This window comes from Heterodontus francisci, unplaced genomic scaffold (genome assembly GCF_036365525.1).
Source record: "Heterodontus francisci isolate sHetFra1 unplaced genomic scaffold, sHetFra1.hap1 HAP1_SCAFFOLD_1270, whole genome shotgun sequence".
In the NCBI taxonomy this organism is placed as follows: Eukaryota; Metazoa; Chordata; class Chondrichthyes; order Heterodontiformes; family Heterodontidae; genus Heterodontus; species Heterodontus francisci.
The window spans coordinates 47,236-110,906 of NW_027141805.1; the positions used below are offsets into that span (position 1 = coordinate 47,236).

The 63,671-nt window shown below is 49.2% G+C and overlaps 1 long non-coding RNA gene across 1 annotated transcript; it reads right to left on the reverse strand.

The window, feature by feature from the left end:
* Positions 1-13,288: 13,288 nt before the first annotated feature.
* LOC137364724 (uncharacterized) lies at positions 13,289-59,105 on the reverse strand. The gene is made up of 2 exons (XR_010973189.1): positions 58,948-59,105; positions 13,289-14,034 (listed from the first exon to the last, which is right to left on the reverse strand). It is a non-coding gene; the product is annotated as an uncharacterized lncRNA (long non-coding RNA).
* Positions 59,106-63,671: the final 4,566 nt, after the last annotated feature.

The following is a 63,671-nucleotide window of genomic DNA, read 5'->3' on the forward strand; positions in this document are numbered from 1 at the left end:
CCAGCTCCCGACATCCCAGAATAACAGGCTCTTAATATTGGCAGCTTTCAGACTGCAGCTCAAAGCCCACTTTAATCAACTCACTTTCACCACCAAAAAACACTGAATTTTTAACCCCAACTTCTGCCCCATCCGCACTGTACAAGAGGGAGCTTTACTCTGTATCTAACACCCCGTACTGTACCTGTCCTGGGAGTGTTTGATGGGGACAGTGTAGAGGGAGCTTTACTCTGTATCTAACCCCCCGTGCTGTACCTGTCCTGGGAGTGTTTGATGGGGGACAGTGTAGAGGGAGCTTTACTCTGTATCTAACCCCCCGTACTGTACCTGTCCTGGGAGTGTTTGATGGGGACAGTGCAGAGGGAGCTTTACTCTGTATCTAACCCCCCGTACTGTACCTGTCCTGGGAGTGTTTGATGGGGGACAGTGTAGAGGGAGCTTTACTCTGTATCTAATCCCCCGTACTGTACCTGTCCTGGGAGTGTTTGATGGGGACAGTGTAGAGGGAGCTTTACTCTGTATCTAACTCCCCGTACTGTACCTGTCCTGGGGAGTGTTTGATGGGGGACAGTGTAGAGGGAGCTTTACTCTGTATCTAACCCCCCCGTACTGTACCTGTCCTGGGGAGTGTTTGATGGGGACAGTGTAGAGGGAGTTTTACTCTGTATCTAACCCCCCCGTACTGTACCTGTCCTGGGGAGTGTTTGATGGGGACAGTGTAGAGGGAGCTTTACTCTGTATCTAACCCCCTGTACTGTACCTGTCCTGTGTGTGTTTGATGGGGGACAGTGTAGAGGGAGCTTTACTCTGTATCTAACCCCCCGTACTGTACCTGTCCTGTGTGTGTTTGATGGGGGACAGTGTGGAGGGAGCTTTACTCTGTATCTAATCCCCCGTGCTGGCCCTAGGTCTTGTCACTCTCCCTCTATCTTTAATGGTTTATCTGTCGATGATTTTGATTTGTTCTACGAATGAACATTCAGACAGGTGTGCAGAAATAAAAGGAGAATGCAAACTGGAAACAACCCACAAGTGGACCTCCAGTGGCTCCTTGTGGTCAGATTCTGTACGTCTCCTTTAAAGAAAATTTAGGCACAGCGGAGACATACAGTGCAGTGATTGGAGTTAATTATCTTTTAACCATTTCCAGAAATGTAACAGACTTACACAGGAGGATCCCATTCAGCAACCCCCCCCCCCCCCCCATGGGATCCTCCTGTTCCTGTGTAACAGACTCGAGGGGGGGGGAGGCTGAATGGGATCCTCCTGTTCCTGTGTAACAGACTCGAGGGAGGGGGAGGCTGAATGGGATCCTCCTGTTCCTGTGTAACAGGCTCGAGGGGGTGGGGGCTGAATGGGATCCTCCTGTTCCTGTGCAACAGGCTCGAGGGGGTGCAGGCTGAATGGGATCCTCCTGTTCCTGTGTAACAGGCTCGAGGGGGTGGGGGCTGAATGGGATCCTCCTGTTCCTGTGCAACAGGCTCGAGGGGGTGCAGGCTGAATGGGATCCTCCTGTTCCTGTGTAACAGACTTGAGGGGGGCAGGCTGAATGGGATCCTCCTGTTCCTGTGTAACAGGCTCGAGGGAGGGGGGGCTGAATGGGATCCTCCTGTTCCTGTGTAACAGGCTCGAGGGAGTGGGGGCTGAATGGGCTCCTCCTGTTCCTGTGTAACAGGCTCGAGGGGGGTGAGCTGAATGGGATCCTCCTGTTCCTGTGTAACAGGCTCGAGGGGGGTGAGCTGAATGGGATCCTCCTGTTCCTGTGTAACAGGCTCGAGGGAGGGGGCTGAATGGGATCCTCCTGTTCCTGTGTAACAGGCTCGAGGGGGTGGGGGCTGAATGGGATCCTCCTGTTCCTGTGTAACAGGCTCGAGGGAGTGGGGGCTGAATGGGATCCTCCTGTTCCTGTGTAACAGGCTCGAGGGAGGGGGGGCTGAATGGGATCCTCCTGTTCCTGTGTAACAGGCTGGAGTAGGGGGAGGCTGAATGGGATCCTCCTGTTCCTGTGTAACAGGCTCGAGGGGGGGGAGGCTGAATGGGATCCTCCTGTTCCTGTGTAACAGGCTCGAGGGGGTGGGGGCTGAATGGGATCCTCCTGTTCCTGTGTAACAGGCTCGAGGGGGTGGGGGCTGAATGGGATCCTCCTGTTCCTGTGTAACAGGCTCGAGGGGGGGGGGAGGCTGAATGGGATCCTCCTGTTCCTGTGTAACAGGCTCGAGGAGGGGAGGAGGCTGAATGGGATCCTCCTGTTCCTGTGTAACAGACTCGAGGGGGTGGAGGCTGAATGGGATCCTCCTGTTCCTGTGTAACAGGCTCGAGGGAGGGGAGGCTGAATGGGATCCTCCTGTTCCTGTGTAACAGGCTCGAGGGAGTGGGGGCTGAATGGGATCCTCCTGTTCCTGTGTAACAGGCTCGAGGGGGGGAGGCTGAATGGGATCCTCCTGTTCCTGTGTAACAGGCTCGAGGGGGTGGGGGCTGAATGGGATCCTCCTGTTCCTGTGTAACAGGCTCGAGGGGGTGGGGGCTGAATGGGATCCTCCTGTTCCTGTGTAACAGGCTCGAGGGAGGGGGGGCTGAATGGGATCCTCCTGTTCCTGTGTAACAGGCTGGAGTAGGGGGAGGCTGAATGGGATCCTCCTGTTCCTGTGTAACAGGCTCGAGGGGGGGGAGGCTGAATGGGATCCTCCTGTTCCTGTGTAACAGGCTCGAGGGGGTGGGGGCTGAATGGGATCCTCCTGTTCCTGTGTAACAGGCTCGAGGGGGTGGGGGCTGAATGGGATCCTCCTGTTCCTGTGTAACAGGCTCGAGGGGGGGGGAGGCTGAATGGGATCCTCCTGTTCCTGTGTAACAGGCTCGAGGAGGGGAGGAGGCTGAATGGGATCCTCCTGTTGCTGTGTAACAGACTCGAGGGGGTGGGGGCTGAATGGGATCCTCCTGTTCCTGTGCAACAGGCTCGAGGGAGGGGAGGCTGAATGGGATCCTCCTGTTCCTGTGTAACAGACTCGAGGGGGTGGGGGCTGAATGGGATCCTCCTGTTCCTGTGCAACAGGCTCGAGGGAGGGGAGGCTGAATGGGATCCTCCTGTTCCTGTGTAACAGGCTCGAGGGGGCGGGGGCTGAATGGGATCCTCCTGTTCCTGTGTAACAGGCTCGAGGGAGGGGGGAGGCTGAATGGGATCCTCCTGTTCCTGTGTAACAGGTTCGAGGGAGGGGGGAGGCTGAATGGGATCCTCCTGTTCCTGTGTAACAGGCTCGAGGGTGGAGGCTGAATGGGATCCTCCTGTTCCTGTGTAACAGGTTCGAGGGGGGGAGGCTGAATGGGATCCTCCTGTTCCTGTGTAACAGGCTCGAGGGAGTGGGGGCTGAATGGGATCCTCCTGTTCCTGTGTAACAGGTTCGAGGGGGGGAGGCTGAATGGGATCCTCCTGTTCCTGTGTAACAGGCTCGAGGGTGGAGGCTGAATGGGATCCTCCTGTTCCTGTGTAACAGGTTCGAGGGGGGGAGGCTGAATGGGATCCTCCTGTTCCTGTGTAACAGGCTCGAGGGAGTGGGGGCTGAATGGGATCCTCCTGTTCCTGTGTAACAGGTTCGAGGGGGGGAGGCTGAATGGGATCCTCCTGTTCCTGTGTAACAGGTTCGAGGGGGGGAGGCTGAATGGGATCCTCCTGTTCCTGTGTAACAGGCTCGAGGGGAGGGAGGCTGAATGGAATCCTCCTGTTCCTGTGTAACAGACACGAGGGAGGGGGGAGGCTGAATGGGATCCTCCTGTTCCTGTGTAACAGGCTCGAGGGAGGGGGGAGGCTGAATGGGATCCTCCTGTTCCTGTGTAACAGGCTCGAGGGTGGAGGCTGAATGGGATCCTCCTGTTCCTGTGTCACAGGCTCGAGGGGGGGAGGCTGAATGGGATCCTCCTGTTCCTGTGTAACAGGCTCGAGGGGGTGGGGGCTGAATGGGATCCTCCTGTTCCTGTATAACAGGCTCGAGGGAGGGGGGAGGCTGAATGGGATCCTCCTGTTCCTGTGTCACAGGCTCGAGGGGGGGGAGGCTGAATGGGATCCTCCTGTTCCTGTGTAACAGGCTCGAGGAGGGGGAGGCTGAATGGGATCCTCCTGTTCCTGTATAACAGGCTCGAGGGAGGGGGGAGGCTGAATGGGATCCTCCTGTTCCTGTGTCACAGGCTCGAGGGGGGGGAGGCTGAATGGGATCCTCCTGTTCCTGTGTAACAGGCTCGAGGAGGGGGAGGCTGAATGGGATCCTCCTGTTCCTGTATAACAGGCTCGAGGGAGGGGGGAGGCTGAATGGGATCCTCCTGTTCCTGTGTAACAGGCTCAAGTGGGGGGGAGGCTGAATGGGATCCTCCTGTTCCTGTGTAACAGGCTCGAGGGGGGGGAGGCTGAATGGGATCTTCCTGTTCCTGTGTAACACGCTCGAGGGAGGGGGCTGAATGGGATCCTCCTGTTCCTGTGTAACAGGCTCGAGGGGGAGGGGGCTGAATGGGATCCTCCTGTTCCTGTGTAACAGGCTCGAGGGGGGGGAGGCTGAATGGGATCTTCCTGTTCCTGTGTAACAGGCTCGAGGGGGGGGAGGCTGAATGGGATCTTCCTGTTCCTGTGCAACAGGCTCGAGGGGGGGGAGGCTGAATGGGATCCTCCTGTTCCTGTGTAACAGGCTCAAGGGAGGGGGCTGAATGGGATCCTCCTGTTCCTGTGTAACAGGCTCGAGGGGGTGGGGGCTGAATGGGATCCTCCTGTTCCTGTGTAACAGGCTCGAGGGGGGGAGGCTGAATGGGATCCTCCTGTTCCTGTGTAACAGGCTCGAGGGGGTGGGGGCTGAATGGGATCCTCCTGTTCCTGTGTAACAGGCTCGAGGGGGGGGAGGCTGAATGGGATCCTCCTGTTCCTGTGTAACAGGCTCGAGGGGGTGGGGGCTGAATGGGATCCTCCTGTTCCTGTGTAACAGGTTCGAGGGGGCGGGGGCTGAATGGGATCCTCCTGTTCCTGTGTAACAGGCTCGAGGGGGGGGGGGAGGTGAATGGGATCCTCCTGTTCCTGTGTAACAGGCTCGAGGGGGGAGGCTGAATGGGATCCTCCTGTTCCTGTGTAACAGGCTCGAGGGGGTGGGGGCTGAATGGGATCCTCCTGTTCCTGTGTAACAGGCTCGAGGGGGGAGGCTGAATGGGATCCTCCTGTTCCTGTGTAACAGGCTCGAGGGGGGGGGGAGGTGAATGGGATCCTCCTGTTCCTGTGTAACAGGCTCGAGGGGGTGGGGGCTGAATGGGATCCTCCTGTTCCTGTGTAACAGGCTCGAGGGGGGCTGAATGGGATCCTCCTGTTCCTGTGTAACAGACTCGAGGGGGTGGGGACTGAATGGGATCCTCCTGTTCCTGTGTAACAGGCTCGAGGGGGTGGGGGCTGAATGGGATCCTCCTGTTCCTGTGTAATAGGCTCGAGGGGGTGGGGGCTGAATGGGATCCTCCTGTTCCTGTGTAACAGGTTCGAGGGGGGGGAGGCTGAATGGGATCCTCCTGTTCCTGTGTAACAGGTTCGAGGGGGGGGAGGCTGAATGGGATCCTCCTGTTCCTGTGCAACAGGCTCGAGGGGGGAGGCTGAATGGGATCCTCCTGTTCCTGTGTAACAGACTCGAGGGGGTGGGGGCTGAATGGGATCCTCCTGTTCCTGTGTAACAGGCTCGAGGGGGTGGGGGCTGAATGGGATCCTCCTGTTCCTGTGCAACAGGCTCGAGGGGGGGAGGCTGAATGGGATCCTCCTGTTCCTGTGTAACAGACTTGAGGGGGGGAGGCTGAATGGGATCCTCCTGTTCCTGTGTAACAGGCTCGAGGGGGGGAGGCTGAATGGGATCCTCCTGTTCCTGTGTAACAGGCTCGAGGGGGTGGGGGCTGAATGGGATCCTCCTGTTCCTGTGTAACAGGCTCGAGGGAGGGGGGAGGCTGAATGGGATCCTCCTGTTCCTGTGTAACAGGTTCGAGGGAGGGGGGGCTGAATGGGATCCTCCTGTTCCTGTGTAACAGGCTCGAGGGTGGAGGCTGAATGGGATCCTCCTGTTCCTGTGTAACAGGCTCGAGGGGGGGGAGGCTGAATGGGATCCTCCTGTTCCCGTGTAATAGACTCGAGGGGGGGAGGCTGAATGGGATCCTCCTGTTCCTGTGTAACAGGTTCGAGGGGGGGAGGCTGAATGGGATCCTCCTGTTCCTGTGTAACAGGCTCGAGGGAGGGGGGAGGCTGAATGGGATCCTCCTGTTCCTGTGTAACAGGCTCGAGGGTGGAGGCTGAATGGGATCCTCCTGTTCCTGTATAACAGGCTCGAGGGAGGGGGGAGGCTGAATGGGATCCTCCTGTTCCTGTATAACAGGCTCGAGGGAGGGGGGAGGCTGAATGGGATCCTCCTGTTCCTGTGTAACAGGCTCGAGGGTGGAGGCTGAATGGGATCCTCCTGTTCCTGTGTAACAGGCTCGAGGAGGGGGAGGCTGAATGGGATCCTCCTGTTCCTGTGTAACAGGCTCGAGGGTGGAGGCTGAATGGGATCCTCCTGTTCCTGTGTAACAGGTTCGAGGGGGGGAGGCTGAATGGGATCCTCCTGTTCCTGTGTAACAGGCTCGAGGGAGTGGGGGCTGAATGGGATCCTCCTGTTCCTGTGTAACAGGTTCGAGGGGGGGAGGCTGAATGGGATCCTCCTGTTCCTGTGTAACAGGTTCGAGGGGGGGAGGCTGAATGGGATCCTCCTGTTCCTGTGTAACAGGTTCGAGGGGGGGAGGCTGAATGGGATCCTCCTGTTCCTGTGTAACAGACACGAGGGAGGGGGGAGGCTGAATGGGATCCTCCTGTTCCTGTGTAACAGGCTCGAGGGAGGGGGGAGGCTGAATGGGATCCTCCTGTTCCTGTGTAACAGGCTCGAGGGTGGAGGCTGAATGGGATCCTCCTGTTCCTGTGTCACAGGCTCGAGGGGGGGAGGCTGAATGGGATCCTCCTGTTCCTGTGTAACAGGCTCGAGGGGGTGGGGGCTGAATGGGATCCTCCTGTTCCTGTATAACAGGCTCGAGGGAGGGGGGAGGCTGAATGGGATCCTCCTGTTCCTGTGTAACAGGCTCGAGGGGGGGGAGGCTGAATGGGATCCTCCTGTTCCTGTGTAACAGGCTCGAGGAGGGGGTGGCTGAATGGGATCCTCCTGTTCCTGTATAACAGGCTCGAGGAGGGGGTGGCTGAATGGGATCCTCCTGTTCCTGTATAACAGGCTCAAGTGGGGGGGAGGCTGAATGGGATCCTCCTGTTCCTGTGTAACAGGCTCGAGGGGGGGGAGGCTGAATGGGATCTTCCTGTTCCTGTGTAACACGCTCGAGGGAGGGGGCTGAATGGGATCCTCCTGTTCCTGTGTAACAGGCTCGAGGGGGAGGGGGCTGAATGGGATCCTCCTGTTCCTGTGTAACAGGCTCGAGGGGGGGGAGGCTGAATGGGATCTTCCTGTTCCTGTGTAACAGGCTCGAGGGGGGGGAGGCTGAATGGGATCTTCCTGTTCCTGTGCAACAGGCTCGAGGGGGGGGAGGCTGAATGGGATCCTCCTGTTCCTGTGTAACAGGCTCAAGGGAGGGGGCTGAATGGGATCCTCCTGTTCCTGTGTAACAGGCTCGAGGGGGTGGGGGCTGAATGGGATCCTCCTGTTCCTGTGTAACAGGCTCGAGGGGGGGAGGCTGAATGGGATCCTCCTGTTCCTGTGTAACAGGCTCGAGGGGGTGGGGGCTGAATGGGATCCTCCTGTTCCTGTGTAACAGGCTCGAGGGGGGGGAGGCTGAATGGGATCCTCCTGTTCCTGTGTAACAGGCTCGAGGGGGTGGGGGCTGAATGGGATCCTCCTGTTCCTGTGTAGCAGGCTCGAGGGAGGGGGGCTGAATGGGATCCTCCTGTTCCTGTGTAACAGGCTCGAGGGGGTGGGGGCTGAATGGGATCCTCCTGTTCCTGTGTAACAGGCTCGAGGGGGGAGGCTGAATGGGATCCTCCTGTTCCTGTGTAACAGGCTCGAGGGGGGGGGGAGGTGAATGGGATCCTCCTGTTCCTGTGTAACAGGCTCGAGGGGGTGGGGGCTGAATGGGATCCTCCTGTTCCTGTGTAACAGGCTCGAGGGGGGCTGAATGGGATCCTCCTGTTCCTGTGTAACAGACTCGAGGGGGTGGGGACTGAATGGGATCCTCCTGTTCCTGTGTAACAGGCTCGAGGGGGTGGGGGCTGAATGGGATCCTCCTGTTCCTGTGTAATAGGCTCGAGGGGGTGGGGGCTGAATGGGATCCTCCTGTTCCTGTGTAACAGGTTCGAGGGGGGGGAGGCTGAATGGGATCCTCCTGTTCCTGTGTAACAGGTTCGAGGGGGGGGAGGCTGAATGGGATCCTCCTGTTCCTGTGCAACAGGCTCGAGGGGGGAGGCTGAATGGGATCCTCCTGTTCCTGTGTAACAGACTCGAGGGGGTGGGGGCTGAATGGGATCCTCCTGTTCCTGTGTAACAGGCTCGAGGGGGTGGGGGCTGAATGGGATCCTCCTGTTCCTGTGTAACAGGCTCGAGGGGGTGCAGGCTGAATGGGATCCTCCTGTTCCTGTGTAACAGGCTCGAGGGGGTGGGGGCTGAATGGGATCCTCCTGTTCCTGTGTAACAGGCTCGAGGGGGTGGGGGCTGAATGGGATCCTCCTGTTCCTGTGCAACAGGCTCGAGGGGGGGAGGCTGAATGGGATCCTCCTGTTCCTGTGTAACAGACTTGAGGGGGGGAGGCTGAATGGGATCCTCCTGTTCCTGTGTAACAGGCTCGAGGGGGGGAGGCTGAATGGGATCCTCCTGTTCCTGTGTAACAGGCTCGAGGGGGGGAGGCTGAATGGGATCCTCCTGTTACTGTGTAACAGGCTCGAGGGGGCGGGGGCTGAATGGGATCCTCCTGTTCCTGTGTAACAGGCTCGAGGGAGGGGGGAGGCTGAATGGGATCCTCCTGTTCCTGTGTAACAGGTTCGAGGGAGGGGGGGCTGAATGGGATCCTCCTGTTCCTGTGTAACAGGCTCGAGGGTGGAGGCTGAATGGGATCCTCCTGTTCCTGTGTAACAGGCTCGAGGGGGGGGAGGCTGAATGGGATCCTCCTGTTCCCGTGTAATAGACTCGAGGGGGGGAGGCTGAATGGGATCCTCCTGTTCCTGTGTAACAGGTTCGAGGGTGGGAGGCTGAATGGGATCCTCCTGTTCCTGTGTAACAGGCTCGAGGGAGGGGGGAGGCTGAATGGGATCCTCCTGTTCCTGTGTAACAGGCTCGAGGGTGGAGGCTGAATGGGATCCTCCTGTTCCTGTATAACAGGCTCGAGGGAGGGGGGAGGCTGAATGGGATCCTCCTGTTCCTGTATAACAGGCTCGAGGGAGGGGGGAGGCTGAATGGGATCCTCCTGTTCCTGTGTAACAGGCTCGAGGGTGGAGGCTGAATGGGATCCTCCTGTTCCTGTGTAACAGGCTCGAGGAGGGGGAGGCTGAATGGGATCCTCCTGTTCCTGTGTAACAGGCTCGAGGGGGTGGGGGCTGAATGGGATCCTCCTGTTCCTGTGTAACAGGCTCGAGGGGGGGAGGCTGAATGGGATCCTCCTGTTCCTGTGTAACAGGCTCAAGTGGGGGGGAGGCTGAATGGGATCCTCCTGTTCCTGTGTAACAGACTCGGGGGAGGGGAGGCTGAATGGGATCCTCCTGTTCCTGTGTAACAGGCTCGAGGGAGGGGAGGTGAATGGAATCCTCCTGTTCCTGTGTAACAGGCTCGAGGGGGCGGGGGCTGAATGGGATCCTCCTGTTCCTGTGTAACAGGCTCGAGGGGGCGGGGGCTGAATGGGATCCTCCTGTTCCTGTGTAACAGGCTCGAGGGGGCGGGGGCTGAATGGGATCTTCCTGTTCCTGTGCAACAGGCTCGAGGGGGCGGGGGCTGAATGGGATCCTCCTGTTCCTGTGTAACAGGCTCGAGGGGGTGGGGGCTGAATGGGATCCTCCTGTTCCTGTGTAACAGGCTCGAGGGGGTGGGGGCTGAATGGGATCCTCCTGTTCCTGTGTAACAGGCTCGAGGGGGTGGGGGCTGAATGGGATCCTCCTGTTCCTGTGTAACACGCTCGAGGGGGTGGGGGCTGAATGGGATCCTCCTGTTCCTGTGTAACAGGCTCGAGGGAGGGGGCTGAATGGGATCCTCCTGTTCCTGTGTAACACGCTCGAGGGGGTGGGGGCTGAATGGGATCCTCCTGTTCCTGTGTAACAGGCTCGAGGGAGGGGGCTGAATGGGATCCTCCTGTTCCTGTGTAACACGCTCGAGGGGGTGGGGGCTGAATGGGATCCTCCTGTTCCTGTGTAACAGGCTCGAGGGGGTGGGGGCTGAATGGGATCCTCCTGTTCCTGTGTAACAGGCTCGAGGGGGGGGAGGCTGAATGGGATCTTCCTGTTCCTGTGTAACAGGCTCGAGGGGGGGGAGGCTGAATGGGATCTTCCTGTTCCTGTGCAACAGGCTCGAGGGGGGGGAGGCTGAATGGGATCCTCCTGTTCCTGTGCAACAGGCTCGAGGGGGCGGGGGCTGAATGGGATCCTCCTGTTCCTGTGTAACAGGCTCGAGGGGGGGAGGCTGAATGGGATCCTCCTGTTCCTGTGTAACAGGCTCGAGGGGGGAGGCTGAATGGGATCCTCCTGTTCCTGTGTAACAGGCTCGAGGGGGTGGGGGCTGAATGGGATCCTCCTGTTCCTGCGTAACAGGCTCGAGGGGGGAGGCTGAATGGGATCCTCCTGTTCCTGTGTAACAGGCTCGAGGGGGTGCAGGCTGAATGGGATCCTCCTGTTCCTGTGTAACAGGTTCGAGGGGGGGGGGAGGTGAATGGGATCCTCCTGTTCCTGTGTAACAGGCTCGAGGGGGTGGGGGCTGAATGGGATCCTCCTGTTCCTGTGCAACAGGCTCGAGGGGGGAGGCTGAATGGGATCCTCCTGTTCCTGTGTAACAGGCTCGAGGGGGGCTGAATGGGATCCTCCTGTTCCTGTGTAACAGGCTCGAGGGGGGCTGAATGGGATCCTCCTGTTCCTGTGTAACAGACTCGAGGGGGTGGGGACTGAATGGGATCCTCCTGTTCCTGTGTAACAGGCTCGAGGGGGCGGGGGCTGAATGGGATCCTCCTGTTCCTGTGTAACAGGTTCGAGGGGGGGGAGGCTGAATGGGATCCTCCTGTTCCTGTGTAACAGGCTCGAGGGGGGAGGCTGAATGGGATCCTCCTGTTCCTGTGTAACAGGCTCGAGGGTGGAGGCTGAATGGGATCCTCCTGTTCCTGTGTAACAGGCTCGAGGGGGCGGGGGCTGAATGGGATCCTCCTGTTCCTGTGTAACAGGCTCGAGGGTGGAGGCTGAATGGGATCCTCCTGTTCCTGTGTAACAGGCTCGAGGGGGCGGGGGCTGAATGGGATCCTCCTGTTCCTGTGTAACAGGTTCGAGGGAGGGGGGGCTGAATGGGATCCTCCTGTTCCTGTGTAACAGACTCGAGGGGGTGGGGGCTGAATGGGATCCTCCTGTTCCTGTGTAACAGACTCGAGGGGGGGGGAGGCTGAATGGGATCCTCCTGTTCCTGTGTAACAGGCCCGAGGAGGGGGAGGCTGAATGGGATCCTCCTGTTCCTGTGTAACAGGCTCGAGGGAGGGGGGCTGAATGGGATCCTCCTGTTCCTGTGTAACAGACTTGAGGAGGGTGAGCTGAATGGGATCCTCCTGTTCCTGTGTAACAGGCTCGAGGAGGGGGGCTGAATGGGATCCTCCTGTTCCTGTGTAACAGGCTCGAGGGAGGGTGAGCTGAATGGGATCCTCCTGTTCCTGTGTAACAGGCTCGAGGGAGGGGGCGGCTGAATGGGATCCTCCTGTTCCTGTGTAATAGGCTCGAGGGGGTGGGGGCTGAATGGGATCCTCCTGTTCCTGTGTAACAGGCTCGAGGGGGGGGAGGCTGAATGGGATCCTTCTGTTCCTGTGTAACAGGCTCGAGGGAGGGTGGAGGCTGAATGGGATCCTCCTGTTCCTGTGTAACAGGCTCGAGGGGGTGGGGGCTGAATGGGATCCTCCTGTTCCTCTGTAACAGGCTCGAGGGGGTGGGGGCTGAATGGGATCCTCCTGTTCCTGTGTAACAGGCTCGAGGGGGGGGAGGCTGAATGGGATCCTCCTGTTGCTGTGCAACAGACTCGAGGGAGGGGAGGCTGAATGGGATCCTCCCGTTCCTGTGCAACAGACTCGAGGGAGGGGAGGCTGAATGGGATCCTCCTGTTCCTGTGTAACAGGCTCGAGGGGGGAGGCTGAATGGGATCCTCCTGTTCCTGTGTAACAGGCTCGAGGGGGGGGAGGCTGAATGGGATCCTCCTGTTCCTGTGTAACAGACTCGAGGGAGGGGAGGCTGAATGGGATCCTCCTGTTCCTGTGTAACAGGTTCGAGGGGGGAGGCTGAATGGGATCCTCCTGTTCCTGTGTAACAGGCTCGAGGGGGGAGGCTGAATGGGATCCTCCTGTTCCTGTGTAACAGACTCGAGGGAGGGGAGGCTGAATGGGATCCTCCTGTTCCTGTGTAACAGACTCGAGGGAGGGGGAGGCTGAATTTGATCCTCCTGTCCCTGTGTCACAGGCTCGAGGGAGGGGAGGCTGAATTGGATCCTCCTGTTCCTGTGTAACAGACTCGAGGGAGGGGAGGCTGAATGGGATCCTCCTGTTCCTGTGTAACAGACTCGAGGGAGGGGAGGCTGAATGGGATCCTCCTGTTCCTGTGTAACAGGTTCGAGGGGGGAGGCTGAATGGGATCCTCCTGTCCCTGTGTCACAGGCTCGAGGGAGGGGGGTGTTGAATGGGATCCTCCTGTTCCTGTGCAACAGGCTCGAGGGAGGGGAGGCTGAATGGGATCCTCCTGTTCCTGTGCAACAGGCTCGAGGGGGGGGAGGCTGAATGGGATCCTCCTGTTCCTGTGTAACAGGCTCGAGGAGGGGAGGCTGAATGGGATCCTCCTGTTACTGTGCAACAGGCTTGAGGGAGATTGGGGCTGAATGGGATCCTCCTGTTCCTGTGTAACAGGCTCGAGGGAGATTGGGGCTGAATGGGATCCTCCTGTTCCTGTGTAACAGGCTCGAGAGAGAGGGGGGGAGGCTGAAAGGGACCCTCCTGTTCCTGTGTAACGACTCGAGGAGGGGCCGAATGGCCTCGATGTGAGTGCTCATCACTGTCTGACTCGGCGTCGGGCTTGATATTTGACCTTTCGGAGTCGATCAGGAAACGGCAGACGAAGCAGAAATGAAAAGATTTATTGATGTAAAAAGACCCAGAATTTTCTTTGACAGGAGCCAGTCAGATCCGAGGTTGGTTGTTGACTGTGTATCTGCGAGGGGAGCGGATAATGAGTGCTCGGAACAGAATCCCACCCGATTTCCAATTCCCCTGCAACGCGCCCTCTCTCCCTGCCCTCACAGTTTGGGTTCGAAGACTGTTCTTTCCTTGGCTGAAGCTGTTCCGGAAGGAGCCGAGAACGACGGGGATCCAGTTTGCTTCGTCCGCGGTCGTGCTCCTGGAGGGAACGCCCGTCGCCCCTTGCACGCCTGGACAAAAGAAGGCAGACAATTCAGCAATACACTCCACGATCATCGACGCTTGAGTCACCTGTCTCCGTCTTTCGGGTGAGATGTCGAACTCGCGGTTCCCTCTGTCCGTCCCCTCGGGCGGCCCTCGCGAGCTTCCAGGGTACACCCATTGGAAGAAGCTGCCCCTCGCGGAGTGAAAGGGGCAATCCGGGGCATTCCCGCGCTGCCCTCGGTGAGAGGGGCTGGGCAAACGCCAGCTCGTTCTCGTCCCTGCTGCCCACCGGTCTGGTGTACCTCTGTCCGACATCAGCGACCCTCCCTCTCTCGCTCTCGCTCTGTCCCGCTGGATTTACGGAGCCCGGCTTTGGGTCAAGCCTGGTGGGTTGAGTCCGAGGCGCAGGGTCCGCACGACAGAAGGTCCCTCCGTTTGGCGCGGCTGAACCTGTTCCCAGCGAGGCTGAAACCGAGAGCAGAGCAGAGAGAGAGCAAGTATTAGTAACATATCCCACCCTCTGACACAGTACAGGCAACCTGTACTCCACAGAGAGACAGCAAGTATTAGTAATATATCACACCCTCTGACACAGTACAGGCAACTTGTACTCCACAGAGAGACAGCAAGTATTAGTAATATATCCCACCCTCTGACACAGTACAGGCAACTTGAACTCCACAGAGAGACAGCAAGTATTAGTAATATATCCCACCCTCTGACACAGTACAGGCAACCTGTACTCCACAGAGAGACAGCAAGTATTAGTAATATATCCCACCCTCTGACACAGTACAGGCAACCTGTACTCCACAGAGAGACAGCAAGTATTAGTAATATATCCCACCCTCTGACACAGTACAGGCAACTTGTACTCCACAGAGAGACAGCAAGTATTAGTAATATATCCCACCCTCTGACACAGTACAGGCAACCTGTACTCCACAGAGAGACAGCAAGTATTAGTAATATATCCCACCCTCTGACACAGTACAGGCAACTTGAACTCCACAGAGAGACAGCAAGTATTAGTAATATATCCCACCCTCTGACACAGTACAGGCAACCTGTACTCCACAGAGAGACAGCAAGTATTAGTAATATACTCCACCCTCTGACACAGTACAGGCAACCTGTACTCCACAGAGAGACAGCAAGTATTAGTAATATATCAAACCCTCTGACACAGGACAGGCAACTTGTACTCCACAGAGAGACAGCAAGTATTAGTAATATATCACACCCTCTGACACAGTACAGGCAACCTGTACTCCACAGAGAGACAGCAAGTATTAGTAATATATCCCACCCTCTGACACAGTACAGGCAACCTGTACTCCACAGAGAGACAGCAAGTATTAGTAATATAACACACCCTCTGACACAGTACAGGCAACCTGTACTCCACAGAGAGACAGCAAGTATTAGTAATATATCACACCCTCTGACACAGTACAGGCAACTGGTACTCCACAGAGAGACAGCAAGTATTAGTAATATATCACACCCTCTGACACAATACAGGCAATCTGTACTCCACAGAGAGACAGCACGTATTAGTAATATATCCCACCCTCTGACACAGTACAGGCAACCTGTACTCCACAGAGAGACAGCAAGTATTAGTAATATATCACACCCTCTGACACAGTACAGGCAACTTGTACTCCACAGAGAGACAGCAAGTATTAGTAATATATCACACCCTCTGACACAGTACAGGCAACTTGTACTCCACAGAGAGACAGCAAGTATTAGTAATATATCACACCCTCTGACACAGTACAGGAAATCTGTACTCCACAGAGAGACAGCAAGTATTAGTAACATATCCCACCCTCTGACACAGTACAGGCAACCTGTACTCCACAGAGAGACAGCAAGTATTAGTAATATATCACACCCTCTGACACAGTACAGGCAATCTGTACTCCACAGAGAGACAGCAAGTATTAGTAATATATCACACCCTCTGACACAGGACAGGCAACCCGTACTCCACAGAGAGACAGCAAGTATTAGTAATACACCCACCCTCTGACACAGTACAGGCATATCGTACTCCACAGAGAGACAGCAAGTATTAGTAATATATCCCACCCTCTGACACAGTACAGGAAACCTGTACTCCACAGAGAGACAGCACGTATTAGTAATATATCCCACCCTCTGACACAGTACAGGCAACCCTTACTCCACAGAGAGACAGCAAGCATAAGTAATATATCACACCCTCTGACACAGTACAGGCAACCTGTACTCCACAGAGAGGCAGCAAGTATTAGTAATATATCACACCCTCTGACACAGTACAGGCAACTTGTACTCCACAGAGAGACAGCAAGTATTAGTAATATATCACACCCTCTGACACAGTACAGGCAATCTGTACTCCACAGAGAGACAGCACGTATTAGTAATATACCCCACCCTCTGACACAGTACAGGCAACCCGTACTCCACAGAGAGACAGCAAGTATTAGTAATACACCCACCCTCTGACACAGTACAGGCATATCGTACTCCACAGAGAGACAGCAAGTATTAGTAATATATCCCACCCTCTGACACAGTACAGGCAACCTGTACTCCACAGAGAGACAGCAAGTATTAGTAATATATCACACCATCTGACACAGTACAGGCAACTTGTACTCCACAGAGAGACAGCAAGTATTAGTAATATATCACACCCTCTGACACAGTACAGGAAATCTGTACTCCACAGAGAGACAGCAAGTATTAGTAACATATCCCACCCTCTGACACAGTACAGGCAACCTGTACTCCACAGAGAGACAGCAAGTATTAGTAATATATCACACCCTCTGACACAGTACAGGCAATCTGTACTCCACAGAGAGACAGCAAGTATTAGTAATATATCACACCCTCTGACACAGGACAGGCAACCCGTACTCCACAGAGAGACAGCAAGTATTAGTAATACACCCACCCTCTGACACAGTACAGGCATATCGTACTCCACAGAGAGACAGCAAGTATTAGTAATATATCCCACCCTCTGACACAGTACAGGAAACCTGTACTCCACAGAGAGACAGCACGTATTAGTAATATATCCCACCCTCTGACACAGTACAGGCAACCCTTACTCCACAGAGAGACAGCAAGCATAAGTAATATATCACACCCTCTGACACAGTACAGGCAACCTGTACTCCACAGAGAGACAGCAAGTATTAGTAATATATCACACCCTCTGACACAGTACAGGCAACTTGTACTCCACAGAGAGACAGCAAGTATTAGTAATATATCACACCCTCTGACACAGTACAGGCAATCTGTACTCCACAGAGAGACAGCACGTATTAGTAATATACCCCACCCTCTGACACAGTACAGGCAACCCGTACTCCACAGAGAGACAGCAAGTATTAGTAATACACCCACCCTCTGACACAGTACAGGCATATCGTACTCCACAGAGAGACAGCAAGTATTAGTAATATATCCCACCCTCTGACACAGTACAGGCAACCTGTACTCCACAGAGAGACAGCAAGTATTAGTAATATATCACACCCTCTGACACAGTACAGGCAACTTGTACTCCACAGAGAGACAGCAAGTATTAGTAATATATCACACCCTCTGACACAGTACAGGCAATCTGTACTCCACAGAGAGACAGCACGTATTAGTAATATACCCCACCCTCTGACACAGTACAGGCAACCCGTACTCCACAGAGAGACAGCAAGTATTAGTAATACACCCACCCTCTGACACAGTACAGGCATATCGTACTCCACAGAGAGACAGCAAGTATTAGTAATATATCCCACCCTCTGACACAGTACAGGCAACCTGTACTCCACAGAGAGACAGCAAGTATTAGTAATATATCACACCCTCTGACACAGTACAGGCAACTTGTACTCCACAGAGAGACAGCAAGTATTAGTAATATATCACACCCTCTGACACAGTACAGGCAATCTGTACTCCACAGAGAGACAGCACGTATTAGTAATATACCCCACCCTCTGACACAGTACAGGCAACCCGTACTCCACAGAGAGACAGCAAGTATTAGTAATACACCCACCCTCTGACACAGTACAGGCAAATCGTACTCCACAGAGAGACAGCAAGTATTAGTAATATATCCCACCCTCTGACACAGTACAGGCAACCTGTACTCCACAGAGAGACAGCACGTATTAGTAATATACCCCACCCTCTGACACAGTACAGGCAACCCGTACTCCACAGAGCGACAGCAAGCATAAGTAATATATCCCACCCTCTGACACAGTACAGGCAATCTGTACTCCACAGAGAGACAGCAAGTATTAGTAATATATCCCACCCTCTGACACAGTACAGGCAACCCGTACTCCACAGAGAGACAGCAAGCATTAGTAATAAACCCCACCCTCTGACACAGTACAGGCAATCTGTACTCCACAGAGAGACAGCAAGTATTAGTAATATACCCCGCCCTCTGACACAGTACAGGCAATCTGTACTCCACAGAGAGACAGCAAGTATTAGTAATATACCCACCCTCTGACACAGTACAGGCAACCCGTACTCCACAGAGAGACAGCAAGTATTAGTAATATACCCACCCTCTGACACAGTACAGGCAACCCGTACTCCACAGAGAGACAGCAAGCATAAGTAATATATCCCACCCTCTGACACAGTACAGGCAATCTGTACTCCACAGAGAGACAGCAAGTATTAGTAATATATCCCACCCTCTGACACAGTACAGGCAATCTGTACTCCACAGAGAGACAGCAAGTATTAGTAATATACCCACCCTCTGACACAGTACAGGCAACCCGTACTCCACAGAGAGACAGCAAGCATAAGTAATATATCCCACCCTCTGACACAGTACAGGCAATCTGTACTCCACAGAGAGACAGCAAGTATTAGTAATATATCCCACCCTCTGACACAGTACAGGCAACCCGTACTCCACAGAGAGACAGCAAGCATTAGTAATAAACCCCACCCTCTGATACAGTACAGGCAATCTGTACTCCACAGAGAGACAGCAAGTATTAGTAATATACCCCGCCCTCTGACACAGTACAGGCAATCTGTACTCCACAGAGAGACAGCAAGTATTAGTAATATACCCACCCTCTGACACAGTACAGGCAACCCGTACTCCACAGAGAGACAGCAAGTATTAGTAATATACCCACCCTCTGACACAGTACAGGCAACCCATACTCCATAGAGAGACAGCAAGTATTAGTAATACACCCCACCATCTGACACAGTACAGGCAACCCGTACTCCACAGAGAGACAGCAAGTATTAGTAATATACCCACCCTCTGACACAGTACAGGCAACCCGTACTCCACAGAGAGACAGCAAGTATTAGTAATATATCCCACCCTCTGACACAGTACAGGCAATCTGTACTCCACAGAGAGACAGCAAGTATCAGTAATATATCCCACCCTCTGACACAGTACAGGCAACCCGTACTCCAGAGAGAGACAGCAAGTATTAGTAATATATCCCACCATCTGACACAGTACAGGCAACCCGGACTCCACAGAGAGACAGCAAGCATTAGTAATATATCCCACCCTCTGACACAGTACAGGCAATCTGTACTCCACAGAGAGACAGGAAGTATTAGTAATATATCCCACCCTCTGACACAGTACAGGCAATCTGTACTCCACAGAGAGACAGGAAGTATTAGTAATATATCACACCCTCTGACACAGTACAGGCAACTTGTACTCCACAGAGAGACAGCAAGTATTAGTAATATATCACACCCTCTGACACAGTACAGGCAACTTGTACTCCACAGAGAGACAGCAAGTATTAGTAATATATCACACCCTCTGACACAGTACAGGAAATCTGTACTCCACAGAGAGACAGCAAGTATTAGTAACATATCCCACCCTCTGACACAGTACAGGCAACCTGTACTCCACAGAGAGACAGCAAGTATTAGTAATATATCACACCCTCTGACACAGTACAGGCAATCTGTACTCCACAGAGAGACAGCAAGTATTAGTAATATATCACACCCTCTGACACAGGACAGGCAACCCGTACTCCACAGAGAGACAGCAAGTATTAGTAATACACCCACCCTCTGACACAGTACAGGCATATCGTACTCCACAGAGAGACAGCAAGTATTAGTAATATATCCCACCCTCTGACACAGTACAGGAAACCTGTACTCCACAGAGAGACAGCACGTATTAGTAATATATCCCACCCTCTGACACAGTACAGGCAACCCTTACTCCACAGAGAGACAGCAAGCATAAGTAATATATCACACCCTCTGACACAGTACAGGCAACCTGTACTCCACAGAGAGACAGCAAGTATTAGTAATATATCACACCCTCTGACACAGTACAGGCAACTTGTACTCCACAGAGAGACAGCAAGTATTAGTAATATATCACACCCTCTGACACAGTACAGGCAATCTGTACTCCACAGAGAGACAGCACGTATTAGTAATATACCCCACCCTCTGACACAGTACAGGCAACACGTACTCCACAGAGAGACAGCAAGTATTAGTAATACACCCACCCTCTGACACAGTACAGGCATATCGTACTCCACAGAGAGACAGCAAGTATTAGTAATATATCCCACCCTCTGACACAGTACAGGCAACCTGTACTCCACAGAGAGACAGCAAGTATTAGTAATATATCACACCATCTGACACAGTACAGGCAACTTGTACTCCACAGAGAGACAGCAAGTATTAGTAATATATCACACCCTCTGACACAGTACAGGAAATCTGTACTCCACAGAGAGACAGCAAGTATTAGTAACATATCCCACCCTCTGACACAGTACAGGCAACCTGTACTCCATAGAGAGACAGCAAGTATTAGTAATATATCACACCCTCTGACACAGTACAGGCAATCTGTACTCCACAGAGAGACAGCAAGTATTAGTAATATATCACACCCTCTGACACAGGACAGGCAACCCGTACTCCACAGAGAGACAGCAAGTATTAGTAATACACCCACCCTCTGACACAGTACAGGCATATTGTACTCCACAGAGAGACAGCAAGTATTAGTAATATATCCCACCCTCTGACACAGTACAGGAAACCTGTACTCCACAGAGAGACAGCACGTATTAGTAATATATCCCACCCTCTGACACAGTACAGGCAACCCTTACTCCACAGAGAGACAGCAAGCATAAGTAATATATCACACCTTCTGACACAGTACAGGCAACCTGTACTCCACAGAGAGACAGCAAGTATTAGTAATATATCACACCCTCTGACACAGTACAGGCAACTTGTACTCCACAGAGAGACAGCAAGTATTAGTAATATATCACACCCTCTGACACAGTACAGGCAATCTGTACTCCACAGAGAGACAGCACGTATTAGTAATATACCCCACCCTCTGACACAGTACAGGCAACCCGTACTCCACAGAGAGACAGCAAGTATTAGTAATACACCCACCCTCTGACACAGTACAGGCATATCGTACTCCACAGAGAGACAGCAAGTATTAGTAATATATCCCACCCTCTGACACAGTACAGGCAACCTGTACTCCACAGAGAGACAGCAAGTATTAGTAATATATCACACCCTCTGACACAGTACAGGCAACTTGTACTCCACAGAGAGACAGCAAGTATTAGTAATATATCACACCCTCTGACACAGTACAGGCAATCTGTACTCCACAGAGAGACAGCACGTATTAGTAATATACCCCACCCTCTGACACAGTACAGGCAACCCGTACTCCACAGAGAGACAGCAAGTATTAGTAATACACCCACCCTCTGACACAGTACAGGCATATCGTACTCCACAGAGAGACAGCAAGTATTAGTAATATATCCCACCCTCTGACACAGTACAGGCAACCTGTACTCCACAGAGAGACAGCAAGTATTAGTAATATATCACACCCTCTGACACAGTACAGGCAACTTGTACTCCACAGAGAGACAGCAAGTATTAGTAATATATCACACCCTCTGACACAGTACAGGCAATCTGTACTCCACAGAGACACAGCACGTATTAGTAATATACCCCACCCTCTGACACAGTACAGGCAACCCGTACTCCACAGAGAGACAGCAAGTATTAGTAATACACCCACCCTCTGACACAGTACAGGCATATCGTACTCCACAGAGAGACAGCAAGTATTAGTAATATATCCCACCCTCTGACACAGTACAGGCAACCTGTACTCCACAGAGAGACAGCACGTATTAGTAATATATCCCACCCTCTGACACAGTACAGGCAACCCGTACTCCACAGAGAGACAGCAAGCATAAGTAATATATCCCACCCTCTGACACAGTACAGGCAATCTGTACTCCACAGAGAGACAGCAAGTATTAGTAATATATCCCACCCTCTGACACAGTACAGGCAACCCGTACTCCACAGAGAGACAGCAAGCATTAGTAATAAACCCCACCCTCTGACACAGTACAGGCAATCTGTACTCCACAGAGAGACAGCAAGTATTAGTAATATACCCCGCCCTCTGACACAGTACAGGCAATCTGTACTCCACAGAGAGACAGCAAGTATTAGTAATATACCCACCCTCTGACACAGTACAGGCAACCCGTACTCCACAGAGAGACAGCAAGTATTAGTAATATACCCACCCTCTGACACAGTACAGGCAACCCGTACTCCACAGAGAGACAGCAAGCATAAGTAATATATCCCACCCTCTGACACAGTACAGGCAATCTGTACTCCACAGAGAGACAGCAAGTATTAGTAATATATCCCACCCTCTGACACAGTACAGGCAATCTGTACTCCACAGAGAGACAGCAAGTATTAGTAATATACCCACCCTCTGACAAAGTACAGGCAACCCGTACTCCACAGAGAGACAGCAAGCATAAGTAATATATCCCACCCTCTGACACAGTACAGGCAATCTGTACTCCACAGAGAGACAGCAAGCATTAGTAATAAACCCCACCCTCTGACACAGTACAGGCAACCTGTACTCCACAGAGAGACAGCAAGTATTAGTAATATATCACACCCTCTGACACAGTACAGGCAACTTGTACTCCACAGAGAGACAGCAAGTATTAGTAATATATCACACCCTCTGACACAGTACAGGCAATCTGTACTCCACAGAGACACAGCACGTATTAGTAATATACCCCACCCTCTGACACAGTACAGGCAACCCGTACTCCACAGAGAGACAGCAAGTATTAGTAATACACCCACCCTCTGACACAGTACAGGCATATCGTACTCCACAGAGAGACAGCAAGTATTAGTAATATATCCCACCCTCTGACACAGTACAGGCAACCTGTACTCCACAGAGAGACAGCACGTATTAGTAATATATCCCACCCTCTGACACAGTACAGGCAACCCGTACTCCACAGAGAGACAGCAAGCATAAGTAATATATCCCACCCTCTGACACAGTACAGGCAATCTGTACTCCACAGATAGACAGCAAGTATTAGTAATATATCCCACCCTCTGACACAGTACAGGCAACCCGTACTCCACAGAGAGACAGCAAGCATTAGTAATAAACCCCACCCTCTGACACAGTACAGGCAATCTGTACTCCACAGAGAGACAGCAAGTATTAGTAATATACCCCGCCCTCTGACACAGTACAGGCAATCTGTACTCCACAGAGAGACAGCAAGTATTAGTAATATACCCACCCTCTGACACAGTACAGGCAACCCGTACTCCACAGAGAGACAGCAAGTATTAGTAATATACCCACCCTCTGACACAGTACAGGCAACCCGTACTCCACAGAGAGACAGCAAGCATAAGTAATATATCCCACCCTCTGACACAGTACAGGCAATCTGTACTCCACAGAGAGACAGCAAGTATTCGTAATATATCCCACCCTCTGACACAGTACAGGCAATCTGTACTCCACAGAGAGACAGCAAGTATTAGTAATATACCCACCCTCTGACAAAGTACAGGCAACCCGTACTCCACAGAGAGACAGCAAGCATAAGTAATATATCCCACCCTCTGACACAGTACAGGCAATCTGTACTCCACAGAGAGACAGCAAGCATTAGTAATAAACCCCACCCTCTGACACAGTACAGGCAACCTGTACTCCACAGAGAGACAGCAAGTATTAGTAATATATCAAACCCTCTGACACAGTACAGGCAACTTGTACTCCACAGAGAGACAGCAAGTATTAGTAATATATCACACCCTCTGACACAGTACAGGCAACCTGTACTCCACAGAGAGACAGCAAGTATTAGTAATATATCCCACCCTCTGACACAGTACAGGCAACCTGTACTCCACAGAGAGACAGCAAGTATTAGTAATATATCACACCCTCTGACACAGTACAGGCAACCTGTACTCCACAGAGAGACAGCAAGTATTAGTAATATATCACACCCTCTGACACAGTACAGGCAACTGGTACTCCACAGAGAGACAGCAAGTATTAGTAATATATCACACCCTCTGACACAGTACAGGCAACTTGTACTCCACAGAGAGACAGCAAGTATTAGTAATATATCACACCCTCTGACACAGTACAGGCAATCTGTACTCCACAGAGAGACAGCACGTATTAGTAATATACCCCACCCTCTGACACAGTACAGGCAACCCGTACTCCACAGAGAGACAGCAAGTATTAGTAATACACCCACCCTCTGACACAGTACAGGCATATCGTACTCCACAGAGAGACAGCAAGTATTAGTAATATATCCCACCCTCTGACACAGTACAGGCAACCTGTACTCCACAGAGAGACAGCAAGTATTAGTAATATATCACACCATCTGACACAGTACAGGCAACTTGTACTCCACAGAGAGACAGCAAGTATTAGTAATATATCACACCCTCTGACACAGTACAGGAAATCTGTACTCCACAGAGAGACAGCAAGTATTAGTAACATATCCCACCCTCTGACACAGTACAGGCAACCTGTACTCCACAGAGAGACAGCAAGTATTAGTAATATATCACACCCTCTGACACAGTACAGGCAATCTGTACTCCACAGAGAGACAGCAAGTATTAGTAATATATCACACCCTCTGACACAGGACAGGCAACCCGTACTCCACAAAGAGACAGCAAGTATTAGTAATACACCCACCCTCTGACACAGTACAGGCATATCGTACTCCACAGAGAGACAGCAAGTATTAGTAATATATCCCACCCTCTGACACAGTACAGGAAACCTGTACTCCACAGAGAGACAGCACGTATTAGTAATATATCCCACCCTCTGACACAGTACAGGCAACCCTTACTCCACAGAGAGACAGCAAGCATAAGTAATATATCACACCCTCTGACACAGTACAGGCAACCTGTACTCCACAGAGAGACAGCAAGTATTAGTAATATATCACACCCTCTGACACAGTACAGGCAACTTGTACTCCACAGAGAGACAGCAAGTATTAGTAATATATCACACCCTCTGACACAGTACAGGCAATCTGTACTCCACAGAGAGACAGCACGTATTAGTAATATACCCCACCCTCTGACACAGTACAGGCAACCCGTACTCCACAGAGAGACAGCAAGTATTAGTAATACACCCACCCTCTGACACAGTACAGGCATATCGTACTCCACAGAGAGACAGCAAGTATTAGTAATATATCCCACCCTCTGACACAGTACAGGCAACCTGTACTCCACAGAGAGACAGCAAGTATTAGTAATATATCACACCCTCTGACACAGTCCAGGCAACTTGTACTCCACAGAGAGACAGCAAGTATTAGTAATATATCACACCCTCTGACACAGTACAGGCAATCTGTACTCCACAGAGAGACAGCACGTATTAGTAATATACCCCACCCTCTGACACAGTACAGGCAACCCGTACTCCACAGAGAGACAGCAAGTATTAGTAATACACCCACCCTCTGACACAGTACAGGCATATCGTACTCCACAGAGAGACAGCAAGTATTAGTAATATATCCCACCCTCTGACACAGTACAGGCAACCTGTACTCCACAGAGAGACAGCAAGTATTAGTAATATATCACACCCTCTGACACAGTACAGGCAACTTGTACTCCACAGAGAGACAGCAAGTATTAGTAATATATCACACCCTCTGACACAGTACAGGCAATCTGTACTCCACAGAGAGACAGCACGTATTAGTAATATACCCCACCCTCTGACACAGTACAGGCAACCCGTACTCCACAGAGAGACAGCAAGTATTAGTAATACACCCACCCTCTGACACAGTACAGGCATATCGTACTCCACAGAGAGACAGCAAGTATTAGTAATATATCCCACCCTCTGACACAGTACAGGCAACCTGTACTCCACAGAGAGACAGCACGTATTAGTAATATACCCCACCCTCTGACACAGTACAGGCAACCCGTACTCCACAGAGAGACAGCAAGCATAAGTAATATATCCCACCCTCTGACACAGTACAGGCAATCTGTACTCCACAGAGAGACAGCAAGTATTAGTAATATATCCCACCCTCTGACACAGTACAGGCAACCCGTACTCCACAGAGAGACAGCAAGCATTAGTAATAAACCCCACCCTCTGACACAGTACAGGCAATCTGTACTCCACAGAGAGACAGCAAGTATTAGTAATATACCCCGCCCTCTGACACAGTACAGGCAATCTGTACTCCACAGAGAGACAGCAAGTATTAGTAATATACCCACCCTCTGACACAGTACAGGCAACCCGTACTCCACAGAGAGACAGCAAGTATTAGTAATATACCCACCCTCTGACACAGTACAGGCAACCCGTACTCCACAGAGAGACAGCAAGCATAAGTAATATATCCCACCCTCTGACACAGTACAGGCAATCTGGACTCCACAGAAAGACAGCAAGTATTAGTAATATATCCCACCCTCTGACACAGTACAGGTAATCTGTACTCCACAGAGAGACAGCAAGTATTAGTAATATACCCACCCTCTGACACAGTACAGGCAACCCGTACTCCACAGAGAGACAGCAAGCATAAGTAATATATCCCACCCTCTGACACAGTACAGGCAATCTGTACTCCACAGAGAGACAGCAAGTATTAGTAATATATCCCACCCTCTGACACAGTACAGGCAACCCGTACTCCACAGAGAGACAGCAAGCATTAGTAATAAACCCCACCCTCTGATACAGTACAGGCAATCTGTACTCCACAGAGAGACAGCAAGTATTAGTAATATACCCCGCCCTCTGACACAGTACAGGCAATCTGTACTCCACAGAGAGACAGCAAGTATTAGTAATATACCCACCCTCTGACACAGTACAGGCAACCCGTACTCCACAGAGAGACAGCAAGTATTAGTAATATACCCACCCTCTGACACAGTACAGGCAACCCATACTCCATAGAGAGACAGCAAGTATTAGTAATACACCCCACCATCTGACACAGTACAGGCAACCCGTACTCCACAGAGAGACAGCAAGTATTAGTAATATACCCACCCTCTGACACAGTACAGGCAACCCGTACTCCACAGAGAGACAGCAAGTATTAGTAATATATCCCACCCTCTGACACAGTACAGGCAATCTGTACTCCACAGAGAGACAGCAAGTATCAGTAATATATCCCACCCTCTGACACAGTACAGGCAACCCGTACTCCAGAGAGAGACAGCAAGTATTAGTAATATATCCCACCATCTGACACAGTACAGGCAACCCGGACTCCACAGAGAGACAGCAAGCATTAGTAATATATCCCACCCTCTGACACAGTACAGGCAATCTGTACTCCACAGAGAGACAGGAAGTATTAGTAATATATCCCACCCTCTGACACAGTACAGGCAATCTGTACTCCACAGAGAGACAGGAAGTATTAGTAATATATCACACCCTCTGACACAGTACAGGCAACTTGTACTCCACAGAGAGACAGCAAGTATTAGTAATATATCACACCCTCTGACACAGTACAGGCAACTTGTACTCCACAGAGAGACAGCAAGTATTAGTAATATATCACACCCTCTGACACAGTACAGGAAATCTGTACTCCACAGAGAGACAGCAAGTATTAGTAACATATCCCACCCTCTGACACAGTACAGGCAACCTGTACTCCACAGAGAGACAGCAAGTATTAGTAATATATCACACCCTCTGAAACAGTACAGGCAATCTGTACTCCACAGAGAGACAGCAAGTATTAGTAATATATCACACCCTCTGACACAGGACAGGCAACCCGTACTCCACAGAGAGACAGCAAGTATTAGTAATACACCCACCCTCTGACACAGTACAGGCATATCGTACTCCACAGAGAGACAGCAAGTATTAGTAATATATCCCACCCTCTGACACAGTACAGGAAACCTGTACTCCACAGAGAGACAGCACGTATTAGTAATATATCCCACCCTCTGACACAGTACAGGCAACCCTTACTCCACAGAGAGACAGCAAGCATAAGTAATATATCGCACCCTCTGACACAGTACAGGCAACCTGTACTCCACAGAGAGACAGCAAGTATTAGTAATATATCACACCCTCTGACACAGTACAGGCAACTTGTACTCCACAGAGAGACAGCAAGTATTAGTAATATATCACACCCTCTGACACAGTACAGGCAATCTGTACTCCACAGAGAGACAGCACGTATTAGTAATATACCCCACCCTCTGACACAGTACAGGCAACCCGTACTTCACAGAGAGACAGCAAGTATTAGTAATACACCCACCCTCTGACACAGTACAGGCATATCGTACTCCACAGAGAGACAGCAAGTATTAGTAATATATCCCACCCTCTGACACAGTACAGGCAACCTGTACTCCACAGAGAGACAGCAAGTATTAGTAATATATCACACCATCTGACACAGTACAGGCAACTTGTACTCCACAGAGAGACAGCAAGTATTAGTAATATATCACACCCTCTGACACAGTACAGGAAATCTGTACTCCACAGAGAGACAGCAAGTATTAGTAACATATCCCACCCTCTGACACAGTACAGGCAACCTGTACTCCACAGAGAGACAGCAAGTATTAGTAATATATCACACCCTCTGACACAGTACAGGCAATCTGTACTCCACAGAGAGACAGCAAGTATTAGTAATATATCACACCCTCTGACACAGGACAGGCAACCCGTACTCCACAGAGAGACAGCAAGTATTAGTAATACACCCACACTCTGACACAGTACAGGCATATCGTAGTCCACAGAGAGACAGCAAGTATTAGTAATATATCCCACCCTCTGACACAGTACAGGAAACCTGTACTCCACAGAGAGACAGCACGTATTAGTAATATATCCCACCCTCTGACACAGTACAGGCAACCCTTACTCCACAGAGAGACAGCAAGCATAAGTAATATATCGCACCCTCTGACACAGTACAGGCAACCTGTACTCCACAGAGAGACAGCAAGTATTAGTAATATATCACACCCTCTGACACAGTACAGGCAACTTGTACTCCACAGAGAGACAGCAAGTATTAGTAATATATCACACCCTCTGACACAGTACAGGCAATCTGTACTCCACAGAGAGACAGCACGTATTAGTAATATACCCCACCCTCTGACACAGTACAGGCAACCCGTACTCCACAGAGAGACAGCAAGTATTAGTAATACACCCACCCTCTGACACAGTACAGGCATATCGTACTCCACAGAGAGACAGCAAGTATTAGTAATATATCCCACCCTCTGACACAGTACAGGCAACCTGTACTCCACAGAGAGACAGCAAGTATTAGTAATATATCACACCCTCTGACACAGTCCAGGCAACTTGTACTCCACAGAGAGACAGCAAGTATTAGTAATATATCACACCCTCTGACACAGTACAGGCAATCTGTACTCCACAGAGAGACAGCACGTATTAGTAATATACCCCACCCTCTGACACAGTACAGGCAACCCGTACTCCACAGAGAGACAGCAAGTATTAGTAATACACCCACCCTCTGACACAGTACAGGCATATCGTACTCCACAGAGAGACAGCAAGTATTAGTAATATATCCCACCCTCTGACACAGTACAGGCAACCTGTACTCCACAGAGAGACAGCAAGTATTAGTAATATATCACACCCTCTGACACAGTACAGGCAACTTGTACTCCACAGAGAGACAGCAAGTATTAGTAATATATCACACCCTCTGACACAGTACAGGCAATCTGTACTCCACAGAGAGACAGCACGTATTAGTAATATACCCCACCCTCTGACACAGTACAGGCAACCCGTACTCCACAGAGAGACAGCAAGTATTAGTAATACACCCACCCTCTGACACAGTACAGGCATATCGTACTCCACAGAGAGACAGCAAGTATTAGTAATATATCCCACCCTCTGACACAGTACAGGCAACCTGTACTCCACAGAGAGACAGCACGTATTAGTAATATACCCCACCCTCTGACACAGTACAGGCAACCCGTACTCCACAGAGAGACAGCAAGCATAAGTAATATATCCCACCCTCTGACACAGTACAGGCAATCTGTACTCCACAGAGAGACAGCAAGTATTAGTAATATATCCCACCCTCTGACACAGTACAGGCAACCCGTACTCCACAGAGAGACAGCAAGCATTAGTAATAAACCCCACCCTCTGACACAGTACAGGCAATCTGTACTCCACAGAGAGACAGCAAGTATTAGTAATATACCCCGCCCTCTGACACAGTACAGGCAATCTGTACTCCACAGAGAGACAGCAAGTATTAGTAATATACCCACCCTCTGACACAGTACAGGCAACCCGTACTCCACAGAGAGACAGCAAGTATTAGTAATATACCCACCCTCTGACACAGTACAGGCAACCCGTACTCCACAGAGAGACAGCAAGCATAAGTAATATATCCCACCCTCTGACACAGTACAGGCAATCTGGACTCCACAGAAAGACAGCAAGTATTAGTAATATATCCCACCCTCTGACACAGTACAGGTAATCTGTACTCCACAGAGAGACAGCAAGTATTAGTAATATACCCACCCTCTGACACAGTACAGGCAACCCGTACTCCACAGAGAGACAGCAAGCATAAGTAATATATCCCACCCTCTGACACAGTACAGGCAATCTGTACTCCACAGAGAGACAGCAAGTATTAGTAATATATCCCACCCTCTGACACAGTACAGGCAACCCGTACTCCACAGAGAGACAGCAAGCATTAGTAATAAACCCCACCCTCTGATACAGTACAGGCAATCTGTACTCCACAGAGAGACAGCAAGTATTAGTAATATACCCCGCCCTCTGACACAGTACAGGCAATCTGTACTCCACAGAGAGACAGCAAGTATTAGTAATATACCCACCCTCTGACACAGTACAGGCAACCCGTACTCCACAGAGAGACAGCAAGTATTAGTAATATACCCACCCTCTGACACAGTACAGGCAACCCATACTCCATAGAGAGACAGCAAGTATTAGTAATACACCCCACCATCTGACACAGTACAGGCAACCCGTACTCCACAGAGAGACAGCAAGTATTAGTAATATACCCACCCTCTGACACAGTACAGGCAACCCGTACTCCACAGAGAGACAGCAAGTATTAGTAATATATCCCACCCTCTGACACAGTACAGGCAATCTGTACTCCACAGAGAGACAGCAAGTATCAGTAATATATCCCACCCTCTGACACAGTACAGGCAACCCGTACTCCAGAGAGAGACAGCAAGTATTAGTAATATATCCCACCATCTGACACAGTACAGGCAACCCGGACTCCACAGAGAGACAGCAAGCATTAGTAATATATCCCACCCTCTGACACAGTACAGGCAATCTGTACTCCACAGAGAGACAGGAAGTATTAGTAATATATCCCACCCTCTGACACAGTACAGGCAATCTGTACTCCACAGAGAGACAGGAAGTATTAGTAATATATCACACCCTCTGACACAGTACAGGCAACTTGTACTCCACAGAGAGACAGCAAGTATTAGTAATATATCACACCCTCTGACACAGTACAGGCAACTTGTACTCCACAGAGAGACAGCAAGTATTAGTAATATATCACACCCTCTGACACAGTACAGGAAATCTGTACTCCACAGAGAGACAGCAAGTATTAGTAACATATCCCACCCTCTGACACAGTACAGGCAACCTGTACTCCACAGAGAGACAGCAAGTATTAGTAATATATCACACCCTCTGAAACAGTACAGGCAATCTGTACTCCACAGAGAGACAGCAAGTATTAGTAATATATCACACCCTCTGACACAGGACAGGCAACCCGTACTCCACAGAGAGACAGCAAGTATTAGTAATACACCCACCCTCTGACACAGTACAGGCATATCGTACTCCACAGAGAGACAGCAAGTATTAGTAATATATCCCACCCTCTGACACAGTACAGGAAACCTGTACTCCACAGAGAGACAGCACGTATTAGTAATATATCCCACCCTCTGACACAGTACAGGCAACCCTTACTCCACAGAGAGACAGCAAGCATAAGTAATATATCGCACCCTCTGACACAGTACAGGCAACCTGTACTCCACAGAGAGACAGCAAGTATTAGTAATATATCACACCCTCTGACACAGTACAGGCAACTTGTACTCCACAGAGAGACAGCAAGTATTAGTAATATATCACACCCTCTGACACAGTACAGGCAATCTGTACTCCACAGAGAGACAGCACGTATTAGTAATATACCCCACCCTCTGACACAGTACAGGCAACCCGTACTTCACAGAGAGACAGCAAGTATTAGTAATACACCCACCCTCTGACACAGTACAGGCATATCGTACTCCACAGAGAGACAGCAAGTATTAGTAATATATCCCACCCTCTGACACAGTACAGGCAACCTGTACTCCACAGAGAGACAGCAAGTATTAGTAATATATCACACCATCTGACACAGTACAGGCAACTTGTACTCCACAGAGAGACAGCAAGTATTAGTAATATATCACACCCTCTGACACAGTACAGGAAATCTGTACTCCACAGAGAGACAGCAAGTATTAGTAACATATCCCACCCTCTGACACAGTACAGGCAACCTGTACTCCACAGAGAGACAGCAAGTATTAGTAATATATCACACCCTCTGACACAGTACAGGCAATCTGTACTCCACAGAGAGACAGCAAGTATTAGTAATATATCACACCCTCTGACACAGGACAGGCAACCCGTACTCCACAGAGAGACAGCAAGTATTAGTAATACACCCACACTCTGACACAGTACAGGCATATCGTAGTCCACAGAGAGACAGCAAGTATTAGTAATATATCCCACCCTCTGACACAGTACAGGAAACCTGTACTCCACAGAGAGACAGCACGTATTAGTAATATATCCCACCCTCTGACACAGTACAGGCAACCCTTACTCCACAGAGAGACAGCAAGCATAAGTAATATATCACACCTTCTGACACAGTACAGGCAACCTGTACTCCACAGAGAGACAGCAAGTATTAGTAATATATCACACCCTCTGACACAGTACAGGCAACTTGTACTCCACAGAGAGACAGCAAGTATTAGTAATATATCACACCCTCTGACACAGTACAGGCAATCTGTACTCCACAGAGAGACAGCACGTATTAGTAATATACCCCACCCTCTGACACAGTACAGGCAACCCGTACTCCACAGAGAGACAGCAAGTATTAGTAATACACCCACCCTCTGACACAGTACAGGCATATCGTACTCCACAGAGAGACAGCAAGTATTAGTAATATATCCCACCCTCTGACACAGTACAGGCAACCTGTACTCCACAGAGAGACAGCAAGTATTAGTAATATACCCCACCCTCTGACACAGTACAGGCAACTTGTACTCCACAGAGAGACAGCAAGTATTAGTAATATATCACAACCTCTGACACAGTACAGGCAATCTGTACTCCACAGAGAGACAGCACGAATTAGTAATATACCCCACCCTCTGACACAGTACAGGCAACCCGTACTCCACAGAGAGACAGCAAGTATTAGTAATACACCCACCCTCTGACACAGTACAGGCATATCGTACTCCACAGAGAGACAGCAAGTATTAGTAATATATCCCACCCTCTGACACAGTACCGGCAACCTGTACTCCACAGAGAGACAGCAAGTATTAGTAATATATCACACCCTCTGACACAGTACAGGCAACTTGTACTCCACAGAGAGACAGCAAGTATTAGTAATATATCACACCCTCTGACACAGTACAGGCAATCTGTACTCCACAGAGAGACAGCACGTATTAGTAATATACCCCACCCTCTGACACAGTACAGGCAACCCGTACTCCACAGAGAGACAGCAAGTATTAGTAATACACCCACCCTCTGACACAGTACAGGCATATCGTACTCCACAGAGAGACAGCAAGAATTAGTAATATATCCCACCCTCTGACACAGTACAGGCAACCTGTACTCCACAGAGAGACAGCACGTATTAGTAATATACCCCACCCTCTGACACAGTACAGGCAACCCGTACTCCACAGAGAGACAGCAAGCATAAGTAATATATCCCACCCTCTGACACAGTACAGGCAATCTGTACTCCACAGAGAGACAGCAAGTATTAGTAATATATCCCACCCTCTGACACAGTACAGGCAACCCGTACTCCACAGAGAGACAGCAAGCATTAGTAATAAACCCCACCCTCTGACACAGTACAGGCAATCTGTACTCCACAGAGAGACAGCACGTATTAGTAATACACCCACCCTCTGACACAGTACAGGCATATCGTACTCCACAGAGAGACAGCAAGTATTAGTAATATATCCCACCCTCTGACACAGTACAGGAAACCTGTACTCCACAGAGAGACAGCACGTATTAGTAATATATCCCACCCTCTGACACAGTACAGGCAACCCTTACTCCACAGAGAGACAGCAAGCATAAGTAATATATCACACCTTCTGACACAGTACAGGCAACCTGTACTCCACAGAGAGACAGCAAGTATTAGTAATATAACACACCCTCTGACACAGTACAGGCAACTTGTACTCCACAGAGAGACAGCAAGTATTAGTAATATATCACACCCTCTGACACAGTACAGGCAATCTGTACTCCACAGAGAGACAGCACGTATTAGTAATATACCCCACCCTCTGACACAGTACAGGCAACCCGTACTCCACAGAGAGACAGCAAGTATTAGTAATACACCCACCCTCTGACACAGTACAGGCATATCGTACTCCACAGAGAGACAGCAAGTATTAGTAATATATCCCACCCTCTGACACAGTACAGGCAACCTGTACTCCACAGAGAGACAGCAAGTATTAGTAATATACCCCACCCTCTGACACAGTACAGGCATATCGTACTCCACAGAGAGACAGCAAGTATTTGTAATATATCACAACCTCTGACACAGTACAGGCAATCTGTACTCCACAGAGAGACAGCACGTATTAGTAATATACCCCACCCTCTGACACAGTACAGGCAACCCGTACTCCACAGAGAGACAGCAAGTATTAGTAATACACCCACCCTCTGACACAGTACAGGCATATCGTACTCCACAGAGAGACAGCAAGTATTAGTAATATATCCCACCCTCTGACACAGTACCGGCAACCTGTACTCCACAGAGAGACAGCAAGTATTAGTAATATATCACACCCTCTGACACAGTACAGGCAACTTGTACTCCACAGAGAGACAGCAAGTATTAGTAATATATCACACCCTCTGACACAGTACAGGCAATCTGTACTCCACAGAGAGACAGCACGTATTAGTAATATACCCCACCCTCTGACACAGTACAGGCAACCCGTACTCCACAGAGAGACAGCAAGTATTAGTAATACACCCACCCTCTGACACAGTACAGGCATATCGTACTCCACAGAGAGACAGCAAGAATTAGTAATATATCCCACCCTCTGACACAGTACAGGCAACCTGTACTCCACAGAGAGACAGCACGTATTAGTAATATATCCCACCCTCTGACACAGTACAGGCAATCTGTACTCCACAGAGAGACAGCAAGCATAAGTAATATATCCCACCCTCTGACACAGTACAGGCAATCTGTACTCCACAGAGAGACAGCAAGTATTAGTAATATATCCCACCCTCTGACACAGTACAGGCAACCCGTACTCCACAGAGAGACAGCAAGCATTAGTAATAAACCCCACCCTCTGACACAGTACAGGCAATCTGTACTCCACAGAGAGACAGCACGTATTAGTAATACACCCACCCTCTGACACAGTACAGGCATATCGTACTCCACAGAGAGACAGCAAGTATTAGTAATATATCCCACCCTCTGACACAGTACAGGAAACCTGTACTCCACAGAGAGACAGCACGTATTAGTAATATATCCCACCCTCTGACACAGTACAGGCAACCCTTACTCCACAGAGAGACAGCAAGCATAAGTAATATATCACACCTTCTGACACAGTACAGGCAACCTGTACTCCACAGAGAGACAGCAAGTATTAGTAATATATCACACCCTCTGACACAGTACAGGCAACTTGTACTCCACAGAGAGACAGCAAGTATTAGTAATATATCACACCCTCTGACACAGTACAGGCAATCTGTACTCCACAGAGAGACAGCACGTATTAGTAATATACCACACCCTCTGACACAGTACAGGCAACCCGTACTCCACAGAGAGACAGCAAGTATTAGTAATACACCCACCCTCTGACACAGTACAGGCATATCGTACTCCACAGAGAGACAGCAAGTATTAGTAATATATCCCACCCTCTGACACAGTGCAGGCAACTTGTACTCCACAGAGAGACAGCAAGTATTAGTAATATATCACAACCTCTGACACAGTACAGGCAATCTGTACTCCACAGAGAGACAGCAAGTATTAGTAATATACCCCACCCTCTGACACAGTACAGGCAACCCGTACTCCACAGAGAGACAGCAAGTATTAGTAATACACCCACCCTCTGACACAGTACAGGCATATCGTACTCCACAGAGAGACAGCAAGTATTAGTAATATATCCCACCCTCTGACACAGTACCGGCAACCTGTACTCCACAGAGAGACAGCAAGTATTAGTAATATATCACACCCTCTGACACAGTACAGGCAACTTGTACTCCACAGAGAGACAGCAAGTATTAGTAATATATCACACCCTCTGACACAGTACAGGCAATCTGTACTCCACAGAGAGACAGCACGTATTAGTAATATACCCCACCCTCTGACACAGTACAGGCAACCCGTACTCCACAGAGAGACAGCAAGTATTAGTAATACACCCACCCTCTGACACAGTACAGGCATATCGTACTCCACAGAGAGACAGCAAGAATTAGTAATATATCCCACCCTCTGACACAGTACAGGCAACCTGTACTCCACAGAGAGACAGCACGTATTAGTAATATACCCCACCCTCTGACACAGTACAGGCAACCCGTACTCCACAGAGAGACAGCAAGCATAAGTAATATATCCCACCCTCTGACACAGTACAGGCAATCTGTACTCCACAGAGAGACAGCAAGTATTAGTAATATATCCCACCCTCTGACACAGTACAGGCAACCCGTACTCCACAGAGAGACAGCAAGCATTAGTAATAAACCCCACCCTCTGACACAGTACAGGCAATCTGTACTCCACAGAGAGACAGCAAGTATTAGTAATATACCCCGCCCTCTGACACAGTACAGGCAATCTGTACTCCACAGAGAGACAGCAAGTATTAGTAATATACCCACCCTCTGACACAGTACAGGCAACCCGTACTCCACAGAGAGACAGCAAGTATTAGTAATATACCCACCCTCTGACACAGTACAGGCAACCCGTACTCCACAGAGACACAGCAAGCACAAGTAATATATCCCACCCTCTGACACAGTACAGGCAATCTGTACTCCACAGAGAGACAGCAAGTATTAGTAATATATCCCACCCTCTGACACAGTACAGGCAATCTGTACTCCACAGAGAGACAGCAAGTATTAGTAATATACCCACCCTCTGACACAGAACAGGCAACCCGTACTCCACAGAGAGACAGCAAGCATAAGTAATATATCCCACCCTCTGACACAGTACAGGCAATCTGTACTCCACAGAGAGACAGCAAGCATTAGTAATAAACCCCACCCTCTGATACAGTACAGGCAATCTGTACTCCACAGAGAGACAGCAAGTATTAGTAATATACCCCGCCCTCTGACACAGTACAGGCAATCTGTACTCCACAGAGAGACAGCAAGTATTAGTAATATACCCACCCTCTGACACAGTACAGGCAACCCGTACTCCACAGAGAGACAGCAAGTATTAGTAATATACCCACCCTCTGACACAGTACAGGCAACCCATACTCCATAGAGAGACAGCAAGTATTATTAATACACCCCACCATCTGACACAGTACAGGCAACCCGTACTCCACAGAGAGACCGCAAGTATTAGTAATATACCCACCCTCTGACACAGTACAGGCAACCCGTACTCCACAGAGAGACAGCAAGTATTAGTAATATATCCCACCCTCTGACACAGTACAGGCAATCTGTACTCCACAGAGAGACAGCAAGTATCAGTAATATATCCCACCCTCTGACACAGTACAGGCAACCCGTACTCCAGAGAGAGACAGCAAGTATTAGTAATATATCCCACCATCTGACACAGTACAGGCAACCCGGACTCCACAGAGAGACAGCAAGCATTAGTAATATATCCCACCCTCTGACACAGTACAGGCAATCTGTACTCCACAGAGAGACAGCAAGTATTAGTAATATATCACAACCTCTGACACAGTACAGGCAATCTGTACTCCACAGAGAGACAGCACGTATTGGTAATATACCCCACCCTCTGACACAGTACAGGCAACCCGTACTCCACAGAGAGACAGCAAGTATTAGTAATACACCCACCCTCTGACACAGTACAGGCATATCGTACTCCACAGAGAGACAGCAAGTATTAGTAATATATCCCACCCTCTGACACAGTACCGGCAACCTGTACTCCACAGAGAGACAGCAAGTATTAGTAATATATCACACCCTCTGACACAGTACAGGCAACTTGTACTCCACAGAGAGACAGCAAGTATTAGTAATATATCACACCCTCTGACACAGTACAGGCAATCTGTACTCCACAGAGAGACAGCACGTATTAGTAATATACCCCACCCTCTGACACAGTACAGGCAACCCGTACTCCACAGAGAGACAGCAAGTATTAGTAATACACCCACCCTCTGACACAGTACAGGCATATCGTACTCCACAGAGAGACAGCAAGAATTAGTAATATATCCCACCCTCTGACACAGTACAGGCAACCTGTACTCCACAGAGAGACAGCACGTATTAGTAATATACCCCACCCTCTGACACAGTACAGGCAACCCGTACTCCACAGAGAGACAGCAAGCATAAGTAATATATCCCACCCTCTGACACAGTACAGGCAATCTGTACTCCACAGAGAGACAGCAAGTATTAGTAATATATCCCACCCTCTGACACAGTACAGGCAACCCGTACTCCACAGAGAGACAGCAAGCATTAGTAATAAACCCCACCCTCTGACACAGTACAGGCAATCTGTACTCCACAGAGAGACAGCAAGTATTAGTAATATACCCCGCCCTCTGACACAGTACAGGCAATCTGTACTCCACAGAGAGACAGCAAGTATTAGTAATATACCCACCCTCTGACACAGTACAGGCAACCCGTACTCCACAGAGACACAGCAAGCACAAGTAATATATCCCACCCTCTGACACAGTACAGGCAATCTGTACTCCACAGAGAGACAGCAAGTATTAGTAATATATCCCACCCTCTGACAAAGTACAGGCAATCTGTACTCCACAGAGAGACAGCAAGTATTAGTAATATACCCACCCTCTGACACAGAACAGGCAACCCGTACTCCACAGAGAGACAGCAAGCATAAGTAATATATCCCAACCTCTGACACAGTACAGGCATCTGTACTCCACAGAGAGACAGCAAGCATTAGTAATAAACCCCACCCTCTGATACAGTACAGGCAATCTGTACTCCACAGAGAGACAGCAAGTATTAGTAATATACCCCGCCCTCTGACACAGTACAGGCAATCTGTACTCCACAGAGAGACAGCAAGTATTAGTAATATACCCACCCTCTGACACAGTACAGGCAACCCGTACTCCACAGAGAGACAGCAAGTATTAGTAATATACCCACCCTCTGACACAGTACAGGCAACCCATACTCCATAGAGAGACAGCAAGTATTATTAATACACCCCACCATCTGACACAGTACAGGCAACCCGTACTCCACAGAGAGACCGCAAGTATTAGTAATATACCCACCCTCTGACACAGTACAGGCAACCCGTACTCCACAGAGAGACAGCAAGTATTAGTAATATATCCCACCCTCTGACACAGTACAGGCAATCTGTACTCCACAGAGAGACAGCAAGTATCAGTAATATATCCCACCCTCTGACACAGTACAGGCAACCCGTACTCCAGAGAGAGACAGCAAGTATTAGTAATATATCACACCATCTGACACAGTACAGGCAACCCGGACTCCACAGAGAGACAGCAAGCATTAGTAATATATCCCACCCTCTGACACAGTACAGGCAATCTGTACTCCACAGAGAGACAGGAAGTATTAGTAATATATACCACCCTCTGACACAGTACAGGCAATCTGTACTCCACAGAGAGACAGCAAGTATTAGTAATATATCCCACCCTCTGACACAGTACAGGAAATCTGTACTCCACAGAGAGACAGCAAGTATCTGTAATATATCCCACCCTCTGACACAGTACAGGAAATCTGTACTCCACAGAGAGACAGCAAGTATTAGTAATATATCCCACCCTCTGACACAGTACAGGCAACCTGTACTCCACAGAGAGACAGCAAGTATTAGTAATATACCCCACCCTCTGACACAGTACAGGCAACTCGTACGCCACAGAGAGACAGCAAGTATTAGTAATATATCCCACCCTCTGACACAGTACAGGCAACCCGTACTCCACAGAGAGACAGCAAGTATTAGTAATATATCCCACCCTCTGACACAGTACAGGCAACCTGTACTCCACAGAGAGACAGCAAGTATTAGTAATATATCCCACCCTCTGACACAGTACAGGCATATCGTACTCCACAGAGAGACAGCAAGTATTAGTAATATATCCCACCCTCTGACACAGTACAGGCAACCTGTACTCCACAGAGAGACAGCACGTATTAGTAATATACCCCACCCTCTGACACAGTACAGTCAACCCGTACTCCACAGAGAGACAGCAAGCATTAGTAATCAACCCCACCCTCTGACACAGTACAGGCAATCTGTACTCCACAGAGAGACAGCAAGTATTAGTAATATACCCCGCCCTCTGACACAGTACAGGCAATCTGTACTCCACAGAGAGACAGCAAGTATTAGTAATATACCCACCCTCTGACTCAGTACAGGCAATCTGTACTCCACAGAGAGACAGCAAGTATTAGTAATATACCCCGCCCTCTGACACAGTACAGGCAATCTGTACTCCACAGAGAGACAGCAAGTATTAGTAATATACCCACCCTCTGACACAGTACAGGCAACCCGGACTCCACAGAGAGACAGCAAGTATTAGTAATATACCCACCCTCTGACACAATACAGGCAACCCGTACTCCACAGAGAGACAGCAAGCATAAGTAATATATCCCACCCTCTGACACAGTACAGGCAATCTGTACTCCACAGAGAGACAGCAAGTATTAGTAATATATCCCACCCTCTGACACAGTACAGGCAATCTGTACTCCACAGAGAGACAGCAAGTATTAGTAATATACCCACCCTCTGACACAGTACAGGCAACCCGTACTCCACAGAGAGACAGCAAGCATAAGTAATATATCCCACCCTCTGACACAGTACAGGCAATCAGTACTCCACAGAGAGACAGCAAGTATTAGTAATATATCCCACCCTCTGACACAGTACAGGCAACCCGTACTCCACAGAGAGACAGCAAGCATTAGTAATAAACCCCACCCTCTGATACAGTACAGGCAATCTGTACTCCACAGAGAGACAGCAAGTATTAGCAATATACCCCACCCTCTGACACAGTACAGGCAATCTGTACACCACAGAGAGACAGCAAGTATTAGTAATATACCCACCCTCTGACACAGTACAGGCAACCCGTACTCCACAGAGAGACAGCAAGTATTAGTAATATACCCACCCTCTGACACAGTACAGGCAACCCATACTCCATAGAGAGACAGCAAGTATTAGTAATACACCCCACCATCTGACACAGTACAGGCAACCCGTACTCCACAGAGAGACAGCAAGTATTAGTAATATACCCACCCTCTGACACAGTACAGGCAACCCGTACTCCACAGAGAGACAGCAAGTATCAGTAATATATCCCACCCTCTGACACAGTACAGGCAACCCGTACTCCAGAGAGAGACAGCAAGTATTAGTAATATATCCCACCATCTGACACAGTACAGGCAACCCGGACTCCACAGAGAGACAGCAAGCATTAGTAATATATCCCACCCTCTGACACAGTACAGGCAATCTGTACTCCACAGAGAGACAGGAAGTATTAGTAATATATCCCACCCTCTGACACAGTACAGGCAATCTGTACTCCACAGAGAGACAGCAAGTATTAGTAATATATCCCACCCTCTGACACAGTACAGGCAATCTGTACTCCACAGAGAGACAGCAAGTACTAGTAATATATCCCACCCTCTGACACAGTACAGGAAATCTGTACTCCACAGAGAGACAGCAAGTATCAGTAATATATCCCACCCTCTGACACAGTGCAGGAAATCTGTACTCCACAGAGAGACAGCAAGTATTAGCAATATATCCCACCCTCTGACACAGTACAGGCAACCTGTACTCCACAGAGAGACAGCAAGTATTAGTAATATACCCCACCCTCTGACACAGTACAGGCAACTCGTACGCCACAGGGAGACAGCAAGTATTAGTAATATATCCCACCCTCTGACACAGTACAGGCAACCCGTACTCCACAGAGAGACAGCAAGTATTAGTAATATATCCCACCCTCTGACACAGTACAGGCAACCTGTACTCCACAGAGAGACAGCAAGTATTAGTAATATATCCCACCCTCTGACACAATACAGGCATATCGTACTCCACAGAGAGACAGCAAGTATCAGTAATATATCCCATCCTCTGACACAGTACAGGAAATCTGTACTCCACAGAGAGACAGCAAGTATTAGTAATATACCCCACCCTCTGACACAGTACAGGCAACCCGTACTCCACAGAGAGACAGCAAGCATTAGTAATAAACCCCACCCTCTGACACAGTACAGGCAACCTGTACTCCACAGAGAGACAGCAAGTATTAGTAATATATCCCACCCTCTGACACAGTACAGGCAACCTGTACTCCACAGAGAGACAGCAAGTATCAGTAATATATCCCACCCTCTGACACAGTGCAAGCAACCTGTACTCCACAGAGAGACAGCAAGTATTAGTAATACACCCACCCTCTGACACAGTACAGGCATATCGTACTCCACAGAGAGACAGCAAGTATTAGTAATATATCCCACCCTCTGACACAGTACAGGCAACCCGTACTCCACAGAGAGACAGCAAGTATTAGTAATATATCCCACCCTCTGACACAGTACAGGCAACCCGTACTCCACAGAGATTCAGCAAGTATTAGTAATATATCCCACCCTCTGACACAGTACAGGCAACCCAGACTCCACAGAGAGACAGCAAGTATTAGTAATATATCCCACCCTCTGACACAGTACAGGCAACCCGGACTCCACAGAGAGACAGCAAGTATTAGTAATATATCCCACCCTCTGACACAGTACAGGAAATCTGTACTCCACAGAGAGACAGCAAGTATTAGTCATATACCCCACCCTCTGACACAGTACAGGCAACCCCTACTCCACAGAGAGACAGCAAGCATTAGTAATACACCCCACCCTCTGACACAGTACAGGCAACCTGTACTCCACAGAGAGACAGCAAGTATTAGTAATATATCCCACCCTCTGACACAGTACAGGCAACCCGTACTCCACAGAGAGACAGCAAGTATTAGTAATATATCCCACCCTCTGACACAGTACAGGCAACCTGTACTCCACAGAGAGACAGCAAGTGTTAGTAATATATCCCACCCTCTGACACAGTACAGGCAACCCGTACTCCATAGAGAGACAGCAAGTATTAGTAATATATCCCACCCTCTGACACAGTACAGGCAACCCGTACTCCACAGAGAGACAGCAAGTATTAGTAATATATCACACCCTCTGACACAGTACAGGTAACCTGTACTCCACAGAGAGACAGCAAGTATTAGTAATATATCCCACCCTCTGACACAGTACAGGCAACCTGTACTCCACAGAGAGACAGCAAGTATTAGTAATATATCACACCCTCTGACACAGTACAGGCAACCTGTACTCCACAGAGAAACAGCAAGTATTAGTAATATATCCCACCCTCTGACACAGTACAGGCAACCCGTACTCCACAGAGAGACAGGAAGTATTAGTAATATATCCCACCCTCTGACACAGTACAGGCAACCTGTACTCCACAGAGAGACAGCAAGTATTAGTAATATATCCCACCCTCTGACACAGTACAGGCAACTCGTACTCCACAGAGAGACAGCAAGTATTAATAATATATCCCACCCTCTGACACAGTACAGGCAACTCGTACTCCACAGAGAGACAGCAAGCATTAGTAATAAACCCCACCCTCTGACACAGTACAGGCAACCTGTACTCCACAGAGAGACAGCAAGTATTAGTAATATATCCCACCCTCTGACACAGTACAGGCAACTCGTACTCCACAGAGATTCAGCAAGTATTAGTAATATATCCCACCCTCTGACACAGTACAGGCAACCCATACTCCACAGAGAGACAGCAAGTATTAGTAATATACTCCACCCTCTGACACAGTGCAGGCAACTTGTACTCCATAGAGAGACAACAAGTATTAGTAATATATCCCACCCTCTGACACAGTACAGGCAACTCGTACTCCACAGAGAGACAGCAAGTATTAGTAATATACCCCACCCTCTGACACAGTACAGGCAACCCGGACTCCACAGAGAGACAGCAAGTATTAGTAATATATCCCACCCTCTGACACAGTACAGGCAACCTATACTCCACAGAGAGACAGCAAGTATTAGTAATATATCCCACCCTCTGACACAGTACAGGCAACCCGTACTCCACAGAGAGACAGCAAGTATTAGTAATATATCCCACCCTCTGACACAGTACAGGCAACCCGTACTCCACAGAGAGACAGCAAGTATCAGTAATATATCCCACCCTCTGACACAGTACAGGCAACCCGTACTCCAGAGAGAGACAGCAAGTATTAGTAATATATCCCACCATCTGACACAGTACAGGCAACCCGTACTCCACAGAGAGACAGCAAGTATTAGTAATATATCCCACCCTCTGACACAGTACAGGCAACCCGTACTCCACAGAGAGACAGCAAGTATCAGTAATATATCCAACCCTCTGACACAGTACAGGCAACCCGTACTCCAGAGAGAGACAGCAAGTATTAGTAATATATCCCACCATCTGACACAGTACAGGCAACCCGGACTCCACAGAGAGACAGCAAGCATTAGTAATATATCCCACCCTCTGACACAGTACAGGCAATCTGTACTCCACAGAGAGACAGTAAGTATTAGTAATATATCCCACCCTCTGACACAGTACAGGCAATCTGTACTCCACAGAGAGACAGGAAGTATTAGTAATATATCCCACCCTCTGACACAGTACAGGCAATCTGTACTCCACAGAGAGACAGCAAGTACTAGTAATATATCCCACCCTCTGACACAGTACAGGAAATCTGTACTCCACAGAGAGACAGCAAGTATCAGTAATATATCCCACCCTCTGACACAGTGCAGGAAATCTGTACTCCACAGAGAGACAGCAAGTATTAGCAATATATCCCACCCTCTGACACAGTACAGGCAACCTGTACTCCACAGAGAGACAGCAAGTATTAGTAATATACCCCACCCTCTGACACAGTACAGGCAACTCGTACGCCACAGAGAGACAGCAAGTATTAGTAATATATCCCACCCTCTGACACAGTACAGGCAACCCGTACTCCACAGAGAGACAGCAAGTATTAGTCATATATCCCACCCTCTGACACAGTACAGGCAACCTGTACTCCACAGAGAGACAGCAAGTATTAGTAATATATCCCACCCTCTGACACAATACAGGCATATCGTACTCCACAGAGAGACAGCAAGTATCAGTAATATATCCCACCCTCTGACACAGTACAGGAAATCTGTACTCCACAGAGAGACAGCAAGTATTAGTAATATACCCCACCCTCTGACACAGTACAGGCAACCCGTACTCCACAGAGAGACAGCAAGCATTAGTAATAAACCCCACCCTCTGACACAGTACAGGCAACCTGTACTCCACAGAGAGACAGCAAGTATTAGTAATATATCCCACCCTCTGACACAGTACAGGCAACCTGTACTCCACAGAGAGACAGCAATTATCAGTAATATATCCCACCCTCTGACACAGTGCAAGCAACCTGTACTCCACAGAGAGACAGCAAGTATTAGTAATACACCCACCCTCTGACACATTACAGGCATATCGTACTCCACAGAGAGACAGCAAGTATTAGTAATATATCCCACCCTCTGACACAGTACAGGCAACCCGTACTCCACAGAGAGACAGCAAGTATTAGTAATATATCCCACCCTCTGACACAGTACAGGCAACCCGTACTCCACAGAGATTCAGCAAGTATTAGTAATATATCCCACCCTCTGACACAGTACAGGCAACCCAGACTCCACAGAGAGACAGCAAGTATTAGTAATATATCCCACCCTCTGACACAGTACAGGCAACCCGGACTCCACAGAGAGACAGCAAGTATTAGTAATATATCCCACCCTCTGACACAGTACAGGCAACCTGTACTCCACAGAGAGACAGCAAGTGTTAGTAATATATCCCACCCTCTGACACAGTACAGGCAACCCGTACTCCATAGAGAGACAGCAAGTATTAGTAATATATCCCACCCTCTGACACAGTACAGGCAACCCGTACTCCACAGAGAGACAGCAAGTATTAGTAATATATCACACCCTCTGACACAGTACAGGTAACCTGTACTCCACAGAGAGACAGCAAGTATTAGTAATATATCCCACCCTCTGACACAGTACAGGCAACCTGTACTCCACAGAGAGACAGCAAGTATTAGTAATATATCACACCCTCTGACACAGTACAGGCAACCTGTACTCCACAGAGAAACAGCAAGTATTAGTAATATATCCCACCCTCTGACACAGTACAGGCAACCCGTACTCCACAGAGAGACAGGAAGTATTAGTAATATATCCCACCCTCTGACACAGTACAGGCAACCTGTACTCCACAGAGAGACAGCAAGTATTAGTAATATATCCCACCCTCTGACACAGTACAGGCAACTCGTACTCCACAGAGAGACAGCAAGTATTAATAATATATCCCACCCTCTGACACAGTACAGGCAACTCGTACTCCACAGAGAGACAGCAAGCATTAGTAATAAACCCCACCCTCTGACACAGTACAGGCAACCTGTACTCCACAGAGAGACAGCAAGTATTAGTAATATATCCCACCCTCTGACACAGTACAGGCAACTCGTACTCCACAGAGATTCAGCAAGTATTAGTAATATATCCCACCCTCTGACACAGTACAGGCAACCCATACTCCACAGAGAGACAGCAAGTATTAGTAATATACTCCACCCTCTGACACAGTGCAGGCAACTTGTACTCCATAGAGAGACAACAAGTATTAGTAATATATCCCACCCTCTGACACAGTACAGGCAACTCGTACTCCACAGAGAGACAGCAAGTATTAGTAATATACCCCACCCTCTGACACAGTACAGGCAACCCGGACTCCACAGAGAGACAGCAAGTATTAGTAATATATCCCACCCTCTGACACAGTACAGGCAACCTATACTCCACAGAGAGACAGCAAGTATTAGTAATATATCCCACCCTCTGACACAGTACAGGCAACCCGTACTCCACAGAGAGACAGCAAGTATTAGTAATATATCCCACCCTCTGACACAGTACAGGCAACCCGTACTCCACAGAGATTCAGCAAGTATTAGTAATATATCCCACCCTCTGACACAGTACAGGCAACCCAGACTCCACAGAGAGACAGCAAGTATTAGTAATATATCCCACCCTCTGACACAGTACAGGCAACCCATACTCCACAGAGAGACAGCAAGTATTAGTAATATACTCCACCCTCTGACACAGTGCAGGCAACTTGTACTCCATAGAGAGACAGCAAGTATTAGTAATATATCCCACCCTCTGACACAGTACAGGCAACTCGTACTCCACAGAGAGACAGCAAGTATTAGTAATATACCCCACCCTCTGACACAGTGCAGGCAACCCGGACTCCACAGAGAGACAGCAAGTATTAGTAATATATCCCACCCTCTGACACAGTACAGGCAACCTATACTCCACAGAGAGACAGCAAGTATTAGTAATATATCCCACCCTCTGACACAGTACAGGCAACCTATACTCCACAGAGAGACAGCAAGTATTAGTAATATACTCCACCCTCTGACACAGTGCAGGCAACTTGTACTCCATAGAGAGACAGCAAGTATTAGTAATATATCACACCCTCTGACACAGTACAGGCAACTCGTACTCCACAGAGAGACAGCAAGTATTAGTAATATATCCCACCCTCTGACACAGTACAGGCAACCTATACTCCACAGAGAGACAGCAAGTATTAGTAATATACTCCACCCTCTGACACAGTACAGGCAACCCGTACTCCACAGAGATTCAGCAAGTATTAGTAATATATCCCACCCTCTGACACAGTACAGGCAACCCAGACTCCACAGAGAGACAGCAAGTATTAGTAATATATCCCACCCTCTGACACAGTACAGGCAACCCATACTCCACAGAGAGACAGCAAGTATTAGTAATATACTCCACCCTCTGACACAGTGCAGGCAACTTGTACTCCATAGAGAGACAGCAAGTATTAGTAATATATCCCACCCTCTGACACAGTACAGGCAACTCGTACTCCACAGAGAGACAGCAAGTATTAGTAATATACCCCACCCTCTGACACAGTGCAGGCAACCCGGACTCCACAGAGAGACAGCAAGTATTAGTAATATATCCCACCCTCTGACACAGTACAGGCAACCTATACTCCACAGAGAGACAGCAAGTATTAGTAATATATCCCACCCTCTGACACAGTACAGGCAACCTATACTCCACAGAGAGACAGCAAGTATTAGTAATATACTCCACCCTCTGACACAGTGCAGGCAACTTGTACTCCATAGAGAGACAGCAAGTATTAGTAATATATCACACCCTCTGACACAGTACAGGCAACTCGTACTCCACAGAGAGACAGCAAGTATTAGTAATATATCCCACCCTCTGACACAGTACAGGCAACCCGGACTCCACAGAGAGACAGCAAGTATTAGTAATATATCCCACCCTCTGACACAGTACAGGCAACCTGTACTCCACAGAGAGACAGCAAGTATTAGTAATATATCCCACCCTCTGACACAGTACAGGCAACCTGTACTCCACAGAGAGACCACACGTATTAGTAATATATCCCACCCTCTGACACAGTACAGGCAACCCATACTCCACAGAGAGACAGCAAGTATTAGTAATATACTCCACCCTCTGACACAGTACAGGCAACCTGTACTCCATAGCGAGACAGCAAGTCTTAGTAATATATCCACCCTCTGACACAGTACAGGCAACCTGTACTCCACAGAGAGACAGCAAGTATTAGTAATATATCCCACCCTCTGACACAGTACAGGCAACTTGTACTCCATAGAGAGACAGCAAGTATTAGTAATATATCCCACCCTCTGACACAGTACAGGCAACTTGTACTCCATAGAGAGACAGCAAGTATTAGTAATATATCCCACCCTCTGACACAGTACAGGCAACTCGTACTCCACAGAGAGACAGCAAGTATTAGTAATATATCCCACCCTCTGACACAGTACAGGCAACCTGTACTCCACAGAGAGACAGCAAGTATTAGTAATATATCCCACCCTCTGACACAGTACAGGCAACCCGTACTCCACAGAGAGACAGCATGTATTAGTAATATATCCCACCCTCTGACACAGTACAGGCAACCTGTACTCCACAGAGAGACAGCAAGTGTTAGTAATATATCCCACCCTCTGACACAGTACAGGCAACCCGTACTCCATAGAGAGACAGCAAGTATTAGTAATATATCCCACCCTCTGACACAGTACAGGCAACCCGTACTCCACAGAGAGACAGCAAGTATTAGTAATATATCACACCCTCTGACACAGTACAGGTAACCTGTACTCCACAGAGAGACAGCAAGTATTAGTAATATATCCCACCCTCTGACACAGTACAGGCAACCTGTACTCCACAGAGAGACAGCAAGTATTAGTAATATATCACACCCTCTGACACAGTACAGGCAACCTGTACTCCACAGAGAGACAGCAAGTATTAGTAATATATCCCACCCTCTGACACAGTACAGGCAACCCGTACTCCACAGAGAGACAGGAAGTATTAGTAATATATCCCACCCTCTGACACAGTACAGGCAACCTGTACTCCACAGAGAGACAGCAAGTATTAGTAATATATCCCACCCTCTGACACAGTACAGGCAACTCGTACTCCACAGAGAGACAGCAAGTATTAATAATATATCCCACCCTCTGACACAGTACAGGCAACTCGTACTCCACAGAGAGACAGCAAGCATTAGTAATAAACCCCACCCTCTGACACAGTACAGGCAACCTGTACTCCACAGAGAGACAGCAAGTATTAGTAATATATCCCACCCTCTGACACAGTACAGGCAACTCGTACTCCACAGAGATTCAGCAAGTATTAGTAATATATCCCACCCTCTGACACAGTACAGGCAACCCATACTCCACAGAGAGACAGCAAGTATTAGTAATATACTCCACCCTCTGACACAGTGCAGGCAACTTGTACTCCATAGAGAGACAACAAGTATTAGTAATATATCCCACCCTCTGACACAGTACAGGCAACTCGTACTCCACAGAGAGACAGCAAGTATTAGTAATATACCCCACCCTCTGACACAGTACAGGCAACCCGGACTCCACAGAGAGACAGCAAGTATTAGTAATATATCCCACCCTCTGACACAGTACAGGCAACCTATACTCCACAGAGAGACAGCAAGTATTAGTAATATATCCCACCCTCTGACACAGTACAGGCAACCCGTACTCCACAGAGAGACAGCAAGTATTAGTAATATATCCCACCCTCTGACACAGTACAGGCAACCCGTACTCCACAGAGATTCAGCAAGTATTAGTAATATATCCCACCCTCTGACACAGTACAGGCAACCCAGACTCCACAGAGAGACAGCAAGTATTAGTAATATATCCCACCCTCTGACACAGTACAGGCAACCCATACTCCACAGAGAGACAGCAAGTATTAGTAATATACTCCACCCTCTGACACAGTGCAGGCAACTTGTACTCCATAGAGAGACAGCAAGTATTAGTAATATATCCCACCCTCTGACACAGTACAGGCAACTCGTACTCCACAGAGAGACAGCAAGTATTAGTAATATACCCCACCCTCTGACACAGTGCAGGCAACCCGGACTCCACAGAGAGACAGCAAGTATTAGTAATATATCCCACCCTCTGACACAGTACAGGCAACCTATACTCCACAGAGAGACAGCAAGTATTAGTAATATATCCCACCCTCTGACACAGTACAGGCAACCTATACTCCACAGAGAGACAGCAAGTATTAGTAATATACTCCACCCTCTGACACAGTGCAGGCAACTTGTACTCCATAGAGAGACAGCAAGTATTAGTAATATATCACACCCTCTGACACAGTACAGGCAACTCGTACTCCACAGAGAGATAGCAAGTATTAGTAATATATCCCACCCTCTGACACAGCACAGGCAACCTATACTCCACAGAGAGACAGCAAGTATTAGTAATATACTCCACCCTCTGACACAGTACAGGCAACCCGTTCTCCACAGAGATTCAGCAAGTATTAGTAATATATCCCACCCTCTGACACAGTACAGGCAACCCAGACTCCACAGAGAGACAGCAAGTATTAGTAATATATCCCACCCTCTGACACAGTACAGGCAACCCATACTCCACAGAGAGACAGCAAGTATTAGTAATATACTCCACCCTCTGACACAGTGCAGGCAACTTGTACTCCATAGAGAGACAGCAAGTATTAGTAATATATCCCACCCTCTGACACAGTACAGGCAACTCGTACTCCACAGAGAGACAGCAAGTATTAGTAATATACCCCACCCTCTGACACAGTGCAGGCAACCCGGACTCCACAGAGAGACAGCAAGTATTAGTAATATATCCCACCCTCTGACACAGTACAGGCAACCTATACTCCACAGAGAGACAGCAAGTATTAGTAATATATCCCACCCTCTGACACAGTACAGGCAACCTATACTCCACAGAGAGACAGCAAGTATTAGTAATATACTCCACCCTCTGACACAGTGCAGGCAACTTGTACTCCATAGAGAGACAGCAAGTATTAGTAATATATCACACCCTCTGACACAGTACAGGCAACTCGTACTCCACAGAGAGACAGCAAGTATTAGTAATATATCCCACCCTCTGACACAGTACAGGCAACCCGGACTCCACAGAGAGACAGCAAGTATTAGTAATATATCCCACCCTCTGACACAGTACAGGCAACCTGTACTCCACAGAGAGACAGCAAGTATTAGTAATATATCCCACCCTCTGACACAGTACAGGCAACCTGTACTCCACAGAGAGACCACACGTATTAGTAATATATCCCACCCTCTGACACAGTACAGGCAACCCGTACTCCACAGAGAGACAGCAAGTATTAGTAATATACTCCACCCTCTGACACAGTACAGGCAACCTGTACTCCATAGAGAGACAGCAAGTATTAGTAATATATCCACCCTCTGACACAGTACAGGCAACCTGTACTCCACAGAGAGACAGCAAGTATTAGTAATATATCCCACCCTCTGACACAGTACAGGCAACTTGTACTCCATAGAGAGACAGCAAGTATTAGTAATATATCCCACCCTCTGACACAGTACAGGCAACTTGTACTCCATAGAGAGACAGCAAGTATTAGTAATATATCCCACCCTCTGACACAGTACAGGCAACTCGTACTCCACAGAGAGACAGCAAGTATTAGTAATATATCCCACCCTCTGACACAGTACAGGCAACCTGTACTCCACAGAGAGACAGCAAGTATTAGTAATATATCCCACCCTCTGACACAGTACAGGCAACCCGTACTCCACAGAGATTCAGCAAGTATTAGTAATATACCCCACCCTCTGACACAGTACAGGCAACCCGTACTCCATAGAGAGACAGCAAGTATTAGTAATATATCACACCCTCTGACACAGTACAGGCAACCCGTACTCCATAGAGATTCAGCAAGTATTAGTAATATATCACACCCTCTGACACAGTACAGGCAACCTGTACTCCACAGAGATTCAGCAAGTATTAGTAATATACCCCACCCTCTGACACAGTACAGGCAACCCGTACTCCACAGAGAGACAGCAAGTATTAGTAATATATCCCACCCTCTGACACAGTACAGGCAACCCGTACTCCACAGAGAGACAGCAAGTATTAGTAATATATCCCACCCTCTGACACAGTACAGGCAACCCGTACTCCACAGAGATTCAGCAAGTATTAGTAATATATCCCACCCTCTGACACAGTGCAGGCAACCCAGACTCCACAGAGAGACAGCAAGTATTAGTAATATATCCCACCCTCTGACACAGTACAGGCAACCCATACTCCACAGAGAGACAGCAAGTATTAGTAATATACTCCACCCTCTGACACAGTGCAGGCAACTTGTACTCCATAGAGAGACAGCAAGTATTAGTAATATATCCCACCCTCTGACACAGTACAGGCAACTCGTACTCCACAGAGAGACAGCAAGTATTAGTAATATATCACACCCTCTGACACAGTACAGGTAACCTGTACTCCACAGAGAGACAGCAAGTATTAGTAATATACTCCACCCTCTGACACAGTACAGGCAACCCGTACTCCACAGAGAGACAGCAAGTGTTAGTAATATATCCCACCCTCTGACACAGTACAGGCAACTCGTACTCCACAGAGAGACAGCAAGTATTAGTAATATACCCCACCCTCTGACACAGTGCAGGCAACCCGGACTCCACAGAGAGACAGCAAGTATTAGTAATATATCCCACCCTCTGACACAGTACAGGCAACCTATACTCCACAGAGAGACAGCAAGTATTAGTAATATATCCCACCCTCTGACACAGTACAGGCAACCTATACTCCACAGAGAGACAGCAAGTATTAGTAATATACTCCACCCTCTGACACAGTGCAGGCAACTTGTACTCCATAGAGAGACAGCAAGTATTAGTAATATATCACACCCTCTGACACAGTACAGGCAACTCGTACTCCACAGAGAGACAGCAAGTATTAGTAATATATCCCACCCTCTGACACAGTACAGGCAACCTATACTCCACAGAGAGACAGCAAGTATTAGTAATATACTCCACCCTCTGACACAGTACAGGCAACCCGTACTCCACAGAGATTCAGCAAGTATTAGTAATATATCCCACCCTCTGACACAGTACAGGCAACCCAGACTCCACAGAGAGACAGCAAGTATTAGTAATATATCCCACCCTCTGACACAGTACAGGCAACCCATACTCCACAGAGAGACAGCAAGTATTAGTAATATACTCCACCCTCTGACACAGTGCAGGCAACTTGTACTCCATAGAGAGACAGCAAGTATTAGTAATATATCCCACCCTCTGACACAGTACAGGCAACTCGTACTCCACAGAGAGACAGCAAGTATTAGTAATATACCCCACCCTCTGACACAGTGCAGGCAACCCGGACTCCACAGAGAGACAGCAAGTATTAGTAATATATCCCACCCTCTGACACAGTACAGGCAACCTATACTCCACAGAGAGACAGCAAGTATTAGTAATATATCCCACCCTCTGACACAGTACAGGCAACCTATACTCCACAGAGAGACAGCAAGTATTAGAATATACTCCACCCTCTGACACAGTGCAGGCAACTTGTACTCCATAGAGAGACAGCAAGTATTAGTAATATATCACACCCTCTGACACAGTACAGGCAACTCGTACTCCACAGAGAGACAGCAAGTATTAGTAATATATCCCACCCTCTGACACAGTACAGGCAACCCGGACTCCACAGAGAGACAGCAAGTATTAGTAATATATCCCACCCTCTGACACAGTACAGGCAACCTGTACTCCACAGAGAGACAGCAAGTATTAGTAATATATCCCACCCTCTGACACAGTACAGGCAACCTGTACTCCACAGAGAGACCACACGTATTAGTAATATATCCCACCCTCTGACACAGTACAGGCAACCCATACTCCACAGAGAGACAGCAAGTATTAGTAATATACTCCACCCTCTGACACAGTACAGGCAACCTGTACTCCATAGAGAGACAGCAAGTATTAGTAATATATCCACCCTCTGACACAGTACAGGCAACCTGTACTCCACAGAGAGACAGCAAGTATTAGTCATATACCCCACCCTCTGACACAGTACAGGCAACCCCTACTCCACAGAGAGACAGCAAGTATTAGTAATATATCCCACCCTCTGACACAGTACAGGCAACTTGTACTCCATAGAGAGACAGCAAGTATTAGTAATATATCCCACCCTCTGACACAGTACAGGCAACTCGTACTCCACAGAGAGACAGCAAGTATTAGTAATATATCCCACCCTCTGACACAGTACAGGCAACCTGTACTCCACAGAGAGACAGCAAGTATTAGTAATATATCCCACCCTCTGACACAGTACAGGCAACCCGTACTCCACAGAGATTCAGCAAGTATTAGTAATATACCCCACCCTCTGACACAGTACAGGCAACCCGTACTCCATAGAGAGACAGCAAGTATTAGTAATATATCACACCCTCTGACACAGTACAGGCAACCCGTACTCCATAGAGATTCAGCAAGTATTAGTAATATATCACACCCTCTGACACAGTACAGGCAACCTGTACTCCACAGAGATTCAGCAAGTATTAGTAATATACCCCACCCTCTGACACAGTACAGGCAACCCGTACTCCACAGAGAGACAGCAAGTATTAGTAATATATCCCACCCTCTGACACAGTACAGGCAACCCGTACTCCACAGAGAGACAGCAAGTATTAGTAATATATCACACCCTCTGACACAGTACAGGCAACCCGTACTCCATAGAGATTCAGCAAGTATTAGTAATATATCACACCCTCTGACACACTACAGGCAACCTGTACTCCACAGAGATTCAGCAAGTATTAGTAATATATCACACCCTCTGACACAGTACAGGCAACCCGTACTCCATAGAGATTCAGCAAGTATTAGTAATATATCCCACCCTCTGACACAGTACAGGCAACCCGTACTCCACAGAGAGACAGCAAGTATTAGTAATTTATCACACCCTCTGACACAGTACAGGCAACCCGGACTCCACAGAGAGACAGCAAGTATTAGTAATATACCCCACCCTCTGACACAGTACAGGCAACCCGTACTCCACAGAGATTCAGCAAGTATTAGTAATATATCCCACCCTCTGACACAGTACAGGCAACCTGTACTCCACAGAGAGACAGCAAGTATTAGTAATATATCCCACCCTCTGACACAGTACAGGCAACCTGTACTCCATAGAGAGACAGCAAGTATTAGTAATATATCCCACCCTCTGACACAGTACAGGCAACTTGTACTCCATAGAGAGACAGCAAGTATTAGTAATATATCCCACCCTCTGACACAGTACAGCCAACTCGTACTCCACAGAGAGACAGCAAGTATTAGTAATATATCCCACCCTCTGACACAGTACAGGCAACCTGTGCTCCACAGAGAGACAGCAAGTATTAGTAATATATCACACCCTCTGACACAGTACAGGCAACCCGGACTCCACAGAGAGACAGCAAGTATTAGTAATATACCCCACCCTCTGACACAGTACAGGCAACCCGTACTCCACAGAGATTCAGCAAGTATTAGTAATATATCCCACCCTCTGACACAGTACAGGCAACTCGTACTCCACAGAGAGACAGCAAGTATTAGTAATATACCCCACCCTCTGACACAGTACAGGCAACCCGTACTCCACAGAGATTCAGCAAGTATTAGTAATATATCCCACCCTCTGACACAGTACAGGCAACTCGTACTCCACAGAGAGACAGCAAGTATTAGTAATATATCCCACCCTCTGACACAGTACAGGAAATCTGTACTCCACAGGGAGACAGCAAGTATTAGTAATATACCCCACCCTCTGACACAGTACAGGCAATCTGTACTCCACAGGGAGACAGCAAGTATTAGTAATATATCCCACCCTCTGACACAGTACAGGCAACCCGGACTCCACAGAGAGACAGCAAGTATTAGTAATATATCCCACCCTCTGACACAGTACAGGCAACCTGTACTCCACAGAGAGACAGCAAGTATTAGTAATATATCCCACCCTCTGACACAGTACAGGCAACCTGTACTCCACAGAGAGACAGCAAGTATTAGTAATATATCCCACCCTCTGACACAGTACAGGCAACCCGGACTCCACAGAGAGACAGCAAGTATTAGTAATATATCCCACCCTCTGACACAGTACAGGCAACCTGTACTCCACAGAGAGACAGCAAGTATTAGTAATATATCCCACCCTCTGACACAGTACAGGCAACCCGGACTCCACAGAGAGACAGCAAGTATTAGTAATATATCCCACCATCTGACACAGTACAGGCAACCTGTACTCCACAGAGAGACAGCAAGTATTAGTAATATATCCCACCCTCTGACACAGTACAGGCAACTCGTACTCCACAGAGAGACAGCAAGTATTAGTAATATATCCCACCCTCTGACACAGTACAGGCAACTCGTACTCCACAGAGAGACAGCAAGTATTAGTAATATATCCCACCCTCTGACACAGTACAGGCAACCCGTACTCCACAGAGAGACAGCAAGTATTAGTAATATATCCCACCCTCTGACACAGTACAGGCAACCCGTACTCCACAGAGAGACAGCAAGTATTAGTAATATATCCCACCCTCTGACACAGTACAGGCAACCCGGACTCCACAGAGAGACAGCAAGTATTAGTAATATATCCCACCCTCTGACACAGTACAGGCAACCTGTACTCCACAGAGAGACAGCAAGTATTAGTAATATATCCCACCCTCTGACACAGTACAGGCAACCCGGACTCCACAGAGAGACAGCAAGTATTCGTAATATATCCCACCATCTGACACAGTACAGGCAACCTGTACTCCACAGAGAGACAGCAAGTATTAGTAATATATCCCACCCTCTGACACAGTACAGGCAACTCGTACTCCACAGAGAGACAGCAAGTATTAGTAATATATCCCACCCTCTGACACAGTACAGGCAACTCGTACTCCACAGAGAGACAGCAAGTATTAGTAATATATCCCACCCTCTGACACAGTACAGGCAACCCGTACTCCACAGAGAGACAGCAAGTATTAGTAATATATCCCACCCTCTGACACAGTACAGGCAACCCGTACTCCATAGAGAGAGCTATGGAATTCCCTGCCCGTACCTCACTCTCTCTCTCTCCGCCTTTGAACACCCATCTCTCTGACTGACCGTTCTTTCACCTGCCCCAACATCTCCTTCCGTGAGCCGCTGTTAATTCCTCTTTAATAAACAGTGCCCTGGCTTGCCTGGCCTAACCTCACCGTATCGACTCCAGCTTGATGCTGCACCGGATGAAAGAGGTGAGACCGGGGACGGCGTCGTCTGTCAGACGATTGTCAGCCAGATCCAGATGAGTTAGAGTCTCCTTGAGTCCGAGTGCAGACGTGAGCACTTTGCAGCCAGTATCCGTTATACCGTTATTCCAGAACCTGCAGGGCAATGGGAACTCAGCGTCAAACTCCACGTCTGTAATACATTGAACCAAATTCTCAGAGTCTGTTCATTGCATCAGCCTTGGGGAATCCCACTCATCGACTTGCACGGCAAGACACTGGGAAGTACACAGCAACAGGAGGATCCCATTCAGCCCCCCCCCTTCCCTCGAGCCTGTTACACAGGAACAGGAGGATCCCATTCAGCCTCCCCCTCCCTCGAGCCTGTTACACAGGAACAGGAGGATCCCATTCAGCCTGCACCCCCTCGAGCCTTTTACACAGGAACAGGAGGATCCCATTCAGCCTCCCCCCCTCGAGCCTATTACACAGGAACAGGAGGATCCCATTCAGCCCCCACCCCCTCGAGCCTGTTACACAGCAACAGGAGGATCCCATTCAGCACCCCCCTCCCTCGAGCCTGTTACACAACAACAGGAGGATCCCATTCAGCCTCCCCCTCCCTCGAGCCTGTTACACAGGAACAGGAGGATCCCATTCAGCCTCCCCCTCCCTCGAGCCTGTTACACAGCAACAGGAGGATCCCATTCAGCCCCCCCCCCCTCCCTCAAGCCTGTTACACAGCAACAGGAGGATCCCATTCAGCACCCCCCTCCCTCGAGCCTGTTACACAGGAACAGGAGGATCCCATTCAGCCTCCCCCCCCTCGAGCCTGTTACACAGGAACAGGAGGATCCCATTCAGCTCACCCTCCTCAAGTCTGTTACACAGGAACAGGAGGATCCCATTCAGCCCCCCGCACCTCGAGCCTGTTACACAGGAACAGGAGGATCCCATTCAGCCTCCCCCTCCCTCGAGCCTGTTAGACAGGAACAGGAGGATCCCATTCTGACAGATCCAACAATTATTATAGATATCCCAAGAAACCCATTGGCTATCCACCGCTGGAGGGACAAATGGTTCAGGAAATGCGTTTTGAGCCATTTTCTGTGATCTTAGATCAGGTTTTCTCCCGGGTGGGCTTTTAAAAGCTGGTTAAAATCACCGTAGCGTACAGGAGCCTGTTTGAACTGGAGTGCTCCGGCTGGCTGCTCTTTAATACACACACTAGGGCCCTGGAGAGTGTTATTGAGCAGAGACACCTTGGGGGTGCAAGTACATCGTTCCCTGAAAGTGGCAACACAGGTGGACAGGGTGGTGAAGAAGGCGTATGGCATGCTTGCCTTCATCGGCCGAGGCATTGGGTACAAGAGTTGGGACATCATGTTACAGTTGTACATAACCTTAGTTAGGCCGCATTTGGAGTACTGTGTGCAGTTCTGGTCGCCGCACTACAGGAAAGATGTGATTAAGCTAGAGAGGGTGCAGAAAAGATTCACAAGGATGTTGCCTGGTTTGGAGGGCTTGAGTTATAAAGAGAGATTTGGATAGGCTGGGTCTGTTTTCCCTGGAGCGAAGGAGGCTGAGAGGGGACATGATAGAGGTATATAAAATGATGAGAGATATAGATAGGGTAGATAGCCAGAGTCTGTTTCCCATGGTAGGGGTGACTAAAACTGATTGGTCTGTTCGGTCGCGTGAAGACCTTTGGCGGAAAACCCACCTCCCTGAGCGGGACATCATTCCTGGAACCAAGTTACAGCCGATGCCGAACCCCTCCCCTCTCCTCTCTACACCGTGCTGACACTTTGAATGAGCAGTCGGGTTCAGCACCTCTCCCGCTCTCTCTCTCTCTCTCTCTCTCTCTCTGTCTCTCTCTCTTTCTCTCTGTCTCTCTCTCTGTCTCTCTCTCTCTCTCTGTGTCTCTCTCTCTCTCTGTCTCTCTGTCCCCCCTCTCTGTCTTTATCTCTCTCTGTCTCTCTCCCTCCCCCCTCTCTGTCTCTCTCTCTCTCTCCCTCTCTGTCTCTCTCTGTCTCTCTCTCCCCCCTCTCTGTCTTTATCTCTCTCTGTCTCTCTCCCTCCCCCCTCTCCGTCTCTCTCTCTCTCTCTCTGACACTCTCTCTCTCTCTGTCTCTCTCTCTCTCTGACTCTCTCTCTCTCTCCCTCTCTGTCTCTCTCTCTCTCTGTCTCTCTCTCTCTCTCCCTCTCTCTCCCTCCCCCCTCTCCGTCTCTCTCTCTCTCTCTCTGACACTCTCTCTCTCTCTGTCTCTCTCTCTCTCTGTCTCTCTCTCTCTCTCCCTCTCTGTCTCTCTCCCTCTCTGTCTCTCTCCCTCCCTCTCTGTCTCTCTCTCTCTCTGCCTCTCTCTCTCTCTCTCCCTCTCTCTCCCTCCCCCCTCTCCGTCTCTCTCTCTCTCTCTCTGACACTCTCTCTCTCTCTGTCTCTCTCTCTCTCTGTCTCTCTCTCTCTCTCTCCCTCTCTGTCTCTCTCCCTCCCTCTCTGTCTCTCTCTCTCTCTGTCTGTCTCTCTCTCTCTCCCTCTCTCTCCCTCCCCCCTCTCCGTCTCTCTCTCTCTCCCTGCCACACGATGTCAGTATAAGGCAACCTTTGTAAATGTTTAATTTGGCTGCATTTTCCTTTGTTCCTGCAGGAGTGAAACACGGAACATATTTGATAACGAATGCAGCACAAATTCATAAGCCCCGCCTTTAATTTAACCTTATCAAGGTTTTTGACATTTACTACAATTCACGTGGCTATCCTGATTTGCCCAAAATGGGTTTTGCGGGAAGCTGTGGCTGCAGCTAAATCCCAATTTGATCATTTAGAACAAAGCAGATCAGAAACGTATTGTGTGCTGATTGACCCCTGGAACTCTGAATTTTTCAGTGAAAGGTTTTGCCTTCCTGTCTTTGAGTAGAAATGAAAGATGTGTTTGTTGACTCAGCCCCCAGTCTCAGCTCATGTGCTGCTGAAATCCCCACCTTCTCTTTCTTTGTTCCCTTTGCACTCGACTGTTCCCACCCTCTCTCCCTCAGCCCGTCTCCCATCCCCCAGCCCTCAGTAAACATCAGTTCATCCGAAACTCCTGCTGCTTTCCCATTCCCCCGTCTCCTAACTCACACCGAGTCCCCTTCACCCCTCACCCTCTCCGCTCGCTGACCTACGCTGGCTCCTCGTTTGGTGACGCCTCCGTTTTAACCTTCTCGCCCTCCCGTTCAAATCCCTCCGTGGCCCCTCGTCCCCTCCCTCCCTATCTCCGAAACCTCTCCGCCTCTCTCTCTCTCCCTCCATCTCTGTCCTCCTTCAAAATGCTCCTGAAAAGCTCCCTCTTTGACCCAATATCTCACGTCACTCGTCAAGAGTCATGACAGAACATAGGAATTAGGAGCAGGAGTAGGAGTTTAACCCCCCAATAACCTTTCACCCCTTTGCTTATCAAGAATCTATCTACCTCTGCCCTAAAAATATTCAAAGACTCTGCTCCCACCACCTCCCTCACTGTCTCTCTCTCTCTCTCCCTCTCGCTGTCTCACTCACTCTCTCCCTCTCGCTGTCTCACTCTCTCTCTCTCCCTCGCTGTCTCACTCTCTCTCTCCCTCGCTGTCTCACTCTCTCTCTCCCTCTCGCTGACTCACTCACTCTCTCCCTCACTGTCTCTCTCTCTCCCTCTCGCTGTCTCACTCTCTTTCTCCCTCTCGCTGTCTCACTCTCTCTCCCTCGCTGTCTCACTCTCTCTCTCCCTCGCTGTCTCACTCTCTCTCTCCCTCTCGCTGTCTCACTCACTCTCTCCCTCTCGCTGTCTCACTCACTCTCTCCCTCACTGTCTCTCTCTCTCTCTCTCTCTACCTCTCGCTGTCTCACTCTCTCTCTCCCTCTCGCTGTCTCACTCTCTCTCTCCCTCTCGCTGTCTCACTCTCTCTCTCCCTCACTGTCTCACTCTCTCTCTCCCTCACTGTCTCTCTCTCACTCTCCCTCACTGTCTCTCTCTCTCCCTCTCGCTGTCTCACTCTCTCCCTCTCGCTGTCTCACTCTCTCTCCCTCACTGTCTCTCTCTCACTCTCCCTCACTGTCTCTCTATCTCTCTCTCCCTCTCGCTGTCTCACTCTCTCTCTCCCTCTCGCTGTCTCACTCTCTCTCTCTCCCTCGCTGTCTCACTCTCTCCCTCGCTGTCTCTCTCTCACTCTCCCTCACTGTCTCTCTCTCTCTCTCTCCCTCTCGCTGTCTCACTCTCTCTCTCACTCTCGCTGTCTCACTCTCTCTCCCTCCCTCGCTGTCTCACTCACTCTCTCCCTCGCTGTCTCACTCTCTCTCTCCCTCACTGTCTCTCTCTCTCCCTCGCTGTCTCTCTCTCTCCCTCTCGCTGTCTCACTCTCTCTCTCCCTCTCGCTGTCTCACTCTCTCTCTCACTCTCCCTCGCTGTCTCACTCTCTCTCTCCCTTGCTGTCTCTCTCTCACTCTCCCTCGCTGTCTCACTCTCTCTCTCCCTCGCTGTCTCACTCTCTCTCTCCCTCGCTGTCTCACTCACTCTCTCCCTCGCTGTCTCACTCTCTCCCTCGCTGTCTCACTCTCTCTCTCCCTTGCTGTCTCTCTCTCACTCTCCCTCGCTGTCTCACTCTCTCTCTCCCTCGCTGTCTCACTCTCTCTCTCCCTCGCTGTCTCACTCACTCTCTCCCTCGCTGTCTCACTCTCTCCCTCACTGTCTCACTCTCTCA